Source organism: Cebidichthys violaceus, unplaced genomic scaffold (genome assembly GCF_023349555.1).
Source record: "Cebidichthys violaceus isolate CVI_PGR_0920_01 unplaced genomic scaffold, fCebVio1.0.p SCAF_40, whole genome shotgun sequence".
Taxonomy (NCBI): Eukaryota; Metazoa; Chordata; class Actinopteri; order Perciformes; family Stichaeidae; genus Cebidichthys; species Cebidichthys violaceus.
Window position 1 is genome coordinate 1,888,920 of NW_027176595.1, and position 66,075 is coordinate 1,954,994.

The window sequence follows — 66,075 nt, forward strand, 5'->3', positions numbered from 1 at the left end:
CATATTTCTGCCTCTTTCCCACAACTGACTGTGAATAAATTGCCAGTTGGAGCAACCACTGGAATTGTCTGTATGGAAATATCATTATATTGATTTAATGAAGGGTCCTATTTGGGTGAACATAGCAGGTTGTAGGGCTGAGACATGAATATGTTCCCTGATGCCGTCACGACAATAACGCCACTAAGCTGCTCAATGTCAAATCCTTTTACAGTTTATTTACTGGTGCACTTTTACCTATTCTACATGAAACTAAATGAATTGACAAAATAAAAGTAGTTTTGCTGGATTCTCCTCTGTGGCATAAGAAAAGTGCTACTCTTTAATTTAATGTTTCTGCTCACAACACGGGTCTGTATTACAAAGCTTATTAACAAGAGTAATAAACACACTTTCACTTCTCAAATGGCTTTACTTTTAAATCAGACTATTTCAGACTCAGTTGTCGTCTAGGAGCTGATTGGCTGGCCTGAAATCTGTTACCATGATGCCATCGGGCAGCAGACACGGGTAGAAAACCTCTGATTTGTTAAAAGTAAAGCAACTTGAAGATTGACAGTATGTTTGTTATTACTATTGTTAATACGTAGTGTAATACAGACCCGTGTTGTGAGCAGATGCACCCTGTCAGAGACTCACAGTGAAACATTTGGGTATGTTTGAAGGTGAGTTTAATGCGGTGGAATATAATGATGCTCTACTCAGCCCAGAGGATAATCCTGCAGAAGGATTTTTATTTATTCATTTATTTTATGTAGAATAGTTAAAAGTGCAAACAGTAAATAAACGTGAAGGATTTTACATTGAATAGCTTAGTGTCATAACAGAGCCAGCATTAAAGTCAGTTCAAGTTAAATCAAGTCTTTACAGTCAGACTCAAGTCTCAACACTACAGCCTGAAACATTCACCCAAACAGAAGATTTATGACATCATGAATCATTACAATCAAAGAATTCACCGTTTGCATCAGTTTATTCACCTTCATTTGTGGGAAAGTGGCAGAAATATGACTTAGGACAGTTATATATATATATATTTATTTCCTTCCTTTCAATAAATTGATCGCTGGAGCAAGTTTGAAAACATGCAACCTTTACTTTGAAGGTCTCTGTTTCTAACTCGACTTCCTGGACTCAGTTTTCATTATTAAAGTTGTAAAATAGAACAAGATGAAGTGCATTACACGTGTTCTTTCAAAGAGACAACAACACAGGCTGAGCATTAACCACGTTTAGGCAGCATCGGCACACACACACACACACTCACACAAGTAGACCATTGAGATTATGAAATACCTCTAAACTGACTTTGTTCATTATACGACGTGAACAATGAACAATGTGAGATGAAGTCTACTTGGTGCACGGACCCTTGTGGATAATGCTGGTCTGCATTGCTCTCTAAATGTCTGTGATGTGTATAACTATGAGAGTCAACATTTGTTTGACCGTTGTATACAGGTATTATTTTATCAATAAAAATCAGAACATGACTTCTCCTTGAAACTCAACTTAATATTTATTTGTGAAAATGAACTCTGCAAGTATGATCTGAAAACACAAAAAGATAATTGAAGTTTCTTCAGCTGGGCCTGTGCACAGAGTAGGAGCTGGACATCAAAGCCTGTTGGCATTAAATATAGGTTCAGAAAAAAAGACACGGTATATGAAAAGTATCTTCGCCACATAAGCATTAAATACATTAAGATTGTCAAAGGTGCAAAGGTGTCAGTCTCTCCATCTGTGTCCACACTGGGCTTTGCAACATTTGTAGAAAGTGGTCATTGGTTCATCAGCTGATCTGGTCTGAATCTGCATGAAATACGCCCGGAGGTGTCCGCACTTTGGACAGGTTTCTGGAAACGGACACAAGTAGTAAGTGTCAGCTTGCAATCACAAGAAATTGTGGCGTTTTCCATATTTGGTTCACACCGTACAAAAGAGAAGACATCACGCATGAGACGATACAGCTGTTAGAGCTCACCTGATTCATATTCAAATTAATACAAGAATCACCTCCAGGAAAAACAAATGAGTGCGTGCAGCTCTTATTCTAGGAACTATTTGATTAGAAATCAGAACAGCTTTGCAAAAAGTACAACACACACACACACACACACACACACACACACACACACACACACACACACACACACACACACACACACACACACACACACACACACACACACGTGATGAATCCAATGAGATTACTACAAGTTTTACTAGAGAGTTAAACCGTGTACCATTGATACAGTGCAAAGATTTGATGCTATGCTTTAAAAAGAAAAAAGTACACTCCATGAGATTAGATCAAATGAAACGGTACATGCAGAGTAATGCACATCTCCTCTGGCATCAGCGTTTGCGATCATATAGAATTTCATGCTATATGCTTTATGTTTTGAACAGTAATGAATACAACTACTAGTTCATTTCAAACATGATAATGGATCAACAGATTTGAAGGTGTAAGATAGTTTAAATTCAGAAGTATGAGATCAGTGTTGAATGAGAGTTTAGTCGATGGCTTAAAATAAAAAGCTGAATTTAAAAACAGTCGTGAATCACATATTGAGATCACAACGGTTTACGAATCATGAAACTTTGATATAATTTTAAACACAGCTGACATTATTCAAATATCAAACGTCCATAAAATAACAGAATAAGTGCTCAGATGTTCAAATCAGGCTTTACACAAACGATGACCTTTGCATGTCCTATTTGTCCTTTCTGTGATTCACAGTTTGCTTATCACTTTAACCTGTTACCTAAAAACTGTGGAGATCTGAGGTGTTAAAACCATTTAGTGAAACAATAAAATTGTGAAAATCATCGAGGTGGGTTTATTGTTTTGCATAGCACTGAATGTCATGTGTCACAACGTAAACATGCATTACAATAAAGAGTTGTGAGTGTGTGAACGTGCATGTGGGGGCGACCAGGCTGAGGAAGAACATAAAGCGCGAGCATTATACAACCAACACTATCAAGGCGAGACCCAGGACCACTGGCCTCTGATACGGTGATAACCTGACGCCCACACTCCATGAATTAATGTGACGTCACTTACCGGGAGTAGAGTCCACGTTTTCCCAAGCTGCAGCTCCACCAAGAACATCATCCACCTCTTTCAGCTTGGGATACTTTCTGTTATTAACCTGCAGAAAACAAAAGTTTGTCGAACTTAACACAGAGACACTTCAGTCACGTGCGAGCCAAGCAGCAACACCTTCTCTGTCTAAACGTAGACATTAACACAGAGTTAACGTCACACACTGAAGCTAGGTGACTTGTGCCGTGATACTTCATGTCAACATAACTCACCTTTCTCGTGATGTTGTGTACATACGGACAGGTGTTGCAGGCGAATCTCATGCACTTCTGTCCTTCCTCGACAATTAAAACATTTCCGCAGGTTGGACAAAACAGAAGCATGTTACCCGGGACTCTATATGTAGCAAGAAGCTACAAACTCAATGCGAACACTCTTATTTCACACAGCTAGCAAACTGTTACGTCTCCCTGTTGTTTGGTGCATGTGGAGAAGCGGAAGTGGCTGATGAAAGCACGTGCTACTCTTTTTATCGCTCGGTGGGAAACGACATAAGAAAGGACGCGGTTTTATATTGATTTAAAACCACGTACAAAAATGCTATCACGACTAAATAATATTAAACAACATAAATCTGTTTCTTCTTAATAAAATACCAAAGAGGAGTGTGAATTTACGTCCACTGAGGGGAACTAATTGTCCTGAGCCACGGTTGCCTTCCGGTATGTATTATCTACCGTACACATTGTGTGTTTACTTCATGGCTGTCTGCAGCAAACATAGTTTCCACTTCAGTATGTTAAGTATTCAGGAGTGACTGTTTGTTGGACAACGTGATGATGGAGAAGCAGAGTCAGGACACCGTTGGAGGAGGAGGACTGTCTGTGAAGGATGAAGAAGAGGTGGAACACGAGAACCTGACAGAGATGGCATCCTTAGACGCAGAGGAGGAAGACGAGGAGGCTCTTCCTCACTCAGAGATCCTGGATATCTTCGAGGAGGGACTTGCTCGACTTGTGCAGGACCCTTTACTCTGTGATCTGCCAATTCAGGTTGGGTTGACCTGTCGGTAATACACTTCATAGGAATTGTGATGAAAGTTTTAGGAACATATTAAGTGTTAAAAAACAGAAATGTGACATTTACATGCAGCACATTCATTCACACTCCTGGTTGAAAACAGAGCTGGTCACATACATGCATACATGAATCATATACATAAAACATGGAATCTTTGAAATCCATAGCATGCATTATAGTAAGTCCTACAAAACATTAAGAAGAATAGAAAATGATCGCATTATAAAAATTGGATTTATTTGTGTTTGAGCTGACACCTTGGGGAGGTTAGCTCCCAGGTTTGAGAAACAGAGCAGTGTGTTTGGGTGAAAACAGTGTGTGTCTCTGTGTGTGTGTGTGTGTGTGTGTGTGTGTGTGTGTGTGTGTGTGTGTGAATCTGTACTGACAGAAGAAGTGCTGCACATTCCCTTCACCCTGATCATCTTTATCTGTAGGTGACTCTGGAGGAGGTCAACTCTCAGATTGCTTTGGAGTACGGCCAAGCGATGACTGTGAGGGTTGTGAAGGCAGACGGAGAGATAATGCGTGAGTCTTGATATTGTTTTGTTTCATTTTGAACCTAAACATTATTTTCATATACACTGTTTTCTGATCACATAATTACTATGTATTTTGTTTCATTTGTGAACATCACGACACAATTTTCCAAAATGATAAAAATAATTGTTTGTAAATGTTTATTTTTATTAACCATACCTTGAAACAAATTTTCCTCCCTAAGCCATAGTGGTGGTGCAAAATGCCACTGTCCTTGATCTGAAGAAGGCCATTCGCAGATTCATGGAGCTGAAACAACAACGCGAAGGTGGAGTTAAACATATCAGCTGGTAAATACACTCACAAACACAAGATAACATAAAAGGGATTTTAAATGAAATGGCCAAACTGATTGCAACGGTGTGCTTCCTCTCTTTTACAGGAGATATGTTTGGAGAACGTATCTGTTAATTTTTCAAGGGGAAAAGCTTGAAGATGACAAGATGAGGCTTAAAGAGTAAGTAAATAATCACTTCCTTCACTTGTGATGCTGCCATCATCAGCTCTGTTTGACTCTGTATGTCTTCACATCTTCAGCTACGGGATCAGGAACAGAGATGAAGTGACATTTATGAAGAGACTCAGGAAAAAATGAAATGTCACAGCCGACGTTTGTCTGGTCAGGAAAACACAGCAGGTCCCTGTGTGTGCTGGTTCTACTTGCCCCGCAGACTGGAAATGACTTTCACAAAGTATTGATGACTGTTTTGGGGCATATCTTGAGCACATTACAAACTGAGCATGTCACTCAAAGAGGGTCCATGTAAATACGATATCTGGAGATATTAACAAGTGTGCCGTGATTTTGTATAGTTGTCCGAAAACATGAAAACATATTAAAGTATTTTATCTATTTGGTGTTTGTGTTTTACTTGCATCTCAACAAAGAGCATTCTGTTACATTTCCAGAGAAGGCGGTTGTAACCCAATGATTTGAATATTTCCTGGTATAAGTGAACAGTACATGGCCTTGTTGACCTCATTTGAATGCTACCTGTACAGGATACACTTGGAGCAGCGGAGTAAATACGGTAATACACATGGTTTCTCTTTGACATAATCTATTTAATACAGTTCAAATGGGACTTAATGGAGTCAGTAATCTAGATGTTTGAGTAATGCTTTTTTACTTAAGTTAGTTATAAGCTTGAGATTTGTGTTACATGTTGCTTTGACAACTAATTTCATCATTTTATCAAGTCTAAATTGTTATTGTTGGTGCTGTTTCTCACTCAAACCAGAATGAGTTGAATAGATTTCTTTATTTTCCCAAAGCTCTCTTTATTGTTTATTATTTATATTATATTCTAGAGGAAAAGCAGAGTTTCGCTTAATATTTTGTAAGTTTCATTACCAACCATCGTAACCATTTTTTTTTCTCAGTACATTGAGTACATTGAGTATTTTCATTACATACTTTTGGTCTGCCATCTTTTTTTAAAATAAGGAAAATTGCGCTCTGGTTCATATTACACAAGGAGAAGTATACAAATGATAGATTCACCTAAATAGATTAAACAATTTATGAAACTAAATAATTTGTCTTTATTTTGAGAAGATGTCACTCAACAGAACAATGTGGTCACATATGAATATGTCTTTGGTAATAGTATTCTCTCTCACTATAAAACCTAAAAATACTTCTTCTGCATTTTATGTAGGTATGTGCGTTATTTTGTATTTATTTAGTTTTTGTGTTTATTCAGGAGTTTCACTGAGAGTAGGCTCATTTATAGGCACACCCTGATAACATTCACACAGACATTTGCATCTGGAAGCTGCTTAGTGGAACCAGTCAGATCTGCTGGCAACTGAAAAGCGGTTAGGGCAGTTGCCCAAGTATGGAATATGTTTCACACTAAACAAGCATATACAGTCAACCAAATATCAAACCTAAACCTAAAAAATGTCTTTTCAGTATTTCCACCATGGCTTCTTCAGACAGCAAGCTTAACAACATATTGACCGAGTTGAACCATATTTCACTCAAGAGACAACAACTTATGGAAAGGAGAAAAATCCAGTGCATACTTCAGGAGATGAAGAAACGTGCAGAATTTGGACAAACAGGTGATGTATGACAGAGCATTAAAGACGTTCCTAAACCGTAATGAGACAGATATTTACATCATGAAAATAAAGTAGATATCTCAAGTCTTTTGCATGTCATATTTTGCCGCAGATGTCTCATTTATTTGAGTATGTTGCTTTATTTTCTACCAGAGGAGGCAGCCTCAAATCTGCACGAGATTGACAACATTGATGACGAACTGAAACAACTGACAGAGAGGGAGGCAGAGCTCCAAAAAAGCTACGAGAACAGCCTAAATGTCAAAGACATGGAGAATGGCGAGAGAGTCGAGTCCAAAGATGCCAAAGACATGGAGAATGGCGAGAGAGTCGAGTCCAAAGATGCCAAAGACATGGAGAATGGCAAGAGAGCTGAGTCCAAATGTACTGGTAGTATATCATTACTTCACCATACTTCAGTTTTGTAACAACCTTATTCTTCTTTGTTAGAGGTTAGCATCACCTCCTGTCAGATTGTGCCTGATGTTCCTGATCCTTGCTCCGATATTTTCTATGTTGAGGGTCCACCTAATATCCCCGGTGAGTCGTCGATGCACAAATGCTTATTTTAACTTTTGTCTTCAAACAGTAAGTTCTGCAGCCAGTCACACTTGTTGACGTCACATCTAGTGACAACTAACCTTTCACCCTACTTTTGTCCTTCATCAATGCAACATATCTTGAGCTTCATATGTGCAAACACTGTTTGCACTGGTCAAGTTCCTCAGTTATGCCCTATTAGAGTTTGTATTCATATGGTTTCCTCTATTTAAAAAAAACAAATCTTTTTATTTTGAATCATTTTTATAAAAAGGAAAACTACTTTCCTTCTCATTTCCTTTGCAATCCTGTCTTAATGAATACACCTGCAAACCTTTGGCACTTGTGTCAGTACCTGTAATTGAAATTCAGTGGTGGAAAAAGTATACAAAATATACTTCAATCTCCAAAAATAAAGGTAGTCATTAGAATCATATATATTATATTACTAAATCCTAATTATTTGATGCATTAATGTGTACATCACTTTAATGTTACAGGTGGTGGTGCTAATTTTAATTACTACTACTACTACTAATATATTGGAATGATGTACTTGTTGTATTAATAATCTAAATCCGCACAGTAAAAAGTAACTTAAGTAATCAAAATAATAAATGGAATACAAATTACAATATTTGCCTCCAAAATGTAGTGTAAGTATAAAGTAGCATAAAATGGAAAGTACCTCAAAATTGAACTTAAGTATAGTGCTTGAGTAATTGCATTTAGTTACATTCCACCAATGCTGAAATTGAAATGAAATGATTTTTTAAAATCATAATTTATGTTTGCAACACTAACTGGAGATTTTTTTTATAGCAACTGATTTGTACTTCCTTTATTCCAAGTGTCTTTGAGTTTCCTCTTGGGAAAAACTAACATGACATCTTCCTGTTGTTAACAGCTCCTCAAGTGATTCTGGACGTTGAGAAGCTTCCATCAAGTCCATGCAGGACACAGTGTCCTGAGTGTAAGCAGTTCATAATGACAGAGACTTTTACTTCCGTCAGCAGTGTCACCTGGTTGGTGTGCTTCATAATAGCTTCGATTGGGTATGAAAATCTCTCCTCCATCACGGTGAAATATTTGCATGAGAATATAATCACACCTTGATGTGCCGGTTTCTATTTTTGCAGCCGGTTTTACGATCACAGGCACATGTTTCCTGGTGTGTCAACATTTTAATTTGTTCCCGTTACTTCTTTTGCAGCTGTGTGGCTGGCTGTTGCCTCATTCCCTTCTGCATGGATTTGTTTAAATCCATCACACACAGATGTCCTAGGTGTCGAACGTCAATCACGATTATAAAAAAGCTCTGAGAGAAAAGCAGCTGGTGGAAAGTTGAAGCGCAGACTGAAGGAGCAGCAGACATCGGCTAAGTAGTATTTCCACACCATGGATCCCTTGCAGAGTTTACCTGTTTGCATTGACTATCATCAAAACCCTGAATAGCAATGGTGAGGGATAATGTTGGTCAATAACCACTTTGGTTTTAATGGAGCACATGTCAATGTGGTGTTGACTAATGCAGACTGCCTGTATGTAAATGTTTTATTGAATTATTGAATAATTTTAAGACATTTTTGTATCAAATTGACTTTCACTGATTAGAAAATCTGATCAATATGAATGTAAATATATTGTAGTATTTGCAATTCGTGATATTGGACTCATTCATGGGGTTTAATCTTTAAAGCAAGACAAGGACTTGGACAACATGCACACTGGGTAGAGTGGGAAGCAATATGAGAGGCTGAATCTCCTGAAGGACGAAGATCCAGATCCAAAACATCTGGAATGAGACACCAAGAGCCAGCTGAGAGAGAGAGCTGGGTCCTCAGGATGGCCGATGGTCCAGTGCAGAGGAGCCTCAGTGAAATTTGAAGGATTTAAAGGCCTTACCAGAGTCAGACAGTCTGTTGTCAGCAGGAAGGTAAATTCCAGAGAAAGGGAACATAATAGGAAAAGGCCCTGTGGCTGCAGCGGACTTCTTTTTAACTCTGGAGACAGACAGGAGCCCTGTATTCTGAAAGTGCAGAGCAAGGGATGGAGATCAGAAAGGTTGGACATGAAGGGGCATCAGAGGCCCCTTAAAGTCCGATTCATGGATTGAGAGCCAATGGTCGGAAGCATAATTTGGTGAAATGTTTTACCTAAAATTCTAGCCGCTTGACTTTGAGAAAAAGCATGCGGCAGACCAGACAACAACACGTTACAATAATCAAGTCTGGATGTAACAGAGGAATTCATTAGACATAACAGAATTTTAGCCATGTTGCAAAGGTGAAAAAATGGTGGTCTTGTTGATTTAATGTAAAAAAAAAACTTTGATAAATCAAGTTACTGTACTTGATCAAATTGTTGTCTATGTCAAGCTGGGCCAGCATCTCAGTTTTATCAGAATTTAGGAACAGGAAATTGTGCAACATCCGGACGAGCACACCTCTTAAATTATAATTTGGGAACGACAACCTGCTTTTACAGGCCCATTCAGCATCATCAGCAAAGCAGGGGAATCAATTTGGCTTGGAGGTAAAATATAAAGAGTGTGTTCCCTCAAATAATTAAGACTTTAACTTTAAGACGTTAACAATATTCAGCAATATAGTTCCCAGAAATGTCCAGAAATCTGTTCAGCTTGAAAAGGTTGAGGAGCAGGTAGTTTAGAAGCAAACACCAGTTTAGACCAAGTTTCAAGAGAGATGGTCGACAAATTATGCATTAGCTGTGGTCCTCAGTGTTGAGTTATACTTTATCAATTAGCGATTTGAGATGCAAGACTAGAGTTGAAGTTGAGAGATGAAGTGTACGACCAGATTGTTTCACAAGTAGCCAGTTTACAAGCTAATTTTAAAACAACAAAAAGACAAGTCATGGTCAGACGATTGATGGTGGGTTCTGAGATTGCATATCGGCCAATGCGTTTCCAATGCGACTACGAACGGAAAACAAGAACGCTTCAGATATCAAAATCTTGGTCCTCTACAAAATATTTCTCATTCCAGAACACAATCCCTTCTAAAGGGTTACATTTGGATTGTCAAATGAGGCGGTAATGTGCTCAAAGTAAAACAAATAAAAATGACAACTCTCTAAAGTCCTTTTTAAACAATTCCCTCAGCATTTAGATGAGTTTGTCAGTAATGCTCCATATAACCTGCAGAGGCAGACAATAGATCCCTAATAATACAGCGCAGAGCCCAGAATCTATCCTGCTGTGGTTCATCATATCGTGTATGGTGGTTTCTTTGACACTGAATTATTTTCATCATACCAGAGGTCATTATTTGGAATTTGCTAAAAGAATAGAATACCAGTCAGACCACAGTCTTTGCTTGCTCAAGCTGAATAGATTTGGATGCGGCCAGCAGATGTCGCTAAAGTACAAATCAACTCTAATGCATTCATGTTATTTCAGTTGGAAGTGGTTCATATTGATGGATGTTGTTATTTTTCTGTAAGATGTGTCTGTACAGTATGTCTGTTGCTCACAGATTGGGGTCTGGTATGTGCTGCCATGCTTACACCTCTTGAATAAACGGCCTAAACAAAAAACAAGCATAATTCAATATTTCTTTACCCTTCAAGAGTCTTTGCATGATGTTCCAAGAACTATTTTATCATTATTCATTTAGAAACAGTCTTAACAGAGCACAGCGGATGACTTTTGTGATGAGTTGCCCATACCTGTATTCTACTTTTCAAGCTCATAGGACTATTGGTTTCACAAACGCATGTTTTACATAGTGTACAGATGCATACTGGAGATCCAGGAGTGAAGATTTTTGGCTGATCTGCTAGAAATCTCGTCAGAACTGGAGATGGAGCAATTTTTGAGTGTTGAGTATTTTGTAGTAAATACTTGTTTGGTCAAGCTAATTTGACGCTGTGGTAACTCAGTGGTCTCATATTATATCTCTATCATATTCACATTCTCAAGTCAATTAAACATCTGATTTATGCTTCACAATTTACATATACACAGGGAACATTCACCATATGTGTGTTAATCTCTTTTGATAGTGATACTCATTCAGAGTCAGGGTGGAATGAACTGCATAAAAGCCCCCAGCTAAATGTAGCGTTAGTCCGTTAGTTCTTAAACCAGCATTAGGACATGCTCCTGCTCTTTCTGCTATTACTAAGGCCAATATAACACTGTACATTCATTCAAATTAGACAAAGAGAAAGCAATAATGTGAGACCGTATCGATAGCAAAAGTGTGGCATAAATTAAGATTGTAAAGGTTAACTTCAACTGTCTGCTCAATCTGCCGGTGCCAGTCTCCCAGTCTCCCAGTACAATCAGAGGGTTTGAAGACCTCAGAGGAAGCAATGCAGGGATTTCTAAACTGATGCAGCACAAATAGATTATTACTGAGCTAATTTATATGGCTAGAAAACAAAACGGAGCTGCCACAACCTCCAAAAAAAAAAACATATTTTTCCACATAGGAAATAAATGCAGCCTCCCTTGCATAAAAAGTATGTTTATCTGAACCTGTCTGATGGGTGCACGGATTTTCCTTGACTGCAGTCAGTCCCAGTTCAAGTGCAGTTCATGTGTGTCCAGGAAGTCAGAGGAGAAGACGCCCACTGGCGCTGACATGTCCAAAGAGTTGACCCCCTCTGCTGGCACAGACAGGGTAAGGTCCAGCCAATCCATATTGTCCATGTTGGTGCTGTGCAAGTTCAAAGTAGAGGGTGACGTGTTTTCATTTAAGTATCCCTCCATGGTAACCACAGGCGAGTGTCGCTCCTCTATCAGCTTCAGTGTCTGTGGCTCGGTGGGAGCACCCAGGAGGGTTTCCAGCTGGTTGCTAGAGGTCAGAGGAGCCAAGCTGGGCGAGGGGTTGAGCTGTGCGGCAGGCAGCTGGGCCACTTGGATGACGGGTGGAGGGCGCGATAAAACCGTGTTGATGGGAAGGGTGGTTACACTGGCTGTCACAGGGAGAGGCTTGTGTAGACTGGGAGGATCCTGTCTGATGATGGGTGAGATCTCTAAAACACAAGTTCAGTGTGAGAATCCCATCGTCATAAATACTTTACGTCTTATTTTACCAGAGGCCCCAAAAAAGAAAAGCTGCAGTATTTCTCACCACCACTCTCGATTAACACATCAAACAAGTCATCCATCTGCTGGCTAGCAGCGGTGGGACCCTGCAGAGAAACCAGAATGACCATTTCATGTTTGAGTGGCTATAGTAACACCTTAAAATGATATACTGTACTTAAGAGTGTATATATTTGTCACCTGAACAGTTGTTAGCATGCTGCGTGTCTGTTTAACGGCATCCTCGTAGCGGGGTGGGTCTTTACACTTTGACACATGGTTTGTGAATTTTGGCAAGATCACAGTTGGCTGCCTGGTACAGGAAGCCTGTTTACCAGGAAAAGACAACGGCCCTTTACATCAAATAAAAAAAACAGGCTACATCCGGTACAAATAAGTAAATAAACCAGGTGACAGGACTTTGTAAAACAGCAGTTGTGAAGCGCTTTAGATAAAACAAATAAAAAAATAAAAAGTATGAGAGACTAAGGACCTTATTTGTAGGATCTTTAGGACCAGGTTGGCTAGAGGAGGCTCCCACAGGACATCCACTCACTGGGAATGTGTTGAGTAAGCTTTGCGCTGTACGACCCATCCTCCATGTCTGCAGAGACATTTAAACAGGTCAGCATGGAGACATCATTTAATGAATGCATTAATGCCATCACAGAATAGTAGAGCACCACATATCTTTGTGGAACCTAAATAAAGATTGCTCTGCACTCCCTGCTTTAGCTCATGACTGTTCTCAGTTAGCATTGAGTTGTGGTTTCTGTTGCTAATTCTGGCTGGTTGTGTGTTGGCTCAGAGCAGAGGGACGACAGAGGGCAGTCAGGCCACTACTGTCAACCTTCACTCAATGCCTGCTCTAGTAACCCAAGTTTCCACAAGACTTCTTTTGATGTGAATAGGGGAGGATTTTACCACCCAGCTGAGGCCTGTTATTACTGTGGCAACAAGAAAGAGGCATTACCCATGATAGAGCACCAACAATGTAAAAAAACCCCCCCTGTGCTGTGTGATTAGCCGGTGCCATCGAAAACTACCAGAAAATCACAACTGATAAAGAGATGAACCATGGCAGCCTGTGCAATCATTAGTGTGTTTTCTTACCTTTGTCAGTGGCTGGGTCTGAGTGCTGCGTTGCTGTTGTAATGCTGCTGAGGCCTCTATTTTCTGTGGCACCTGTCCAGAGGTCTGGATGAGACCTGGGGCTACGCTGCTAACAGTAGTGTGTAATTTAATGCTGCTGGCAGGGAGCTGTATAGTCACGGCTGAGGCAGGACGGCATGCAGATTGGAGGATCTGAGCTCCAGCCTTGACTGGCTGCAAGGTTTTAGGCTGCTTGAAAGTCTGGTCGCTGATGATGAACTGATTTTGAGGAGCCACCTCCTCTTGTTTGACCAACACTGGCAGACCAGGAGAACCGCAAGACGCTGAGCAGGTTGAGAAGGTCCGGTTCTCCTCTTTGACCTGGATGGGAGCAAGAGGTATGAGCTGAGCTGGAGAATCTGCTTGCTGACTCCTCTTCTCCACCTCCAGCTGCATCTTCAGCTCTTCCACCAGCCTCTGCTCCTGCTCCAGCTTCCTCATCAGCTCCTCAATCTGACGCTCCTTATCGTGGAGACGTTTGTCCTTCTCAGAGTCCTTCTCATTGGACCTTGTCTCTGTGGGACACTCTTCCCGTGGAGATCTCTGTGGGGAGTTCATAAAGGGAGCAGTGTGAGTTGGAGACAGAGCTTCTGAGAGCTTGGTGGGGCCGTCTGCTATACTACTGTCCTCTATGCCCAGACTGGACACCTTAGAGGCTATAGGGGACACAGGCGGGGTTAACTTTTTGTTGTCAGGCTGTGAGGCTGCTGTGACGGCTGATGTCTCACTGACAGCAGCAATCTGAATGTTTGAGTTCTCCTGGTACAACTTTAGCCTCTCTATCAGATCCGTCTTAGTTCCAGAAACAGGCAAAGATCTGAGTTTTAGTTCCATTTTCAGCTCGGCAACCTGTAAAGATAACAGATTATCAGCTGCAACATGCATGAGGTGCCGATAGTCAAGACTGTGTGCAGGCAGCAATGTGTCACCTTCATCTCATCCAGATTAGCCGGTAAATGATCCGGCTTGTAGTTTGTCTGAGTGTGGCGGGGCTGCACAGGGGTAGACGTAGTGTTTCCACTCAGAACAACACTGGAACAGCTGGTTTGTACCTCAGTTGTTAGTCTGTTGTAATAAGACCAGAAGAAAAAAAGGGAGTACAGATTAGAGAGGAAAGCTAAACTTTTATCAATTTTTCACAATCAACAGCTTCTGTGTAGGAAGCTGTTGGCAGGAAATGTAATTTATTTGAGACAAACAGCAGCTGTGGCTAAACTTTCTGTAAAACCAGGTATAGACTTTTGAATCGTTTTGTTGAAAAACAATATTCAAATAACTTAACATATAACATATTTGTTCTTTAAAGTCGTTTATCGACGTATACGCATAGAGGCAAACTTTGTGGGTAAGCCATATCCCATCTGTGGCTGCTTAGAAGGAGTGTTTGTGCTTATAAATGGAGCCATACTTGAGTGGGCCAGACAGGGCGGCCTGGTAGCTGTACTGCTGCTGCTGCTGGTTCAAGATCTGAATCTGCAGGAATTGCTGCTGCTGCTGCAGGAGACGGGCATAAGCTGAGTCCATCAGCACTTCATTGAGCTCCTGCTTCTGGTCTGGGGGGATGTACTGATGGTACTTTAACTTTTTCACCCGTGGTTTGGACTCTTTGCTCTTTTTGCTGCGGCTTCTATCGCTGGGTAGCTTGGGCAGGCTTTGCTGCAGAACACAACATAGAAAAGGGGCATGTAAAAGCTGAGAGGACCATCTGGAGGATATTTTTATTCCTGTGATTGATCTCAGTCCAGTTTTATCAGGGAATACAGTTAGCATTGCCAGTACCAACATTACAAGACTTGGAACCGATACTGGGTTTTGTATATTGAAGCATTACGGTAGAACATTGTTCTGACACCCGATGAAAACCTCAGGATGAGGAAACGGGTAGTGGAAATGTGACCTTTATTGTTTTACCACCTGCAGTTGAAGGACACGCATGAAAACGGCTTGGCTTAAGAGCAGCAGGTTCTAGCTATGAAACCAGAAACTCAAGCTGGGTGAAGCAAGCGGACACCCTCCAATTTGTCAAACTCATTCTCCTATTGTATCCCAAGGGAGGGAGAGTTCATCTTATGCTCAGAGAGGATAACTGGATTATGATAAATGCAAAGTTATTGCTTCACTCCCATCCTTTGATTTTTGGCTTACATTTCACACAGCCTGAATGAGGAAGGCCAGCCTGTCATTTGACCCTAATTGAGGACAAACTGTGGCTGGAACACATTTCAACCCAAGGATTTATGAAATGACTTTAAACTCTGTTGTTCTTTGAACTGCGTTTAACTTGGCTGAATGCTGACTCTCAGTTCATTGTAAAACTGATATGATTTTCAGTATGACAAAACACAGACTCTGTGTCTTCTGACATTGCATCCTTCATCACGTTTCCAAAACAAGCAAAAAAGAAAACAAAAACAAAGTGAATAAATCAGAGAGACGAATGGCTCAGTACCAGAAGTCAATTTCATGTCAGTTGAACATTAGGAGCCTGTAAGTGAATACACTGCTTCAATGAAGTCATCCGACTCCTTACAATAAGTGTGAGAACACTTTGTAATTACTTTGGTCAAATATGGAGCTGTTAAAAAAAACAGTTGAAGCTAACCTTCACAAGAAGTGGTCCCGGTGTGATACTGGGGACAACAGCAGAGATTGGCTGAAGTGTAGACGCTTGTTGTTTGCTTTGATGCTCACTGGTGGAGACAAGGCTGACTACATCTGATGTGGACTGTGAGTTAGGTGGTGGGGAGTGCTAAGAAAAGAGAGACAGAGAGAAACCACATGATCCGTTCAGTAAGAACAGTCAAGCCGCTATGCCTGTTAATCATCATCCCATGCAAGAAAAGAAAAAAAACTCAGCTGGAACCAAAAACAGGTGGATAAGCACTTATCAAACATCTAAATATTATAACATAAAAGTACAAAATGTTTCCACAAATGATAAATATATTGTTAGTAGAATGTATATGCATACATAAACTTAAATTACATCTCAAAATATTTTTTTCCTGAAACGACCAGTGTCCAAACAAACAACTTTCTTGGCTTTATTTAAAGAATTATATACATTTAAGCCTCTGCTGCATGATAGAACTTTTCAAAAAAAGGATGGTTTGTCTGCTGACATTACCAGTTTATGTTTTATAAATTGTAGTGGGTCAAGATATTGGTGTACCTGTATGGGAGAGTTTAAGTAAGAGGAAGCAGAAGTGGCCTCAGTCCCGCCAGACTCCTTTTGAGAGGTGGAGCTGGGAGATTTTTGGCTGGCAGGCCGTTGTGGTGATAAGGCATCACTGCTGTCCTCATCAAAGTTAAAAATGTCTGGCGGCTTAGAACCGTTTGCCTCACCACCTGTTGGCCCAACATCAAAACATAAGCAAGTACAGTTTATTATACTTAAAGGATAAATCAAAAGTAAAGGATAACTTGAGTTATCAGTTATACTACAAAGTAAAGAAGCCATCACTTTAATGAACACATGACAATACAGGAGTCTGGCCCTCTTCAGCTTCATCTGTGTGGCCTGCAGGGAAGGTTCCGCCTGCTCTGTGATGCTGTATTTGGTACTGAAGAAAATATACTGATGATAAGCATGTCTAATGATTGCCAAGTTCCACCATCTTAGTTTAGCATGTTAGCTTGCTGATTTGCACTAAACACAAAGTACAGCTGAGGCTAATGGGAATGTAATGTGTTTGGAGGGTGTGACCACACTCCAATGTATTGGACGCATTCATATTTTGACCTGATAATGGCATTGGTGCCTGGGAGTCTGGAGATAACCAAACTCCCATTACAATTCATCCTTAGAGCGAAATCATCTGTACCAAATTTTATAGCCGTCCATTCAGTAGTAGTCGAGATATTTCACTATAACAACTGTTTCTCTCTGGTCTTCTGACAGTGAGGATATAAGGGCTTTGAGGAGTATCTACCATCGATGTCTTCTTCGACACCAGAGTCCACAGGCAGGATGTTCTTCTCCACCAGCTCCATGGGTCCAGGCCGCTGGGCGATCTTCTCATTGAGGTCATCAGCCAGTCTGGCCCTCTTCAGCTTCATCTGTGTGGCCTGCAGGGAGGGTTCAGCCTGCGTCTCTGATGAATACACACCGGATCATTAGCTGTGATATGACCGGGAACAGTCAGACTCTTAACTGCGTTGTCAGGGTGAGTCACTGCAGGCTCAGCCAGACCACACAAACTTCTGTCGACCTCAAAGACGTTTATCTGGTTCTAACTTTGTAAAACAAATTCAAACAGGCAATAAGTGAGATTGGATGAATAAGCACCTTATTCATCTCTGTTATCTAGAAGCCATTACTAAGTAAGAACACACAGGAGGAAGATTACCTTGTAGGATGTGCATACGGACCAGCTCGGAGCGCTCGGGCCTGCTGCAGAGTTTGTGCTTTAAGAAGCTTCCAGTCTGTTAAAAAGATAATTGAATTAAATATATATTTGGGGGCTTCGTTTAGATTTAGATAAATAAAATCACAAGCTGCAGTGTGATGATATTTGTCCTACCCTGGCTCTCTCCAGGCTGCGAATCTGCTCATGAAAGGCAGCAGGTGTTTTCAGAGCTGTGAGAAGGTGAATCAAAAAAATCAATAACTTTTCTCGGTCAATAAACTGCATTTCCACATACGGGCATACTGTTCCTTCCATTTTAAAGTAATAGATTATTGATTTTATTCTCCTTCCTACTATTTCAAAAGGCCTTTTTTTTTTTTTTTTTGCAGTTATGACAGAGTACCTTTAATTAGTAAACAACTTACTGATAAGAGTGATCTCCAAAACAACAGAAAGGATAATGTAACAACAGTACAATAATGTAAACTACACAATAGTTCTACTGTAAACATTATTTGTAATGGACTAATAGAAGCAGTTTAAACTTATAAAGTTGCTTCATAAAAAGTAAAACAAAGGCTACATCCCTGTAGAGACTGAAGACTGCAAGCTACCCAGTGTAATGTACGTTATCACAGAGTCCCTGAAATCATCGACATCCAGCAGCAAATGGTTTCACAACATGAACGTTGACAATGCACGCAAGTGAACTTTAGAACAGTGTAAATGTGCCTGGAGTTCAAAAGGAATTAAAGTTGTTATATAAATATGCATGATTTATGTCAAATGATGTACAAATCTATCTAAGCTGCATATACAGTAGTGACATGTTGGAATTGTTCTCCCGGATATCACAACAATCACTTTCCACACCGACTTGAGTACATTGTAATCCATCGTTCATGTCATTATTTTCATGTTTTTTGCCTTTGTCGTGCTGCATGAGTGTGATATGAATAAACAGGAGATCATGGGAGTCAAACAGGAAGTACCAGCTTTACTGACTCAAGCAGAGAGATTGTTGCAGAGAGTTAATCTTTGATCTCCCAGAATAAAGTCATCCTGCTTTAAGCGAGGTCTGGCACAGCGAGTAGCCACTTCTGCTATGACGAGAGCTGTTTGGTTTAAGGACTCACTGGCCGGGGGGGGGAGAATCTGAGGAGTGTGTCAGAGGAGCAAAGTAAAACATTCCTGCTCGTCACCTAAACCTCACTGCATACCTACCATAAGCCTGGAAGTGTGGGAGCAGCATAGTGCTTTAGCAGAGGAAAATGGCCTGAGAGGTTAGTGTGCAGGCCACGCTTGGCCAGGCCAATGACCTCCACTGAAGGCTCAGTCGCTGACTCATGTGGCTGTGTGGAGCCAGAGAGGAGCTGAAAGCCTGACTGCAGGAGGCAAACAGGATGAAGAGAAGGAGCTTTGTCTTTTTCCTCTTTCTAGGCTTCCAGCTATCAGCACGATTCGGTCACATATTCAGCTCATCTTTTATTAGGTGTAGTACAGGGACTGAGTCTGCTCCACTTTTGTCACATCAAAGCAGGGATGGTATAAAGTTATGTGCCTTATCCACGTTAAATCTTTGAGTCATTTTCATCATTGTCTATGTTTACATTAGTGCAATCATGCTTCTATTAGCAGCCGTCTGAGTAGGACAATACACTACACTGTCTAAATAAAGCAATTGATTTATGTGCAGACACACACCATGCTATTAAGCCATTTACACAATTCTATAACATAAAACTCCCCATTATAAAGTTGTTCTATGTGCAAAGATTGCAGATGTCATCTTTTTAACCTTTAACAGATCAGTATGAGCTCCAACATCATTACCTTCACTACAAGTAAAGCAGGAGTACTGTGTATGTTGCTGTGAATACACTTAAAAAAAAGTAATTGCATCATCACAAATAACAGCATGATGCCGGAGACACATTGTTTTAATGGCACTGCAAATATGCACTCCAAAAGCCCTGAAGAAGTTTGGTTGACGAAGAAGCTGTGGTTGTGTTGGATTTTGGCAAACGTTTAATTTCATCTCGAACACTATTCTTGTGAGAGAAAATAACCCAAGTCATAAGAAAAGTAGAGGATAATGATGAGATACAACAGGACATATTGGTTACGTTCTTCTTGTATTTCTTTAGGTGCTCGTCAATTACTTTAGATTTTTTCAAAGCATAGGTTGAGGGTTTTTGTTTGTGTGTGATGTGAATACTTACGCGGCATGATGCCTTGCTCCACAAGCTGCTTCCGAGTTCTCCTCTGTTGCAAACAGAGCTGAAGGACTGTGAGAGTGCAGAGACACAGAGGTCAAAGTTGAACTTTTCCCATTCAGAGCCAAGTCCGACGAGTCATCTAACAATCCTCTCTAGCTTTAAAAGTGAAACAGGCCAGACTTCAAATAAAACAAAGTACTTATTATTTCTCAATCAATATGCTACCTCAAGGCCCGACAGTAAACCATGTTCACCACCACAGACATCCTATTCCCTTCCTGTATGGTTTTAACTAGGGTTGTTAAGAATACCACAAGTTGCTCTTGAACAGTTCACCCTGATTGGCCGAGAGCCTTCCCAACGAGAGTCAATATCTCTGTGTGGATGCAAATACATAGAGGAGTCAAACAAAGTAACTACAGTTCAGACTACAAAAGGATACAAAAAGGGATTAATGTCGGAGCTGCAGTCACAATAATGAGCAACACTGGAGATGCTCATGACACCAGCAAAAGCCAAGTCACGTGTATTTAATAAAAAGCTTTCTAACTGTATTTTTGCATTGGGTGGAAAGCAGTGATCAGTTATGTTATTGTGGAATATCAAAGACATGACTGTCTTCCAGCAGAAATTGTTGAGTCTTGCATGCAGGCCGCCTGTACACTTGGAAGGTCCTCCGTGTTATTTTCCCATCAATATAAACTGTAGTAAGATCCCAGTTTAAACATGTATAAACAAGTGAGCGTGGACATGGTATTTCAGTAGAATAACAAAGAAAAAAAAAAACTGTTTGAATAGAAAGGTAACGGGGTGATGGTGACAAATGAGGCAGCGGTGTGAGGTACATGAGGCCCTTGTTGTCACCACTGTAGTGAAGAGACGGTGTCTCATCACTGTAGTGAAGACAAGCCGGCTTAGAGCTACTCAGTGGCTCAGGGGGAAAAGCTACTCCCACTCACGCACAAACACACACGCGCACACGCACACGCACACACACACACACACACACACACACACACACACACACACACACACACACACACAGACCTGCTCTACTCTCCTGGGAAAGGCGTCTGAACAAGCCTCTGTGACTCACTCTAGCAAAAATAAACTGGGCAGCTGTGAGAACAAGGCCTGGGAATCATGAAATTTAGGGGTAGTTAAGGGGGTGGGGTCTCTGGTTGAATGCAGAGCCGAGGGGACGTTCACGGGCTTCCACTGGCGGGCAAGGGAACACAAAGTGACAAGTACCGAGGCAAAGGGTGGGAGGCGAAGTCTACTCTCACAGCAGCCCATCAACTTTGGGGAAGAGAACACAGTGTGCCTGCTCCGCCTGCTGTGTTTCCTATTACAAACCCAGGCCAGGGGGGGTTATGGTCAGTCTGAGACAGATCATACCAGGAGATTATTAAAAAAATTGACATTGGTTTGTCTCAATATTCATATCCACTGTGACTTGGAAAAAAATGCCACAGGCAAGAAAATGTATGAGTGCATATTGCTGCATATCAATAACATCAAAAGCTGCCTTCCAGGGCCACAAGAAAACAAAGAGTTTGATGTGAGCATCACTATGGGGGTACACCTCATGCCCAGGGTGCTCCTCACTTCTCCTCACTTCAACCTGAACCCTGGCTAACCTTTCCATGATGCAAACCGGCTCCGCTCTCCTGCTCACCAGCAGAGCGTAAACAGAGGTTGTGCAGAAACAGAGAGAGGGTTCTGCTGAAATCCCCGTCTACTGATGTAATCGCTAACCTCAGACCCATGTTGTTCTCAGCAAATCATCCCTGGAGGACTCCCATCAGAACTTGTATTTTATTTGACTTCCCTGGGTTTTTCTTTAGAAACAGTACAAATAATAATAAAACGGTTTATCTGTGCAAAGAGTATCGGAAGCCAAAAACAAAGTTGAATGTAGTTTAGAAACAGACTGACACTGGGTTATGTTGACTTTAGTGTGACTATAAACAGGACACCATTTTAGCAAAGAGGCATCTATAAGACTAAACCATGACTGTACTGATTACGTTGGTTTATCAAAAAGTAATTTCTGTGTGCGGTGGTCTATTTAGATCCATTTTCCTATGATGATTTCTAAAAAAAAAAAAAAGTCCATGTGAATTAAACTGAATTGATAGACATTGTCTTGTATTGTAAGAAATTGGAAACAATGAAGTATGGTATATTCAGCTAGTGATTATTTAAAAAGTCTATAAACATATTAGCTGACATGTTCTAAAATTAAACTATATAATTTCTCATTTCATCATAAATCAGTTCGACAAAGCAGAAATGTATCAGCAAGGCTTAAACAGAGTGAATCAGATGATTGTTAATAATGAGAATGTATAGAAGACTAATGCGGCTGCGGAACACTGGATTTTAACTGTATCTTACCTGAAAATGAATGTCTGAGTAACACACTGATAGGTAGTCAGTGACTTTCTTAATTTAAGAAAAGCTTCCCCAAAACAAAAAGGGCCTAAAATGAAGCCAGACTCAAAGAGATGAAAAACATTAGTTCCCTTCCCCATGAGTGGGCGTGTCCTCCAAGTCTGTGCTGGCAAACGGCTCTGGGTTTGGTTAAGAAATAGTTATCTTTAGTCAGATCATGAATAATAATTTAATGAATATATATTAAACCTGCACATCTTGCATAATGGCCCTGACAGAATGGAATTCAAATGTTTGTTTACTTCTTGCATGCCATACATATTCAGTATGATACACATTTGCCATGAGATTGTTATGTTATGCATCTTCTGTCTCAAAATGCACTCAAGAACCTGCATGATTGGTAAATATATAGATTAAATGCGACTTCACAGATGTTACAATAAGAAAACATATATAGAACAATAAATATAGAACTTAAACACCAGTAACATTGTTTAACATTCAAAGACAGCTTTGTTATATTTAAAACAAAAAAAGAGTACATTTTACTCAAGGCCTGGTCTAATCAAAAGGAATTTGCAGTAGATGAATGCAAACAAGGAAAATTAAAAACATGCAAATAATGATCAGAATCTTGATCAGAAGCATATCTGGTTATGGCACTTCATCTGAATGACGCTCTTTGTGTGAACTTACATAACAGGAGTGACTTTGTGCTTGTATTATGTGACAGAAAACCATATTAGTGTTTCAACAGAGTGCCAATATAAACATAGGCAGTGAAAACTGAGTATTCCCTCTCTCACGGTCTGTGACTTCTAAAGAAACTTTGATTTATGATCCATGACAACACAACAGTCTCTTCTGTAAGAACGATGCTTGGCATGAATCATTGTGATGAGCTTTGCTGTTGCCCTGTCATTTCCTGTTGGGGCTGCATCTACGTCACTACAGCCCCCCCCCCCCCCCCCCCCCCCCCGCCAGTACTGCCAGCATCAGTAAATATTAGTAAAAAGTATAGTTTACGTAGGCATACAAATAAAACAATGAACTGCATGCAGGTTAGACAATGATAAAAGAAACATCACCTGATTTAAATTTACCCCTGCAGATGGAAGGGGTCTCCACATCAAGGCAGGCCATGGAGGACAGCGGTTTGCTTGGCGGCCAGGTCTGGAGTCCCATGGAGTGATGAGGCTAGGGGAGATCGAGGGAGTCAGGGAGAGTAGACTTGGAGCGAACGACAGCTGGCTCTCAGAGCTGCTACCAGTCCCTCCTCTCAGGCTCTGTGCTGGCCTCAGTGGAGAAAATGTGTGTGTGTGTGAGTGTGAGAGAGAGAGAGTGAGTGTGTGTGTGTGTGTGTGTGTGAGTGAGTGCTCAGTCAATGTCAGGAGGAGGGAACACAGCACTGCTCATGTTAACCCTCGCTAGGTCACTCTGCTCTGCTCACAGGGCTCATCATACTACAGCACAAAACCCCGGGGAACCTTTGATATTCTTTTTTGCATAATCAGCAGGGGACCATTCAACCAGTACATACTTGATCAAAACAAGCTGGTTTTTGAGTGGGACTATCTTCATGAGAAACAGCATGAGTGTTCTTTTCTCCAGAAATATTTTGTAGCACTAAATAACAATGACACGAATAAACACACTGGGTCCACAGGGGAATGGAAGCTTATCTTTGAACATTTTTTTAATGATTATTTAGGAGTTTTTTTGGATACATCTTTTTACATGAAGAGATTGTTTAAATTCTTGTTTTACAAGGCCATTGATTTAAAGCAGTCAATGTCAGCTTAACCGAGTCTGTAACTTATAACAATTCCCAGCAACTCCAACTTGTAAGCAACTATTTATTAAAAACGTGATGAGATTACATTGAACTAAACAGCTGAAGTGTGTACACATTGAAAGAGGGGGCAAAGAACAGCTAATGCTTAGTCGTGGCTTACAATGGTGGTGAGATTCCATCCATGACTACAAAATGCACTAACAGGAAGTGAGATAAAAAAGGGAATTTCACTAATTGTGGTGCGTTCTGTGTGTCTCAGTGGATCCAGGAAGGCTGGTTAGAAAATATGTCAATGCTAAAGAGCAGGCGTCTGATCCCACAGAGGGTCTGATGTCAAAGGGAAGCTGCAGAGAATCAGGATGCTATCAGTCCTCAGGCTGTTCCTGCAATATGACTAAGCAGAACAATGCATGCTGACCAGGGAGGATCAGACCGCTTTGTTTTCCGGATTAATAATCAAGACATATGCATGTCAAACAGAACGGGACAGGGTAAATATGGAGTTAATAAAGTAAAAGGGACTGGTACAGTCAGGCACAATATGTTATGACAGCTCACTGCTGGGATTAAATAATCGTGAACAAGACCATCAAACATACGGGAGAGTCGCTGGAGCATTTGGTGTGTGGAAAAACCTCTTTCTGCATGTCACATCGTCCATAAATACACGCCATTCTTTAGAATCCCCATATCCAAAGTGTGTTAGCCACAGCAACAAAACAACAGACTTCATGAATGCCTTATACACTTTTTTCCACAATCAAAACGTCTCCCCTGCATTAATGACGGCTGTGGCCTCTCAAATTCTCATCCCAGTCCAGAACGAGCGCCGTTTCACAACTTAAGCAACAATTTAAAAGTCTAATTTATCATCTTGGACTTGTATTATTACAAGATGTTTTCCATTCACACTAAAATATATATACAAAATAAATTAAAAAAAAACGCTCTAGACTGTATGCAGGACAATTGGAATTCAACATCTTTTTTTAGCATCCCGACAATAACACGACATTGATGATGATCACACAGTATTACATCCATCTGCTTCCCACCTGCCAGCTGTTTTTCATTCACTTAACACTTCATAATTACTAACTGATGGAGCGAATCAACTTAACAGTTGCAGTCACTAAGCAGTGTTTGATTTATGTTGCAAGTTTATGTTGAAGAAAGATAACATTCTATAACTCAGCAACAAATCACATCACTGTCTGAAATGTCCCAACAAGTATGAGAAGATCAAGGGTGCTTCCACACCTGTAACTCTGTTCATTCTGTCCGGAGCGAGGAAAAGTCATTAGCCAAACCAAGGGAACACGAAGCCATATGGACAGAGAGGCAACTCGTTCATCCACTCATTGGACAGTTCTGACGTCATCCTGTATAATCAGTGCTACACCTGCGGGAAATCAAAGCCTTACAGACTGAAACCATAGACTGTATACGTTTGTAGACTGAATAATGCCGTGGTGGTGACCTGTCAATCACAAGGCAGCCCACCCTAAAGCATACCCTGCTTCATGATCCATTATACTCTAAATTACGCCACAATTTACTAAATGAACTTGAGGACTTGGCTTCACTTTTTAGACCCGGAGGTTGCTGCCTGGTAGAAACACCAAGCAAAAGAGGTGTCTTTTAAAGCTATATTGAAGTACAGTATTATTGTGTGATTCACTTTTTACTGAGCAACTGTCACAATACACGGAGTAGGTCGCGATCATCAGATGGATTAAATAGTTAACGACTGAAGATTTAAATCTTCAAGAGCACCAGTGCTTGTTTGTTTAGTGCAATATTTCACTAGGCACACCACTATATATTTTAAAAGGATTAATTGGTAGTTTAGTGTTTCAAATCATGTTAAAAACATATATTTAATACCGTCTGTCGGTCTATTTGTGGTGTGAAAGCAAAGCACAACTGGGGCCCTCCTTTTCAAGACTTTGGTTTGGCATAAACCAAACAACACATGACACAGAACTCTGCCACATCAGCCTAAGTCCTCATAACCTCACCAAAAAACTGATTAAAGCTTATATTATAGCACACAAATGACAGTGTAGTTGTTCTACATACAGGGTAAAGTACCTATAAAATACTTACAATACGAGGGAAGGAGAAAAAATGTGTTTGAAATATATAATGCTGGGGTACAATAATGTTGTCTTAAGGTCGGGAGTTTAGAACAGAAGCTAAGCACTAAGATTTAAATTGTTTTATCACAACCGAAGAACAGAAAAGTCTCTTAATTATTGCAGAAAATAAGGGCACAACATAATTTCCATCTGGAAACTTGTGAGTCATGCTTGTTCAACTTTACTCAGACTACATTTAAGCTTTAAGTGATTGGAGCACACACATTCTATACTGTAATCACCGTCATCATTTTAAGAAATGGTGGCTCTAGTTCTTCAGAATATCAGCACCGTTTCCCCCGAACTTCCTGTCTTACTTACAGTAAACTGTATTTCTACATCCCTCAAACACACAAAATTGATCCCCCTATTCCACAACTATTCCCTTCTTCCAGTGAACCTACATATTTGTCCCAGAAGACACCTGGAATTATTTTATTTGATACCCGATGTGGACAAAGCAACACTTTGTTTTCCAGGATTTAATATAAAGTGTTACCAAAAAGGGAACGGTGAATTTACGGGATGAAAACAATTCACAACTCACCCTGAATAAGTTCATGAATTGATTTAAAAGTCTCAGTTTTGTGAATTACACATTATTAATAATTCATTGTAATTCATCACATGTCCTGTTTAAGAGTGATCGGCTCTAGAAAGCTCGGTGTGAACAAAAAAGTTGTCGTTATAAATATTTGTAACATTGAATCAAAAGTAAAATATTTTAATGACGCAATAATGCAAAATAGCTCTGCTGTAAACATGTAACAAGTCCATGTTTCCAAGGAAAATCTTTGATTGCAGTAACAGTTTAAGCTGTGATTATGTGTTGGCATCCAAAGGCAATTTGATCTAATTCCTAACGTCATTACACAAACAAATCATTTCGCACATTGTTTGTTTTCCCAGAGTGTTCTTGCTCTTAAATGGTCAGTTTGGTATGTGTTACCAAACTCTGATGTTTTGGTCACTGATCCAGCCCCGTTTAGACCAGCTCACCAATCCTGCAGTCCTTGAGGCAGCAGAGGCTGTAGGGACAGATCTTCTGGTTGAGACGCTCTTAGGTGTCAGTGAAACCTGACTCCTGATCATCCTAAAGGTCTTATTCTGCAGGGCCAGCAAAAATCAATATCATTTATTTATACTGCATCATATATTGTTTGTTTATCTATGCATGAGTGATGGGAACTTTAGTACATTTTTTTTTGAAAAAACAAAGTCATTCAATTCTTGTTGTCAATTCAAGTTATTATAAATTGACCGTTGACCTGAGAAATTTTTATTTTTTTTATTTTTGCCATATTATGTCACTTACTCAAATGCATGTAGTGTATAATATTACTTAGACTAGTTTGTTTTGTGTTCATGTGAAAAACTGCAGAGTGACAGTGGGACGAGTAATTGCTGCGACACAGAGACAAATATTGCACAACTTCATTCTGTGCCTCCCCGTCTAGATGAGAATCTCTGTAATTAGGAGCCGCACATTCCCCAAGGGTGGACAACGCCATGCTCATCTGTCCCATTGCCACAGCGTCACCATTGAGGAACAATGAGGAACCAGCTGCGTTACATGGTTCCAAACTAACGTTTGGTAGTAAAAAGGTGATACGGTAGAATGCATGACCCATGGCATTGGTGAGTAAAAACCTAGGGGGGCTCTAATGTTGGTGTACAATTGTTGGGAAATGATGAGCCTTGAATCTCATTCTGCCAGGTCTCAATGTGCCGTCCTTCTTAAATTCATACTCTCATTCCCCATGCCTCTCAACATCAAAGCTGTTATACCAGGACCTAAAAGGAATATGGATTCCTGTATGATTACCAGGTGGGTGTCCATTTATCTCACTCCGGGTAAAGAATAACTGCAACAATTCTATTTACTACTCTACATCCTTGTTTCGTCTTATACACAATATTAAGTAAAGCAGCACTCAAAGTCATGATAGGACCATGCCAAAAGCCACAATGCAGCAAATATCCATAAAAGTTTGCACAAATTAGTTCTGTTCCAGATCTTCCAAATGAGCCAAATAATACAATCGCAGGAACATTACTATTCATTCTACTACTTTACATTTTATGTGGAAAAACACCATCAACACTTCTGGCCTGAAGGTTTTTTGAGCAAAACTGTTGTTTGTTTCCACATAAAAAGAAGAAGTAAAGAACGCTCCAGTGATTGTTTTAGATTTAAGCTGTTTTTCAGAGCGTACAAAGTTCACTCGTTCTTGCGAGATGAAGAGAGGATTTCTTGTGATCTAGCTTGATATGTATGTATAATTTGTCTGCCCCATGACTTTACAAGGCTAACAAATACAATATCTATGTTCTTAAGAGGAGTGAACGCTGGTCTGTCTGATCAGCCATTGATCAGAGAGGTTGCGTCAATGTCACCTGGACACGCTTGGGATCTAATTAGATTTAAACTCTCTGTATTTAAAATCTGTAACTGAATGTTACGAACTTTGGCAAGGTTGAGTCAACAGGATACAACTTTTATTAGCTGTGTCTGTGTGTTGTTAAACTGCTTCAATTTCTGGACTCTGTTTTTATTAACACCTTTGATTATACTGACAGCTTGCTGAGTGGCCTTTTAAAAACTGAACGTAAAACACATTCCCTCAATCCAAACCTTTCATCTTCTCCACTTTTTATGACTGAAAAGTGCATTCTTTTTGTTTTGAAGTCTATTTCATTTGAACTGCTATGCCTCTTTGACACACTATTTTAGAGCAACACTGACAATGCAATAATACCACTCGGTAACTTTACATCCTGTGTTTTTCACCCACCTATATGTAATACGTATGTCATGGCAGCCCGCTGAAGTAGAAGTGATCGTTGCAGAATGTTTCCTTTCTTTAGTGGATGATAAATAGTACAGCGAAGGACAAACAAATGGCCATTATTATCTGTCAGTCCACAATGTTTCCTACACTTATTACTTTTTACCAGTCATGCAGATAGTTTGTGCTCCAGCCCCCATCACCGTGATCCCAACAATCTCATTAGACTCCTGACCCTCGGTGCCAAAGTATTCCTCAGAGCCAAAATCCACACTTTCTTTTTCCCGGATAAAGTTTCTTTGAACATCAAAGCACGTATTAACATCAAGCCCCATGTGGGGGCTTCACATACTTTGATTTACGAAAACATGCTCAGCTTCTTTTTGCTGACAGTACAGTACAGTGTCATGGTTAAACTAGATGTTGTGACAAACACTGATGTTAACTCTCATCACATAAGAAGAAGAACAACATTTAAAAAAACACACTTGAAGGATCATAAGCTGATTCCAAACCACCACTCAAAGGCTTCTTGAGTAACCCTGTCCTGTTTTGATGGGTCCTGCTAATGGGCACACTGTAATCAAGTTCAGGTGCAGTGATGAGGGAGTCATCAATACAGCCCCTTTCAGCTCACATACTTCCTATAAACCCAGACTGTGTTTCATTCCTTGTGGATTTTCTTTGGGGTGGTTCCAGAAAAGAGTCCCAGGGAAGGTCTGGATAAGATGCACATTTGGAGTAATTTAGGTGCAGGTATGCAAAGCAGACAGCTCCTTCCATAACACACACAGCTCATTTATGACCCACTCTGAGCCAAGACGTTAGAATGAATAAATTCTGAAGCGCATTGTTGAGCATGTGCTTCTACACCAAAGACAGATGTTCAGTATAATCAAACTATTAATTTGTTAATCAAACTAGTTCTCAAAGTATCAGGTGTTGGGCTGTACAGGACTGATTGCAAGGTTATAAAACACTGACACTTCAAGCCTCAGCGTAGAGTTCTTTATCATGGTAATGAAAAGTCTGGGTGGCTGCCATGGCATTGTCTTTCGTAAAGGCATTAAGTGTATCATATGACACCTGGAACCTAAATTTAGTCAAAGACAATAATGACGAGGATGCAGTTCAAATTGTTACGAATGCCGGCTGGTGAATGAAAATCAGCCTGTAAATGGACATAAAAAGAACATGATATAAAATCACAATTATGAGCATTTTCAATGATGTTGAGAGAGATGGCATGTGGTGAGAGACTTTGCAGTATAAGTGGCTATTCATTTTCACAGGGGAGTCTCCATAGCACCCGCTAACACCCCAGCCCATGAAGGCCTCTGCAGATGGTGGGAAAGCCAGAGGGAAATCCCTGTAGGCCTCGAGTTTTCTTTGAAGCTGCGCTACATGCAGCTGCTACGGGAGGCTAAAAAAAGGCAGGCCCGTGGCAGCTTGGGCCATGTTAACATCATCACCAAAAACAACTAATTGCACACACTCACCAAAAAGTAAACATACTCACAGCTGCAAAGGCAAACTGTAATTACATGCGCATCAACCCACTAACATCCACTTATCATTTGGATTTGCTCTTTTGGATGAACCATGGGCAATAAAAGACATTCCTTCCCACGTTTTAACATTGGTAAGTAATCATACTGCCAACTGTTTCAGCAATATTACTAATCAGTCAATATTGACAACAATTAATGGAGAAGCTGAGGTTTGCCAAACATGTTGTTTTTCCATGATATCCAAAAAACACGGGCTGTATTGCACCATTGTGTTTTAGTCATAGTTATGGTATCAGGCAGGCAATATAACTGAGGCATGTCACAGCATCAGATGGATGCATTTGTTTCATTATTTTGGCATTTTAATGAGTAACATCCCACAATATCTACTTGAGGTTGATTTCTCAATAACTCTTTTATTCTTTCACAGTCAAATAGACAAAAGGTGATCAAACCTCAAGGATCTGATCTCCAAAGTCACCATATCCATGACCAAGTATAGCAAAGCCTATTATATTCTATATTGTACAGAGGTAGCCTCACTCAGTCATCATAAAGTTCATCTGGCTTCATGTTGGAACATGAGGACAATAAAAGATAATAGCCGTTTTAAAATGGGTTGACGAGAGTCTACTAAAGTGGAAGGCATCATAACAAAGCATTTGTTGAGAGAGCGATGTGCACGCAGCTATAAAGAACAGAATAGGGCAATGCTTTAAAAAAAAAAAAAAAGAGGCACAAAAACCTTGTTATGAAGAAACATGTCCACATTGACCTTAACTCAGCACTATAAAGCAGGCGCAGACCGTGCTGCTAAAAATAGCTGATCGTATAGCCAGAACAAGCGGCTGGATGAGGGGGAAAAAAAAGATAATTTCCGTTTCTGTGTGTGTCTGGGGTAACGGTCTCTCCCCACAATCTGGACATCATGTAAGAAAACAAAATGTTACAACTACAGCGAAGGACGGGGCTTCTCCTTTACACTTCCCCTCCAACATTCCCCGATTCCAACAACCATACCTTTCCCATAAGTCTAATTAACCCTGGAGTGGGCCCTCCCCTCTCTCCTCCTCGTCGTCAGACCCAGCCAGCAGTGTGCTTGGCAGGGGGTCGGTTAAGGGTCGACCACAGACAAAAATAACCTCTTGTTTTCTAACTGGCATGCTGCGACTCGCGGTGTTGTTCTGGGAGCCAGAGAGGGCCTCTGTGGTTTAATCTCGTATCATAGTGGATCCTGAAACCAAGAATCAGCGATACTGTGAGCGACAGCCTCAAGAAAACAGAAACTCTTACAATTGTATTAAGGCTGCAAAAGGCTTGGAGTCAAAACTAGCCCACATCCTGTCTGAATAATCATGTTTTATACTGCACAGACTTCTTCGTTGTCGGTATTATCTGTTCATATCTGTGCAAAGGGAAAATATGTTTAAGATTAGGATATCCCTTCTTAAAGTGATTCTATTTTACCGTGGTTAAATGACGCTATTCATGGTTTCCGGTATAAATGTAGAAGGGAACAGTAGAGCAACTGTGGACATTTACCAAGCTCTATATTCCTCGTCTTCATTAAAACAATACTTTTAACTGTATTTAACAACATGGTTAGGGATGTGAGGGCTTCTTACTTTGCTAACCTAATTTTCAAATAAGGATTGCATTACCTTTCTCTCTTTCTTTGTTAATACGATTAGAGATGTCAGGGTTAGCATCCTCCCCTCTTCTACTCCCTATTCTGCTTATCCAACTTGGCCAACAATTTATCTACCATTCCCCTGCAAGACCTCATTGATCCGGTGGGCAGCATGTAACTTCCCTTAAGCCCTGTAGATATTTTATCACCTACCATGTTTAAATGACTTGGCTCTATTGGTCTATGCCTGGTATCTATTATAAAACAGGGCCCTGAAATCTGGTTGTGTCCCATTTAACACGCAGTTGAAAAAAAAAAAACTCACCTTGATCCATATATCTATGCTGCCTTTTATCTCAAACTTTTCGGATAAAGTTGTTGCCAAACAGCTCACTGTTGTCTTGACTGCACACAACAATTTAGACAAATTCCAATCTGGTTTCAGTCAGAAGCATTCCACTGAAACAGCTTTTCTCAAGAGTCTCCAATGACATAATTATGTCGTCTGATGTGGGTGATTGAATGCTCTGTTTTTGTGCTGCTGGATCGTAGTGCAAGGCCTTTGATACGGTAGATCACATCATCCTGAGTGGAAGGCTTAGGCAGCGGGTGGGTGTCTCTATGGAGTACACTGGACTGGTTCTCCAGCTTTCTCTATTTGGCTGCTCTTTCCTGTGGTTGAAATTCTCTTTACATCCCGAGAATATCAAATATATATATATCAAATGCTGGTATCTGTCTGTCGCTGGACTGTAATAAGCACATCTACATTCTGAAATGATTGGACGGGCTACCTGCTCACACTCTGCCCCTGCCCTCGTTGCACGTCACCTGTACTACAGATGATCATTCAACTTTTCATCCTGGCTAGACTACTGCAATTCCTATTTCACCTGCCTTAGCAAGTCATCTTCTTTACATTGGCTTCCTGTCGAGTTCTGCATTCATTGTTTTCACATATAGAAGCACTGCATGGTCTCTGATCTGCTCCATCTATACATCACCATCAGGTCAACTTGGTCTTCTAACGACGGCTTACTGTTTGTGCCTCAAGCTCAACTGAAAAAAAAACAAAACTGTAACACTCTTCCTATGGGCATAAGCTTTAAAAAGCAGCTAAAGACTCACTTATTTAAACTAGCCTTTGCCTCGCCTTGTGCTGTCTAGTGTTAGTAATTTTGGTCTGCTGTTGCTTATGTTTTACTGTTTGTTCACCGTTTTATTCTTGTGAAGCACTGTGCCCTTGCTCTGCTGCTATACTAAATTAACATTACTTACTTTTTTATGAGATAAATACACATTTTTAAAAAGTAGATTTTGCATTTGCGTAGATGGACTATAGGGGACTGCTAAGATATGCTATACTTTGTGTAATACCATCTCTGCTGAGTCAAGAGGAAAGCTTCTTACTTTATGTCAGCGATGGTCTTCACGTTGCATTATATGTATGTGCTTTTAATTCTAATGACATTTACAGAAACCTGGTTTTAGCGTTCAGCATAGTCTCAGACTGATGTGATGATATCATCAGAAAAATAGAGTTGTGGAGTGCCTGGAGTGTGAAAAAGGTAATTTATCAAAATTACTGTTAATGCACCAATTTACAGAGAGATGAAGTGCCAACATTTGGCACCACAGAACTTTTCCATGCCTGAGTGGAAAGAGAAAACCTTTTCCCTTATTCAGTTTGGAATATTATGACTCAGTTTTGTTGTGCAACTAAAACCCTCGCGAGACATGAGCGAATCTTGATTTCAGGAACTATAATTCAGTATGCAGATGTCCTCTTTAAATCTTAAATTTGAACATTTTCTTCCTGAACTCTCCAACAATATACTCACCATCAACACAGCAAAGCGGTATGCATACCATTTTTGAATCCCCAGAAAAAGATCAGGAATAACATTTGCTCATTGGAATAACAGGTAACAATAACAGCGTAACCATGGCCTCAGTCTCAGGAGAGAAGGACAGTCAGAGCAGCGGGCTGCCAGAACACAGTCCAGACCACAAGGGAAGCATTAAGCGCTCTATAAATGCCAGGAATATAGAGTGTGCAGGCTTGTTTTCAAATGGACAATGTATAATGTAGCCTATACACTAAAGACAACACACGGTCACATTGATCAACGCACAAATCTACTTCCTCCCAGCAGAAATGCGTTCTAAAAATGTGAAATAATGTCCTATTGATGACAGATATCAGAATAATATATGATAGATTACACTGAGCCTGAAAACTAAAAGCTTACCTAAGACCTCTCCCCTTTTCTGTCTGTTAGATATGCTCCCTCTATTCATCTACTGTCATCTCTCTGCAACCGATTTACTTCCTGCTTCAACTATGGGAAACAGTGAAGTAACCCTGATTACAGACATTTCCTTCCTCCACCATTCGCAGCAATGCCTGGAATGGCTGCAATATTTACTCAGGCCTGAAGCGGTAAACTGCAGATCCCACACCCACATGGCATATGCATCAAGGGCTGCAAAGGCCAAGGGTTCCTGGGAGAGTATTCTTCTTAATCCAGACAAAATATATATATATATATATATATATATATATATATATATATATATATATATATATTTGATGCAATTAGATAATCTAATCAAGTTGGTTGACATTTCAAAAGCTTCTGTACTGCCTGAATCCATGGGTGCACTGATAAGACATAAGACTGGATTTGCTGCACAAAATTGTAAAAGAGCATATTGCCTCTCTGAGCGCCCCCTCTGGCTTTGAGCCCCCTGAACCCCCCCCCAATATTTCACTCAACTGGTGTGGTTTCAAACTTGAAAAACAAGAGTGTTTTTTTTTTGTAAAGCCTCTGTGTGTCCTGGAAGTTTCCACCACTCTTGATGTTGAACAAACCCAAACAAAACAAAAAATAACTATTATGCTCCTCAACTTTAGGCTGCACTTACCAGGCAAAATAACAGACCATGGCAGGACATATCTTTTTCATGATTGTATATTTTGAATTGTCAAAAACAATCAAGAAAATTCACTTGCTGCAGGAACACGGGACAGCTTGTATTGCCAGACATAATAAGCTAAATATAGAACTCGCCGGGCACACTATCACAGAGAGTGACCAGCACTTATCTAACTATGTCCAGCACTACAAGCTGGCCCACTAAACGTGTGAGACTCTCACCAGAGGAGGGCGCTATGAGCTCAGCTTTGTTGTGTGTAATGCAATCCAACACCATTAAGTTTATATTAGGAAGCTCCATCTAGTTTTACATCTCACCTCCACTTTTGGCACAGCTTTTCTACTCTTCCATCCTCTGTTGTACCTTGCTACATTGTGGGGGAAAAAAGCATGTTGTAAAATGTGACACTCAGCAGCTCAAAATGGTTGATATATATTTTTGGAATCGTAGATATAGATTTTAATATTACAGATTTATTTACAGCCTGGCAAATAAAGTTAAAACTATCCCATAAATCTCATTTTATTGAATTTAAGTGAAGTGAGCAAAAAAAAAAATCTATGATGCCACAATATCGCTCTCTAGAGATCTTGGCAGGTTTCAGTATTGGGGCCAGTTGGGAACTCTACACATAACCGCTCTATGTGGGTTTTCCTCAGAAGCTCTGAAATAGGTGAGCTTAACTGGCAACTCTAAATTACCCATAGGTGTTTATGTGAGCGTGAATGGTTGTCTTGTCCCGCACCTCTCACAAAATGTCAAATCGGATTGTCTCCGGTCTCCAAGGATGGGTGGATTACACTGCCATCTAGTGTAATACATGGGGACATTTATAGGTGATCCTTTTTCCTTTTTAAAAGGTGATACCTATTGGTTTCTATAATGTGAACCAATAGGTGTCTTTCTATTCCAAACTAAAGGAGTTCATATTTGCCCTGTTTTAACTCAAGATCCATACTTTTCCTCTTCCTCTAGAGAAACACATATGACAGAGGCTGCAGCAAACGGTGACATTGTTTGAGGATTTGGTGAGGACTAAAACCAAAAACAGCTGCAGCCTATTAGCTTCTCTATCAGAATGATAAGCAATAATGCATCATCACCTGCTGTGTGGAGGAAAATATCAGATCATTTCTGGACAGCTGTCTAGCCATGATGGGCAGCTAGACAGTCTGCACACCAAATGGTACAGGCAATAGATTAGGGGTCCAAATAACACAGAATAATCATCATTTTCTTTAAGAGTGTCAACTTAAACCAACACCTTGCTAATTCAGAGAGGATTTCTCTGACAGTTGAAATCAGTAGACTGGAAGGTTGAGTAGATATCTAGAGGATCGATAGTGGGACAATGAAACTGTGGAGGAGTTGTCTTTTAATAGAGTCAAGTTTGGCTTTTAAGAACGATCCTCAAGTAAACCTCATGTAATTATTCCCAAAAACAAACCCTATACCTCAGCTGCTTTGGATAAACGAACATTGAAAGAATAAATGAGTGATCTGACCGAACCTTAATATCTCCTCATCCTTTTCAAATAGGGGCAATGTAGTAGCCTGGATTTAATCACAGACACGTGGGGGCAGTGAAGTCTCTATGAGACACAGTTGGCTCCTTGGAATCTGGTAGGTTAAAATTATAAGTGTTGCTTCAGTATAATTTTAAAATATTTTCAGTCCATATGCCCTCCATCAGTTCTGTCCAAATATAGAGCCAAGTACGAAGCTAGAAGAGTGTGATAATATTAGTCAGTGACTCTCCCCCTTGCAGGCATTTCGTTGGGAGTGAATCCATTATGATTCTGCAGGATCTGTTATCTCAAATGTCCAACTATATGAAAAAAACTGAATGCTGAGGTTCTAATGATCAGAATGACTGTATTTAAATCCACATTTCACTCATTTCAATATATCATATTCATGAAGTGTGAAGAGGAAGGATAACACGTTTCACTGAAGTACTTACTGTATCTAATTTGGTGTAAGTACCATTTCTTTAGAAGGGGGTTTATGCTGCTTCACTACATCAAACACAAAGCTCATGAATCTGTTCTACACTAAACTGCTGTTTTTGCATACTCAAGTGTCCCACTTAATCTGCAACCTGCAGGAAAAATGTCATAAAATATGCAATAATGCTTGGAGTTGATATGTCTGTTTCATTACAATTATGTTACTCAAGAGTTATGACAATTAGGCAACCAATTAGAAAGTGATTTTGCAAAATTAAGAAATAGAAAAGACAACTGCTCAACATTGCTGAAAACATATGTTTCGTAAAGTTATTCTTTAGTCAGTGCTCTAAACATTTTATGACATTTCATTGAAATCCATCAAGGTGTTTTGAGATGTTCTGCAAATGAAGAAAATAGTAAACAGAGTCCTAATCGGAGGTTCTGAGGAGAAACACACACTATGCTCATTTGAAATCAACTCGCAGCAAACAGCAGGCGACAACAAACCTCATCATCAAACAGTAGAACTGGTTTCTCTTTCAACTAATTCTGCAACCATTAATCCTGTTGCTTTATCCAAAGTTATGCAAATGTTCTATTAACAGCCCAACTATCTCATGAGCCCAAGTGCTTAATTTCCTTTCTCGTATTTTACCAAGATATATCACCACACAGAAAAACATAAGAGCAAAAGTAGACTTTTTTTTTAATTTTATGACAAAAATGGCACCAATCAATCGGCAGCCATTGGTGCTGAACTCGTAATTAAATGCATAACTTGATTACTCATGAGTCATTACATTTCCAAACAGTATGCTTCAGTCTCAGTCCTCAGAGTCTGCAGCAGTGATTAAGGCCTATACAAATAAACCAGCTTCAACTCGACTCTCTCTGAATGTAAATGTCAGAACAATTTGAGAGGTGGGACACTGTCATTTGGCAAGAACTTCACTGTAGCCACTGAGGTTTCTGAGCGCTATCATCTGGAGAAGCATGACATTTGTTTTAAATAGATAAGAGTTGAAGGGTCGATATGAAATCCCCTTGGGTACAGTAGCTGAAAAGCTCATTAGCATTTTCCTTCCCCCCCCCCCATTTATAGCATTTGGTTTATAGTTGTTCATTAGCGCTTCCACAATAAGACAACTTTGACACAAAAGAACACACTCGCATTGTAATCAAACAGCTATTTGTTAAAGGGATATTTGGCGGACTGCAAGAGTGTTTCCTATCATTTTCTTTGGCTCACTGGTAGCTTATGCTTAATTTAAATCAATTGTCAGTATATTCAGTATCAATGCCGCTTTCAGAGAAGCCATGGGTACAGACCTATATTAGAATGAACATAAGCTATTATTGTTATCATTATTAATAATTAGCATGAAACTTACCACTATTTCTTATTATACATCAATTTACCAGTTACATTCTTGATGAAACATTTTGTGTGTGACATTTTCACAAAGATATTCCCAAACGCTCATTTGTCAGCGTGCTGCACAGCTTTGTCCAGTAAAGTGGACTGGTGCTCAGCATTTGAGTTTGCTTTTGAAAATTACAAAAGCAAATTCTGAAATGAGCTTTTAGTTTGTTCCCTTTGAGACTCGTCTCGCTGCTTCCAAACAGTCTCATCGACATCGGAAGTCGACCTTGAAAGCAGACAATTGGTCCTTTTTTTAGAAGTGCCACTATCAATACATTTAAGTTCAGTTTTGCCCACAATGGTGTAAAGTTTATCAATCTTTATACTGTATGATTAAAAAAAAAAATCTATAGAATCTTTAGTACGTCATTTTATTATCTTTGTACTGTAACACATAACCATTGGAATAAAAATGTATTGCTATATTAATTTAGCCCCTTTAAATGACAAATTCACAATCATAGATATGCTCTGGATTTCAAACTTACCACCTTTATGTGTTCATATTTCAGTGACGGAGAAGTGAGTGGAATCTGTGGGTAAAATACCAATACAACAACACGCAGAGACTCACAATTGATCGCTATGTTTTTAAATTTGCATGTGTTGCTTGAGCGCAACAGCAAATAAATATGTGAGGCTGTCAGAAAACACGTTCCATAAAGAACTAAATTTATAGCTGTGATGCAGTTGTCAGTTTCAATTCAACTCCACCAAACGACTTCAGCAATAAAGCTCAGGAAAATAATAGGCAGACGGAGCAGCGTGGAGAGATTTACGACTTGGATAAAATAAATTTGCAGAGAGAAAGTGAACAGCGGCAATAAATGTCCATCCTATAGCGGTGACAAACAGCTCTGACAGAAGCTCAGTAGAATAAAAGCACAGGTTGTTGTAAATAGAAAAGTCTTCTGGCCCTGAAACAAATTGAGCAGCTTGATCACGTTGTCAAAATAGTCACAAACCGTGCTTTGAAATGCAGCAGCGACATCAGCGGCTCATTAAAACAAGCTAACGTACTGTAACTCAACATCACAAAGTACATACTTGATTTATAAAAGACAAGTCTGTAAAATGAGTGACAAGTTGTATGTGATGATTGTCCTCAAACTATTACATCCACTGAATATGCAAACTAAGGAGACGGACAGAGACATAAACACAGAGCATAGGCTGAATGTTTTCACATTACAGATGAGGAGGCTGGACACACCTGAGACTTTGCCTCAAAGGTCAAAATTAGCCCCAATTGGATTTGAGTAACCCAGCTAAGTGTCTTTTCTATATGTGTGTGTGTGTGTGTGTGTGTGTGTGTGTGTGTGTGTGTGTGTGTGTGTGTGTCACTCCTGCCAATCCTCCAAGAGTGCATGTCAGGGAGATCAGCTTTGCTCCAGCAAAATGTGTGGGCTGAAAATAGGCCTGATCGAAGAATAGTGTTTCATATTACATTGCACAGGAGACCCATGCAGCTGAAGCGCTTACTGATGTCCTCGTCCCTTTTTCTAGACCGAGGTCTCCACTGAACAGCACACAGTAGTCAAGGTCACATTATCAACACAGTGAAGTAGCACAAGCCAAGTACTGCAAACTATTATTTTCATTGTGGATTCATTTGTCAATTATTTTCTTGATTCATTGATTCATTGTTTTGTCTATAATAAGTCTGAAAATTGTGAAAAAGGTTTATCAGTGTTTCCCAAAGCCTAAGATGACGTCCTCAAATGTTATTTTAATTTTGCTACAATGTTATTGTATCCACAAGTCAAAGATATTCAGTTTACTAAGGAGTAAAGAAACCAGAAAATATTCACATTTTCAGAGAATTTTTTACTTTTTCTCAAACTGATAAATCAATTCTCAAAATAGTGGGTGAATAATGTAACAGTTGAGCTCTAAAAGACAGTGACATGTGTAAATATATCATTTTCTGGCAAAGGGAAGATCAAGTGACTATTTAAACATTTAAATTTATTTTTTTCCTGGACCTCAGTGAATTATTTGTCTTATTTATTATAGAATTAGAACATTTCTATTTTATTTTGCTGATGATATTTAGTTCATAAATCATTTAACACAGTGTTTTTCCACCTTTTCTGATCCGCGGTACATTTCTTTCATTAAAAAGATCCCGCGGCACAATACTACACTAATACAATAGCATAATACAGCATAAATGTTCTTGTTTTGAAGCGACCGGTGTTTCGTTTGGAGACGTTTAAGCTTGCTTGGGACCATGGCACTGTTGGATGGCTAATAATAATATTTTTTTGGACTGATTAACTGAAATTAGACATTTTCCCACGATCTCTCACGGCGCCACAGTGGTTGAAAATCACTGATTTAACCGGTATTTTTTTTTTTGCTATAATTGTTCATATGAAAGTTTTATATGATTTTTTTTAATCACTCAGCTCAAAATTGTGGGTCGTAAACGTTGCGGTCCCTTGAGCAACACAGTGGCCGTTTTTTTGAGGCAACATTGTTTTCTAGTCGTATCAAAATGTTTCTTTCGCTTGTGCTTTGAATGTCGCTAAAAATAATCAAAGAAGCTACAAGCTCAGTAAACATAGTAATGGTATTTTGTGGATTAGCTCACCTGGGAGCAGACTGGACGGACATTTCAAACATTATTGCCACAGTTGAGTCACAATTTTCTGGGATATGTGCCAAGACTGGCATTCCAATTCTGGATATCTCTGCTGAGGCAGGTCCACAGTTTTTTACCCTCCGAGCAGCTAATGTTCCCAGCACCAAAAGCATTACGCCCCCCCCCACAGACCCACATATCTGGGTCTCTCACACATAATGCATTGCCTGCAGCAAGAGTGTTTTTGAAAGGCAAGGTGAATACTCAATGACATCTGAAAATAACCACCAACAGCAGTGATTCTGGAAATGGAAGTCAGTCATTCTCATCATCCGTGACCCAGTAATACGCAATACAATTACAAACTATTAAAATAAAAAAGTCTCTACAAAAACTAGCACTGCAATACTGACATTTAAATATCTTTACAAATAGATTAGAAATAGAGTTTCCTTTCTTGGCCTGTACATTTCAAAGCATTGAGTTTGTGACTTTCGGGAAATACTTATTCACTGTCTGGTAATAATCTTCTCATCAAACTCTGCCACTCTCACATCTGTCCATTAAATAAGACAAACTAGGATGTAATTGAATAACATGCAATCGAGATATGATATTAACCTCGTCACATTTGACGGACACATACGACATAGTACAACACATCTTTCAAAGCCAGAAAACTTGCAAGTTAAGTGTGATGTGCAGGTCGATTTGCATCACTGAGTATAATGATGGAATTCAGGAGAGCATGAGAAAAACAGCTGGAAGTGAATCTCCCCTGCTAGACGTAGGCAGACTGAAGAAGCCAGACAAGCACTTACTCCCAGTGGTCAGGAGGCTCATTATCCCCTGTGAAGCTCACATAGAGGAGGAATGAACTCTCATCCCGCTGTAATGAGCCTGGCGTTCCACTAGACTTTGGCACGAAGGTGGCCAACTTGGGAGCGAGGCAGCCAACCCCCCCCCTGTTGCTCCGCAGCTGACTGAGGGAAATGAAAGGAGCCTGTGATGGGGTCCTGAATGGGCTGTTAGGTATATCTACTGCCAGGCATCACTGCTTCCACTGCTCTCTGTGGAGCAGGATGACCTGACTTTCAACAGACAAATGCTGGGTAGCTGTTGAATCCTGTTTGCGAGAAGAAGAGGAGGACTAATAGAATTATGTAGTTACATGCCACTTTGTTGTGCTTCTTCTTTTTGTTTATAATCCATCGTACTCCCCAGGTATTTGTAATTCATCAGCTACCCTGTTTGAACAGTAGCCCTTTAAAAGGAATCTTTAGATCAGAACGGGTCCGATTTCCCACAACAATCGAATAAGTCTCGTTTAAATTTGCATGTATTATAATATTATTTTCATTTCTCTTGTCTTTGAGAAATGGAAGCATCCTCATTATTTAGGTTTAATTGTTTTTGTTACAGCATGTCCTCTTTCTTCACACATTTGGGTCCATCAGTCGATTGATCCTGGTGCTTCATACATCATATATTGTGTCTCATGTATTGTTTTTTTTTGCACTGAAATATAAAAGTACAATCAAGTAGTTCTAACCTTAGAGGTTAGAGTTGTGCTTCTAGCTAGATTTGAATTATGTACAGTTATTTGGTTTATTTAAGCATCAATGCCGCAATAAAACATTCACAATTAGCACGCTGCATATTTAAAACAAACTAGATTCAAATGTTGTTATAGTATTCTTTGTTAAAGGTTTAAAATAAAAATTAGACATGATCTGCACGGCTCACTGTTATTTTTAGTATGAATCACTCTTTTCTAAGAGAGACTTGACCACGACAGCAGAAATACACTGACTACAGACAAAACAATAAGTAAATGAAGAGAAGAGACATGTTTCTAAAATAGCCATTTTTACAAAAATAACAAGTTTCTCCTCACATTCTTTTTAAACTCAAAGAGTTTGAAGTCTTTCCGGTGGCTATTTCCAGCTATAGAGGAATCGGATATTATGAAGTCTTACTTGTTGTCAGAATAATAAGCAGACGTACCGGCAGGCAGGACTGGACTGGAACAGAAAAAAAAAAAAATCTGTCTAGGCTGAAAAGCTTTGGGGACCACTGCATTAAGCTCACAAAGGGCTGGGTGGCGTATATGGAAAACACAGCGCTTTCAGTGGACTTTTTAATGCTTACTGAGCAAACGTCAAGCTGCTGCCACCAGTGTTTTCCCGAAGTAGCCCGTCTAATGAGGAAGTCCCCTGTCTGTGCAATCAATGCAATTCCTGATGTGTTTTGTCATCAATTATTTTGCGAATATTTGTCAAACACTAAAGAGGACTCTGCACTCTACTAGGCAGGTTACAACTGCTCAGCTGAGCAGCAGACAATCAGCCAAAGATCAAGTCAGAGTTCTCAGTCACCATCAGCCCAGTCTTACTACAGTGGGCCAATCGACCGCTTTTATGGGCCAGTCAGACAAAAACAAGAAAGAAAGAAGGCTTTGCCTGCAGGAACATTTAAGCAAAGTTCATCTGTTTCTGCATTGAATCTATTTTCTTGTTACACAGAGCGGCCTCCCTAGGGGACTGAGAGCGACTCAAATGTTAGTGTTTGTGTGACAATGATATGCAGCTGCAGAGAAAAATATACCAATTACAGCATCTGAAACATTATGAAAGCTTAAATACTAATCTGCTTATGGCAACGTAATACATACTTCAAAGCTAAGTTCTGTGCTCCTCATGCAATACGAGTATCATGAAGAACGTTCACTTCATCTTAAACTAATCAGATTTCATTCAGCTTCTTTCTGCTTTGAGAAGACTTTTCTAAAAGACACCCAATTTTACACGCTCAATATCAAAGGTTTGTCTCGACCGCAGAAAGCTATCAGTGCTAAACCTAAAAAATGCTTTGGACCATTGTGAGCCAGTCCATCTAGTGATTGGTTGAAACTACACAATACAAAAAAAAAGTATGTATTTTTCTCAGCCAGTTTAAACTCATTATTCAGGAGACAAAAATAAAGAAGTGATTTTGGGGAAATAGGCCGCTTAGACAGCAGTGACTTCAGTGAAAACTAACCAAATGATGGTGCTTTGCCAAATGCATATTTAACAGCCTTAGCAAAATGTATTAACACTACAAAAGCAGTTTACAACAGAGACCTGATCCTGAAGCTCATACTACCATTTCACTCAGTCATCTGTAGGACATCTCAAAGTAATATCCTGCAGCTGGAGCATCGGGCACGGTACAGTGTGCTATCAGCTCTGACAAACTCATGGTCATCCTAGCTATTATTTCTGTAACCATGACAACATTTCTCTGCACTCATCGGCCTCTTGATTGTGTGTAAAATGAATAAGAAGACAAAAGGGAAGCAGTGATTGAACACGGACGAACAGTTGCCACGACTGGCCTACTTGGACGACTGATTTGTTAAAGGCTCAGCTTGATGTGTTTGACATGTTGCATATCTCACCAATTTTAGACCCAGAGTTGTCAGCTATCTATAGCCATGGAAAAGTACGTCACTCTAATGTACAAGCCAACCCTTTACTGTCATCCAACATTAACACAATCGGTCAAATGGTGAGAAACTCTGGTCTGGTTTTAAAGGTATAACAAACCCCTTATATCTCATACAGTGGTTTGACGTCCAATGTATCAAATACCGCAGCTTGGTCAGTGCTCCTCGATGTCTGACGCCATGATGGAGGCACCCTTTAGTCAGTGTGTATGCGACGCACCGGGCTTTCAAGTTTCTCCAACGTAAACACACCCACGTCCTTATTACACCCTCAGAGCAACTGACGTAGCATAAAGTGCAACATAGACTGCTGCAGGGTTGGCAGGAAGGTGGATGGGTCAAACAAACAAGACTTTAGACGGCTGTTCATGTCCCGTGACATTTTGTCACAAGAGTCGTCAGTCACGTGACTCACATGAACCGTTAGTATCGTTAGTCATGTGACTCGAGTCGTTAGTCACTTGAGCCGTTAGTGTCATTAGTGACGTGACCCACGTGAGTTGCTAGCCACGAGACTCATTTGTCACTTGCTAGTCACGCGAGTCGTTAGTCACGTAACTCGCATGAACAGTTAGTATCTTCAGTCATGTGACGCGAGTCGTTAGTGTCAGTCACGTGACCCACGTGAGTCGCTAGCCACGAGACTCATTTGTCACTTGCTCGTCACGCGAGTCGTTAGTCACGTGACTCGCATGAACCGTTGGTATCGTTAGTCATGTGACTCGAGTCGTTAGTCACTTGAGTCGTTAGTGTCATTAGTGACGTGACCCACGTGAGTCGCTAGCCACGAGACTCATTTGTCACTTGCTAGTCACGCAAGTCGTTAGTCAAGTTAACATCAACCAGGCTCTAAGTGGTTTTGTTGCCTAAACCTAAGCTTAGTGTGAAGATGGAAGTTGTTTTTGAAAGGCCACTCTGCATGTAATGAGTGTATATTGACGAGCCATAAACTGAGCGGTAGAGTGTCATAGCTTGAAGCTGAGGAGCACTGACCGAGCTGCGCTATTTGACGCATTGGGGTGAGAATATGTTGGGGCTGTCAGCTGCACCTTATGGTGTTTAGACAGAACAGTTTGGGTGTGATACCCTACTGTCTGCTGTAACGAGCACAAACACACTGGCCATTCACCATGGCTTACTCCAGTCTACTCTGGGTGTAATACACACATCCGGGGACGTTTCTCCAGATGTCATAGCACCTCAATGATCAAGGTAAACCTTCAGATGCTTTGCTCTAACTATCACCACGCAGCTGAATGTTTGCAGGTGCACCAGGGATAAAAAGGTTTTTGTATGCTTTATAGCAGTGAATTAAGTCTGGAGCCTGTATCTGTCTGTGAACTACTTACCATTTATTTTGATTAGCTCAGTACAGAGCTCCACACTGTTACGGTTTAAAGGAATAGTTTGACATTTTGGGGGACTCACTTGTTCACTTTCTTGCCAAGGGTTACATAAGAAGATTGATAAGCCAGCAGTCGGTTAGCTTAGCATAAAGAGTGGAAACGGGAGGAAACGGCTAGCCTGGCTCTACCCGAAGATAGCAAAATTCCCCTTCAAGCACTTCTACAGCTAACTAATTAACATATTATATCTTGTTTGTTTAATCCGTACAACACAGGGTAGTTTTACAGATGATTATTTCTTGGCTGGGCAGAGTCTGGAGTCTCTGCTGGTTGCAGACTTCAGTAATGTGATCAAGTTGATAGAATCAACCCTGCTGGTTTAGGATTGTACCTTTTGTCTGGCTTGACAACAAAGTATTCTGCCTCTTTATTCATAATAGTATCCATCTCCCACTAAGACCCCCCCCCCCCCCCCCATGTTGTCTCATATTAGAACAATAAGCAGTTCATACAGTATCAAGAGAATATGGAGAAGAAAAGAAACAGTTGAGAAAGTCAAATTAGAAGGTTACATCTGTTTGTTTGTGTGTCTCACTTTGAAGCAGAAAGCTTCAAGCCACGCCGGCATGAATTACTCCATAACACTGGGGTCACATGAATAAAGACTGAATGACACTTATGCTTTATACTGATTTCACAAAAAAAAAAAAAAAATATCTGCAAGCAATTATCTTGCAAAACATCAAATATGGGTCGTTTTCACCGGAAAATGACTGAAATATCAAATTCGTCACAGATTTAGGAAACGGCAATACTTCATCTGATGAACAAAATGATGCAAACGAAGGCAAAGTAGCTTATATAACTCAACAGCACTTGACATGAAGTGTCCTCCTAAAAACCTGGGATAAAAGAGCATGGTTCAGCAATGACCGTTGATATTTCACAATGGGAAAGGTCAGCCTGCTAACAGAAAGACTTCCCGGGAGAAATATTTGCAGATTAAAGGATTAATGTGGGTGGTTATCTAAAAATGGGATGGAAGAGGTTTTACTTATTTTATTAATACTTAGATTTTTGTTTAAAAACCTCACAGTGCTGTACAGAGAAACGTAATAACTTGAATAGCAGGACTGTGTATTGAAGGAAGCAAATGTGGAGTTTTACTCTGCACACATTACGACTCCCTTCAACCTGTTCAAAACACTGATGCTAAAATGACATGAAGAAGCAGTTGCTTAAAAAGAACAGATATATATATATATATATATATATAGAGCAGTATTTGACTTGACTTATAAAAAGAACACAAGGAGACACAGAACAGATCCATCAGGAGATATTCAAGAGTAGAACAAAACCTGTGTCACAGAAAGGCTTAAGTGTGAATATGCAGATTTTTTCCATTTTTAAGAGGCAGCATCAAAACCACTTTGCTATATTGTCACATATGGGTGTAAACGTTAGTGTGATTCACTGTGCATTTCCTTTACAGTTTTCACTGTACCAGAATCTAATTGACCAGATCTTTGGTAGAGCGCCATCCACCAATCAGAAGGTTGGTGGTTTTCCCCTGCAGTCCACATGTCAAAGTGTCCTTGGGCAAGATACTGCACCCCAAATGACATAATATTTTGTAGAATATTTAATGTTAAAGTGCTCGGAGTCGTCGGATAACTAGAAAAGCGCTGTACAAGTACAGTCCATTTACATTGCTCAAATTTGAACAGAGAGGGATTACATTCAAATTCCACACTGAGCGGATTTAATCAGACACTCTCCGTCTGAGCAGAATTACAACTCTCTCGCCTTCCCACCTGCTCCCACCCAAAGCATGGCTTGGATTCATGCTTGCGCATGAGATTACTGCAGTCTCAGAGTTGTCCTGTGGATATATGTCACCTGTTCCGGTTTCAAAAACAAGACCCCAACACAAGACTTACTGCTGTAGGTTTTAATTGTGCATCATCTCATTTTTGTATTTTTTTTCATTACTTAATCGGATATATTGTGAAATCTGGAATCTTGGTGGCTCACGCACAAAAACAACAGGAATAACAAAAGAGACTTTTTCAGGACAAAAATATAACCAATTAAGGCTCTGCATGAGCATGCTCGTATTAGATTTTATTCATATAGTAGGCTTAAATCTTGGATTATATTCAAGGGCGGAGTTGAAAATAAGATAAAACATATTTGGGACTACTTTTCAAGTGTTTTTGTGCTGTTTTTGTGCAAGGCGTGAAAACACTACATGATAAAGCTGTAAAGAATAAAGGTTTTGTTAACTTCACTGTATGATTCATGAACACAGTGACTCATCAACAATGTTTCAGAGGGTGTCAATGACACTGAGCAACCCCACAGCTAGAATACCAACTGGTGGAGGACATAAACAGCAACCAAACTGTAATGCGTTTGTTGCATTTGGCAGCTACTGACTATTTTTTTTTACAATTGAACATTGAAATGAAATGTCATCACCTGGATTTGATCTGGTCCTAAGCTGTACTGTTTTGACTTTAACAGGAACTCTGAAGTTTCTTCTTTGGAAGTTTTGCAAATTATTTATAGTGAACTTTAAAGAAGCACAAAGACAAGACAAGCAAAAACTCCCCTGACGATTGTAAATAACAGTAGCCTCCCATGGCTAAGACGATTCAACATCAAACAAAAAAAAAAGAGCGAGATTTCTCAAGTGGCAGATGGTGAGCCTCCTTCCACTAATCCTAATTTTAGATAAAAAGGTTTCTCTAAAAATAAATAGCTAGCATTTTTTTTTTTTTGCAGATCCGTGCTTGTCAAGGCCCCTTCATCATCTGTTACTGTTTGTAAACGGTCAGTAATTAATAGCTGAAGGTGCATGGTTGAAACATGCACAGTCTGATGAAATGAACATTGGAATAAAGTGCTCTGCGTATGATTACAGTAGATTTCACAAGACAACTGTAAGGTTAACTCTGATCCAGAATGATTACATAAATAAATCTTATTAGCTGTAATAATATTCACGGCTTATTTTCAGTTCTAAAACAACAAGATTCAAGGCATGTGAGTAGTACACCAGGTGGTGTATGAGTCATGTGTACAAACCAAGCTGAGAGTTCATTTAAATTAAGCTTGACCAACACAGGTTTTTGAACACCATGCAGCGGCTGTGATGAACAATGAACATACCTTGTGTGCACATAGTATCTTTATTCTATCCTTTTGTAGCTTATGTTCTGTTCTATGTCTTTGATTAGACCCTTCTAATGAATTGCAAAGATGAATCCTCTACAGAACTGTATCCTCTGGAGTTTGCTTAGATATCACTTGTCATATTGTATATCATATTGTGTGGGAGAGGTGATAATAACAGAGGCTAGAAGGGCTAACGCTTGCTAAACTGTTATACTTTAGCATATTCTCACTATAGTGACTTCTAGAAAGTGATAATTTGTTGAGTGTATCTGTTCCTCGTTTGATAAATGTAAAATCAGTATCCTTACTAATTTCTGACTCATTGATCAAGAACCAAAGTGTTGCTGCAAGATGAAAGGGCAAAGGGAAAGAAACGTCATCAGAAAGGATGGTCATCTTAAAACCAAGAACCATAATGTGGCAAAGAGCTGTTGTGATCCTTTTTTCTCTGAACCAAAGACGGACGTTCAGATGGACTGACATCATCATCATCATCATCATCATCATCATCATCATCATCATCACTTTTCTCAAGCCAAACAGGTGTCAGAACACAGAATATTCTGAAAGATGTAAGAGAGCAGATCAATGCCTTTGTTACCCATGTGTGTCATTCTGCAATGAATTAATCTACAGCCAAAATCTACTTCTTTCAAAAACTCAATCAGTTAAGCACATTCATTACAGAGCTGTTCAAACAGATGGGCAAAGTCACTTTTGTGTTTTGTATATACGCTCATAAATGCTGTGTTTTGAATTTTGTTATGGATCAATGATTACAATTGGTAGACACAATAAAAGCGGTCTTGTAATAGATCTATTGCACAAAGCTGTCTCTCTCTCTCCCTGATTCACTCACTCATTGGGGTCTCTTCTGCCTTACATCGTCTTTCTCTAATAGTCTTTCTCTCTCTCTCTTTCTATCTCTCTCTCTGTGTGTGTGTGTGTGAGAGTGCATCTGTGACCGACTCTGTGGAGAGAAGCAGCCTCAGAGGTGTCTGACACCCTCCAGTACAGACAGGTGCACGCGCCTCTTCAGTGATGCTCCCCCTCTCCAATTATTTACTACAGTAGACTGTCCTTTGGAAAGAGCCTAACCCACACAATAACCGCTTTTTTTTGTTTCTTCCCAAGGAGATCAAAGTAGAGGGGCGCACTGTGCTTTTACGCATGGAAGTTGGAATCAGCCTAAATACATTTACGCATGGAAGTGTCTCGTCTCTTCGGAAGATGCGTCCGAGCTTGTGAGGGTTTCTCAGGGCGTCAAGAGCGGGGTACAAAGTGAGCAACGATGCGGGGCACTGAGCTGCTGCTCGGGTACTTTCTAGTGAAAATTACGGTGTGCCACGCGGAGGGCGAGCCGGGTCAACCCGTCGACGACTTCATGCTGGTGACCGGGTTTAACGACTCAAAGGAAGGGGAGAGCGGGGTCACGGAGAGCCCGCATGTGGAGGAGAAGTGCCGCGGCTACTACGACGTGATGGGCCAGTGGGATCCGCCGTTCGTGTGCAGGACGGGCAGCTACCGGTACTGCTGCGGCACCTGTGGCTTCAGGTTCTGCTGCGAGTTTAACAGCTCCCGACTGGACCAGACCACCTGTAAGAACTACGACACCCCGCCGTGGATGATGACAGGAAGACCCCCGCCGAAAGTGGACGTGTCGCTGGACGCCGCGAAGGATAAAACTAACCTCATTGTGTACGTGATATGCGGGGTCGTGGCCATAATGGCACTCATAGGAATTTTCACCAAGCTAGGTTTGGAAAAGACGCACCGCCCGCACCGAGAGAATATGTCAAGGTAGGTCATACATAATGTTGGGTATCTGTCCCGTCATCACGCTGATTTGATCTGTGAAAACATCTTAGAGCTGATCTGTTATGTGTGTTACTGGGCCCTAATGTACTAACTCGCCTATGTGTGCAACAAGTAGTTTTGTAAATAAAACCGTGTAACACTCAAAGTCATATCCACCTGGGGTTTTAGAAAAATGGATTCAGCTCTTGCAGCCTTCTGCAGTTCAGCTCAACAACAATTCCATCAGTTTCATGTCTCTCCGACAATTGAATCCAAGCACAAGAGCAGCTGTAATGTACCGTTTCGGTAAAAATATATTTGTTATAAAAAGGCATGTGTGCTGACTTTCGTGTTTTTAAGTGTAAAAATGTTGATTGATTGCAGACATGCTTGTGAGCGTCAAACACTTAGTACAAATTTGTACAAATAAACACACACACACACACACTCAGTCTACTCAAGAGACGGCTAGAACATGTCTGCACTGAGGAACACTGTGTTCATTGTTGTCCTGTTAAAGAGTATTAGTCTGCTGCAGTCCAGGCTACAGTTTCCATCTTTTGCATGCAACAAATGCATGTCGTTTAAGACACTGCGCCATAACAAGTTGACTTGTGCACTTCAGATGAGGTGGACTTGGAAGGAGTGTAGAGTTTTTATATGATGTTACTTGAAAACGTGCATCACCTGGACGGGGCTGATCTTATAAGCTGCAAACGCTTTTGAGGTGAACAGGCACTGCACATAGTTGTACACTGTGAAAAGCTACGATAATCAACTTCAGTTCTGACACATATACAGCATATAACCTAAAAATGAAAAACTGCTTGACATAGTGAACTCCTAAATAGTTTTCGATATATTTTACAAAATTACAATCCAGGTGACATACGATAATAAAAACACGACTTGACGCCAGCGGTTTCTCTGTGACTTGAAAGAAAAGCTTAAAAAGGTGCAAAATATGAGATTGGAAGCATTTTGATTGTCTCACAACGGCTCTCAACATGGCGATGTCTGAGCCGGCGACTCGACGCTAATGCTGCTGACAGAGCTAACGGTCAACATAGTAAAGAGAAGCTAGAATTACAACACACACACACAGAGGGAGAGTGACTTCTTACTCTGCTCAGGTAGACATTACTCCACTCTATCTCTACATAGCGAATACTTGTTTGCTGCTCTATCAATGCTCTGAATGTCTATATTGCTCCTTTAATTAAGACCAGTTGAAAGCATTGTTTTGGCTGACCCCCAGTGGTTAAAGTTCTCACCTTTCTGCAGTCCACTATAGAAGTGTCCTCTGGGTTAGCTTCGGTACACTCCGACATCACTGGTTATTTTTGCATACATACAAAATACAATATTCACCACAATACAATATTCTGTGTTTTGCCCTCATTTCGAAAAGGACAATATTCCTACTAAGCTGTTTACGCGGCTAATGAAAATGGATATTCCTGTTTACATGCATGTTTGACGATGGGAATACAGCCCTTTCTCTTTCACTCCTTCACCCACCTTCTTTAAAAGGTCGGCGTTCCAATATCCAAAAACCTGTCGATATCCAAGTCTTTCATAATGCTTAAAATTAGGTGTGTTTTTCTTTCTGACAACGCACAGAGCTGACTGTAAACAGACCATGTGTCACAAACTGAAGTGAAAACCCCAATTGAGACGTACTTTCCGAATGCGCTGTATACATGTCCAAAGAATGCTCCGAAAACGCTAATATCAACATATCACAGGTCTTAATCGGAAAATGCTACATCCGGAATATCCAAACAGAATATGCCCGCATCAAATTTGGAATACTGCTATTATTCGGAATAATGGTGGATTATTAGTGTATACATGCCACCGTTGGGGGAGTGTTGCTAAAGATGCGACCTAGCACACTTTTGGTCACCCCCAACACTAAATGTAAAATGTGCCAAATGTTGGGTGAGCGTTCCTATGGAAGCCCAGCATTCATGTTTAATGATGCTTTGACCCATCGTGAGGCTCTGCAGTGGGTATCAGGCTGTGCCGTCTTAAATCTACTCAACCTTCTGACTGGCGACTCCCCAACCTGATCTAATCTAACCTAACCTGACCTAACCTGACCTACAGTAAGCTGCCTTTAGATCCTACAAGCTCCCGAACAAAGAGCAGATACTCGGCGGCATGACCCAGCCTTATCTGCATTGCATCTGCTCAGGTTGAACTACATTGGATGGCTCAGCTGACTTGATAGGCAACCTCATCTGAATACCATGGTTTGTTCAGCTGTCCAACTGCCATCGCTGTCACATTCTTACCAATGGCCACTAGTTAGCAACCCCTCTGGTATCAGAAACTCTTCTTTAATTATGCCCCCAGACTTTTTTAAACAGAAAACCAGCGTTAAGAAGTTGAGATGTGAAGCATGAAGTAGGCAGAGAGGGTCTTGAGAAAGATGCTATTGAGTTGCATGATGGGAAATGTAGGATCCATTGGATACCTGCAGCCCCGTTGGTGGGTGAACAAAGGTGGCATTTAACAAATGATTAATTGTCGCAGTTGCGAACCGTAAAAGTAGCTACGTCTCTACTCAACCAATCAGTATAAGATTCTTATTACTTTATTGGTGGATTTTATTTGAAAACCAACTTTAAAAAGGTGCATACAGTGTGTAGTTTATTGTCCGAGAGTGAGGGTGTGTGCGTGTGTGCGTGTGTGTGTGTGTGTGTGTGTGTGTGTGTGTGTGTGTGTGTGTGTGTGTGTGTGTGTGTGTGTGTGTGTGTGAGGGAGAGATAATTAAAAATGGGTAATGTTGAGTGAATACATATTAGATTAATCATTTTTTATGAAAAATGTGTGCAAGAGAAACGTCACACAAAAGTGTGGCTGGAGGAAGAAAAAGCTAATTTGCAACACTGCTAAGGATTAAAGGTCAGAATATCTCAGCCTCTGCTGCCTCGATTTTAACCCATTCTGGTGACTTTGACACCAGAGCCAGCAGTTTGTGTTGTTCCTGTTCCCTCAACCTTAACAAAGTATAACCTCTGTAAACTTATATGGCTAAGATATGGCTGAAAAAATACTGCTACGATTTGTTTTTGGGACTGTCACATGGCTTCTTTCAGATGACCCAGACAATCACTTTACTCTGTGATTGAGGACAGAATCTGCACTTGTTATTTACTGAAAAATGTCCCGTCTGAGATTGTTCTCTGTCTTTCCAGAGCTCTTGCACACGTTATCCGCCATCCTGCCTCGGAACACACGGACGACATTGGACTTGGCCAGCACTATGAGAACATACAGACCAGAGTCACAGTGAACAGTCTCCGTAAGTACTGTGACATCGGCAGCACACAGCCCCGAGCTATACACCTACACACACGTTCACATGACAGAGCAGTTTGTTTAACCACCGGGTTGCATGTATTTACTAATGCTGCGGCCATCTGCTTTTGCTGACCAAAAATTGCACCAGCACAACCATTTTCAATAGATACTCATAGACTAAGAGATTCTATTTAAAACAAATATAAACCTTAAATTGTGATCCCTGTTTATTTGCATGCCGGTCCTGAAATAGCTGGAAAAAAAAAAGGTCCCTCAACAATCCTGCGGGCTGGTGAAGCAATTAGTCATGCCATCAGCAATCATTTAACATATGCAATAATTACCACCGACAGCCTGGAGCTCTGCTTCTTAGCAAATACTTATAGTATGCAACCGCCTTACACATTATATCACACTCTTGTTCTGTAGTTCATCAACACACACACACACACACACACACACACACACACACACACACACACACACACACACACACACACACACACACACACACACACACACAGAACTGTACCGACAGAAAAGAGTTGTTATTCATGCTAACCTGCATGATGCCCTGAAAGCCCTGACAACCCCCCCCCTGCAAGTAATTATGGCAAATGGCATCTCACATTAAAAAAGTTTTAAAGACACAGTCTAGCAGCATTTTTACGGTTGTATTCTTCATTTATAAACACTTGCTCTAGCTAAGTGACTGGCGTTTAAAAAGGAAACGCTAAATTCTTTGGCTCAACTGAGGATAAACTCTCCTGATACTGATTTCCCAATGAAGTATAGAAACACACCTTACAGCCTTAACACTAGAAGTCAGAAGCCAATGAATCAATAAAATAATGAATCAAGCCAGGTTATGACTCAGTGCTTCAGTTACAGTATAAAAAATAAAAATAATGAATTACGTCAAGTGATGTACAGATTTTCCTTAATCTAGATGCTTCAAGATGTTTTACTTGAGGCAGATGCAAATCAATAAGAGTGATTATTCTTGCGCTATGGAAGGCCAGAAGTGAGCGTGTTCTCATTACAGCAGAAGAGTGCAGTGGGTGATTCCACTGATTAGTTTGGAAGGTTTGCTAATTAGGGAAAACACCTGGTGTAATTTGTGGTTGTAATGAAAACCTTCCCGTTCTTGGCACACATGGAAGATGACTGCGGCCAATTACCTCTGTCATACCTCACAAAATTACAATTAAATTAAATGATCTAAACCACTGAATTGTCCTCAAACTATTTATATTCTTGATGAGTGACCGCCAAAATAGTAGCAATCCAGGGAATGCATATTATTTGGTCACTAAAGGGTTATGTAGTCAATCACAGACGCTGACAGCTTTCTGCATGTGCTGTTTGACTTAAACCTAAACGTGATCTTTTAACATGGCTGCTACAAGCCCGCTGTGCTTTGTGTCAACTTTGAAGTCCTGTTTTACCATCTCATTTCATTTACTATAAATATCACTGAAGTGACAAATGCAATTTAACATCAAAACATAAATAACCTCAGATATTTAAGAGGTATTCTATTTCAAGAGCTAGATGTTGAGATTTCTTTGTTTTTGACTGAGCTTAATTCTTTTTTTTACTCCCTAAGAACAGCTGAGGTGAGGTGTCAGCAGTGACATGATAATAATGAATCATTCTAAAATCAGAGCCGATTATCATTACCTTGCCTTCTCACAGAATAATTATCTGTTCATTAGAAACCAGCCAACACGTTAGGACAGAGAGATATGCTTTCCGTACACTATGCACAGTGTTATACTACGTTGTTCTGCCTGTATAGTATGAAGGAAAAAACATGCCTGTTAGAATTAAATAGCCAGTTCACAACAAAGGGGTTTGTATCTATATCTAACATTACACAAACTGGAGGTGAAAACACTGAGGAACTCGTGTCCTGATTTAAAAAGTAGTACAGTAAATGAAAGAAAAATGATCAATGATGTGAGCCACTGTGAAACAAGTGGCGTGACTACATCTATTTAAAGGTTATGTCACTTTTGCAAAAAAGAAATACAAAATAATTGCTTTGGAAAATGTGCAGTTGTCTCACCCCAGCTGCTACTTTCTTTGAGTCAGGAACTATAGTTGTGCCTGACGATCATTATACATATATTTTTACATCTCATCTGAAGTATTTTTTCAAGATTATTATTATTATCTTTATCAGTAGATAATGAGATCGGTCGTGTGTGTGCATGAGTGAGTGCGCACATGTGTGTGTGTGAATCTCTGCGCTGCATAATATTTCAGGTGTTAATTTATGGCTGCACACTCAAGGAGCCTTTCTTAAAATCACCTTTTATTGCCTGTCTGATAATACCATTGATTTACAGCCGACTCCCCACTCACTACTCTTGACCGGCCTCCGGCCAGTAGAGGCCGCAACTGAGACACAGTGGGGGAAAACAGTTTACTTCGGTTTTATTGGTTTGGTCGTTGCGTTTGGCTACCAGCACACACCTATTGCAGCAGCTCAGTCCCTGCTCTATAGTCAGAATCATAGTTTTTTTGTGGCTTTTTACGGGGCATCAGCCGTACATTTACTATTGTATTGTTGTAAAAAATAGACATGAAGCCTAAATGAACGCTGAAGCCGAGATGTGCGCCTCAGACGAGCCCTTTTGGAGTATAAATGTTGAAAACAATTCATCTTTTACTACATTGAAGAAAATAATGTAGCTCTACGTTTGTTTGGGGACGTTGGACAGTGAGAGCAATGGCACAGTGACTGTATCAGGGATATAAAGGGAGAGATTCTGTGTAATAGAGCTGGCAGCCGCACAGGGATGACTGTTGTTTTCTTGACAGCAATTCTCACAAGGTTACAAGAGGTGAGGCGATATATTTTGCCACATGGATCAGTGTACTTGCCCTCTCCAGCTGTGCTTTAGAGGCCGGTATGACAATGTCCCAGCTATAATAGTCACTGTTTATTACGGACAGTGCTGCAAATCAGTGATTGAATCGCTCCAAAAGGGTGCCCCTGTTCCTCATATTGCCCATCAAAGATAACAAAAATCTGTTCGAATGGGCTATGAGCCGTCATTCTCCTCAAGACGCCAGTAATACAGACTTTGGGAGCTGGGCTTCTTTGGCTACCAGCACTATCATGTTCATGTCCTGCTGGCCATGTGCGCGCATGGGGCAATTGTGAAGCGTGGCCTCTTTTTACTCCAGGCAGTCAGCCAGAGAGAACAAAGTCCCCGCTCACTGCCAACACTCCACTGGTGCATGACAGTCCATTTCCTCACTGCCAGATAGAAATGTATCTCAGCAGCATTACCGCTGACAGCAGCTGAGAAATTGCTACCAAATGTAGGTTTGATTTTCTACCTGCCATATACTGGACTCAAATATTTAAGGAGATAATTAGAAAATGACAATGGAGAGAGCTTACACAAAGTGGATGGATATAAAGATTGTTTCACTCTTAATAGTTTGTGAAATGAGAAAAGTGAGTGGATTGTCAGCTTCAATTATCACCATATTGACCACTTATTTAATGTATATTTAATAGTTTTTAAATAGTTCTGAATTTTAAGGGTGCAACCATTATTTGTACCCTAATTTAATATTGGACATGAGTGAATAAATATGTGTATACGTCTTTACTACTCAATAGACTAATATAGGTAAATTTAGAAAACCACAAATTTGGAAGAATTTCAAATTCACAGTTTTTCCACATTTTGAGTGGCACTCTTCCAGGGATTACTCTTAAATCTGACGATTACAAATCTGAGAAGTGTGAAAAAATAGCGGTCGACACCACCTTGACTGTCATATCCTGAAGCTCCAGCAGTATCATGCATCACTTACCTAATGAGGCAGTAATTTAGGTTGCTCCAGAGCAATATAGGCTATTTCACAAAAGATCTGCACCTCCAATAGTTGAAGGTATCCCGATTGAAGATCGTTAAATAGTCGTTTACTTTTCAGGAGCTCAAGAATGGAGGTTATATCAGCCAAGCTGCTCACATCTGAATTGCTTTTAAGAGCCAAAGGTATTTTATACATTAGCTAAATAGGGGCTATAGTATGCAACACTTCAGGCTTGCTATTCAAAAATGCTTCTGAATGCAGTGAATTAGTAGTTGTGATTCACAGTAAAAGACGTGCAGCAATGGTGTGATAAATGTAGACGTGCACATTTACTTCTTATTATTCATCAGGCTACTGGCATCAGTACAGCCAAACTCTTTCAGATAATTAAGATTCTTCAACTGAAACCTTTGGGATAATAAATATCTGCCACTGGTCAGGAAATGTGTCTGTGGTCTTTACAATTAACGAAGAGTGAGACACTTTATGAACTTGTTTATTCTACATAAACAAATTAGTTTTCTGAAAAATGGTTTTATACCCGTTGATTTTCTAAGAAATAATTAAAGCCTGTAAACAAATTACTCAAACCAATTATTCTTACCATAATTAATAAGTAGGTTAATATATTTGCCTGAAAATATGTTTTTATCAAACAATGTACACATAAGAGTAAGTATAAGTTAGAGCTAATAATTCTGAATAATGCACAGATACAACATAAACAAAGTGTTTGAGATATCGACTCAGAGATAACAGAATATTTTCCATCGCTAACTTGAAAGTAGGCTGCCTGTAAATAAGAGCGCCCTTCTCCTTGCACCATTTATTTCAGGGCATACAGCTCCCAAAATACTCTCCTAAATCTTTTATGAGTTCCAGGGTGGTGTCTGTGTCTAGAGTGTTAACTCGCTTATTTCCCGCAACAACCATGGAGTCTTTAACCTTACAAGTCTCCAGAAGTGGCCTACTTTTTTCCCCCAGCAGCTGACATGAAAGCTGTGACTTTGACAACAGAACAAGCTCAAATGACACTCAGTCAACAGCACAAAGTCACACAAACATCAAAGAGGGAGAAAAACAAGTACATACACCAGCTCCTCGGTTTAAACCAAGTTTGGAATCCTGAAAATAACAAAGTTGCACCAAATATTCACAAAAAGCACTCTGAGCTACCAGAGACATTCAGAGACCCCCAAAAAGTAATTGGACGACAATAAAATAGATATATAATAAGTTGGCCAAATGATTCAGTGTACATCGATAACTATTGAAATTATTTACCTTCGGTGGGCTTCTACCTTTAAAGGGGAAACCCGGACCGTGACTATCAGATCAGCACAGTGGTCATTGTTGAGCTCATCTGGAAGAAAACTAAATTGATCTTTATGTTTTATCGTTTGAACAACTGTAGGATTTCCTAAAAACGGTATTAATCATGTATTATAGAGGCTAAATAAATTACAAGTGAAGTACGTTCACTGTATTCTATGGAAGCAGATAATCTAATTTGACTTAAACACCATCACATTGAATGAGAGCATGAGTGCATGGCCCAATTACCAGGAACTATAAGAAACTGAAACGGGTCAACAAGCCCTGAAAGGAACCTGACAAGGCAACAGATTTGATGCAGAGACTGCCGGTTACACTTCTGGAGAATTTGGTTACTTTTGTTGGTAAAGCATTTGTAGAAGCTTTAATGAGGATGCGGCGCTGTCCTTCTCAACGACTAGATTTAATAAGGCTTTCAATAAAGCAGGGTAATACAGGAGCTTGTAATGAGACAGCCTCGTCATAAGGAGAACACAGCGGCGCCTCCAATAACCTCACAATCTGATCCTGTACGAGACACCACCCCGTTGTTGAGGTGTGGTGGAAGCAAAGAATTGTCAAAGCTGTCCTCTGCATCATTTCATTAGACAGCATTCACAGTTTGAGACTTTCCAAAATTAATTAGCACAGTGATAAAGTTTCTTGCTGACCAGCGGGGAATAAGAGCCTAATTAACCTATTTTCGTTATTAATGATCTGTTTTTATCAGACACATTCTAGCCCAAGGACTAGTGGACACCCCACAATTTAAAGTTTATAAACATTAACCATTAACAACAGCAGCGATGAGTTGAAGGACATCTTTTTATGTTCATATTCAAGCTATTGGCGGCAGACTCACCGTGGATTAATACTGGAAGCTGAGCTAGGTTACCTTTAAAAGAAACCACTGGCATCATAACAAATGACACAATGAGCGGCAACTTCACAAAGAAGGGATCGTGGCCGCTGACAGCAGCGTGTACTGCACATCATCTGCAACCGCTATCTGCCCCGCCTCAAGGGCCCATTCACCGGAGATATTTCCCCAATGATATTACAGCGTAAACACACCCATAAAGTTTGGCAGCTAAGGACAATGTGGAAGTGGCAAAGTAGAAATGAGCTTGAGGACGTTGCGTTGAGCCACAAGCTTGTGGATTCGGGCCATATGGACCAGACTCCGACTCATTTAACTTCTCTCCTTTCTATGTGCCGATATTGACAGGTGAATAAATACATAATTAATGAGGAAAATATGTATTACATTCTCTAATTTGAAGAGTTTGTTGTGGCGTTTCAGGCATTTCTTAAGCTTATTGAATACCTACAGTAGCATTGCTTCTTTAAATGTAGTTTTTCTCTCATGTATGTTCCAAAATGACATGTTGGGGAGCTTTATTCATTCATTTTTCATCTCACAACTGTCACTGCATCCTGTCACTGCATCCCACAGTAAATGAGTTTGAGCAGACACACCTTATAAATTAGCTTTAGTTGCTACCAACTCTCTGAAGTCGTCAATAATTTCACTTGCACTGCATGTGGCTATTAATGCTGATCTTTCTGAATTGGACTCTTTTGGCAATGAGGCTAATTTGCATAGAAAGGGGATGATTTTGAGCATATTATCTGATGTAAATACATGCAAATAGCACAGGAGCAGCACAGTGACGGTTGCATTTCACCCTTTGCGGCTGCTTTGAGAATTACATGGTTTCTGTTCGTCTTATCTGCACAGGTTTAACGGTCGCAAAAGCAGCGCAATTCTTTTGCGAATTTGACCGAGTGTTCAGTCACGACCTCATTTAAACATAACTATACTTGTGACTCTGTAAGAGGTCAAGCTGAAAAGCAGCAAGTACATAATGAATGAGCTAAACTATACGCATCAAGTAGTGGCCCCTGAACATGTTGAAATCTCTACTCTGCTATATAAAACACACAGCACCGTCTTCAAACTCCCGCCTGTGAATTGGTGCGTTCAACTAACCAGAGAAAAGACACTCTGAACATCTGTTTGCTGTGCCTTGCCAGGAGGCAGGGGGCCAGTCTCTATGCTGTGCACCCCTTAATTTACCAGATGTCTACTGTAGGATTAGCGCAGCTTCACAAAGAGCAGTCATGACTCTTTCCAGCTGGGCACCCAGATAAGCGTACTTAAGGGAAAGTGACACTACCAAGTTACAGCAACAATTATTTTATATTCACATTTCACAACCATCCATCAAGATGATTTATATCTGGGGATCATGGAAGCACCACTTAGAGGAAACCAAGCCACTTTAAATGAATAATTGTATTATTTAAATATACAATAACTTAATTTGTATCACCTCTTGTATAAGCTAATGCAGATGGTATACACATTTGAACATATTACTTCAGCAATAAAGGCTGAGCCATTTGGCTAATATCTTTTCTATCTATCCCCTTATAGGTAATTCATATCTTGATGTGAGTGAGTGAGTGAGTGAGTGAGTGAGTGAGTGAGAGAGAGAGAGAGAGAGAGAGAGAGAGAGAGAGAGAGAGAGAGAGAGAGAGAGATCACAACATAGCATGTTTTCTGATTATTAAATGGTCCATATGAAATAACCACATGGTAAAGCCTATTTTTGTATACTCCTGTGTGAATCAAGTACTTTTCATTTTAGGAGGAACATTAGTGCCAAATGATCAGATATCTGAGAAACAATATGTTCTTGTTTTTATCATTATTGTGTATCACGAAATATCTCAATTTATGATTTCATCACAATAAGATTCCATTAAAAGATAAATTATATTGAATCATCGCCCAGTTCTAAAGGGAAATCAGGGGATTTTTTTTTTTTTTGCATTCATAATTTGTGTTTTCCCTCCTTTAGATAGCAGCCAGATGAACAACGTGGCTCAGGCATCAACTTTGATAACGCAGCTTTACCCGGCTGTGGGACAGATTCCCAGCCCCTATGAACAACAGAAGCCTGTCAAGGATCTCAACAAGTACGCCACGCTGAAGGCTGTGGGTAAGGTGTTAATCTAATTAAGTAGCACATTACATCCTCTATAAATGGAACCAGCATAATTAATCAGGGTTTCTCTGCATCATATAAGAAAGAGCATCACGGTTTAATTGTGTGGACTGGAATAAACATTTATACAGTATATTATATGTATATATTAATTTTATTCCTCACTATTTATTAATCTGAAATGCTTTAAATGCATAAAAGTTTTATGGCATCCCAGTCAAATTAAAAGTGGTTCATTTTGAACCACATTGCTTGTCTGAACAGACAGAAAAACAGTTAAAATGTTCTGCTATAGCTGCAGTTATTTGTGAGCTTAACTGTCATCTCTCTTTTTATCTCAGCATTAAAATGATGTAAGACAATGTAGCTTTGACCGCTTTTTAGCCCTTTTTCATATCTTCTTCCTGAATCCTGTTTACACAACATATGTTGTTAGATCATTTTCTTTAAATATGAGCCTAGTTGGTTTGAATCTCCATCAAATCTCTGGCTGACAGAAGTCATTGTCAGATAATCCACAGTCCATCAATGCCAACAGAGAGGGGAGCAGAAAGTGTATTTAAAGAAGCAAGTTTGTTTCTCTTCTCATGTGCTAATTTTAGAAAGTCTGCAGCCAGTGTCTGGACAAACAGCATTTGAATCGAGAAATAACTTCAAATACTAAAATAGTATCACACAGCAAGATGATGCAAAATGATTTTTTCAAAAGCCTGTTTGTAGTGTCTACGAATGCAAGTAAAAATACAACCCTGAAAATCCTAAAATGAAAAAAGGAGTGCATGTGAGCTCATATTAAAATAGTGATGAGAGCCAACAGGTGATGCTGACAGTCTCTATGTTACAGTGGAGTGGAGCACATATAGTAAGGCAACATTTAGAGTTCCATTTGTAATATGAAATCCCAAAGAATTTATTCAGTATTCAGTGGTTACACTGTGACTTATCTAATAAAATGATAAACAAAAATGTTCCCGTATTTCAAGTAATGATTGATATTCCACCGCATTTCATATTTGTGTTGCAAAAATAATCATCACAGTGGCATTTCAAAGAACAAATAGTTTTAAATTCCCCTGACCTCTATTTTGACCAACACTCATCTTTGAGAACAAATTAAATAAAATAAATATGCAGAATCAAAGTGTGAAATAAAGGTATTTGTGGATCTGTGTTTGAAACGGGGGTCTATTTATAGATGAATCAATTGGCTGTGATGGACGGGAAGACAGCTCAGTGTGCGTGTAGTAGGTCCAATCACATGAAACAGCTCACTCTCTTTGTGATTCACGCGAGCAGCTGAAGCTTCTCGCTGCTAATCCGCTGAAGTGCCGTCAACAAACCGATCATTAGGGAAAATAAAAATAGAGCAAATCTTAGCTAATGAGACTGGGGGCAGGAGACAATCAGGAGCAATCAAAACACAAATGTGATGGGGAGTGGTGACGAGATGCAGCTATACAGTACTGTACATATATGTGTTCATCTACCAGCACTGATGTGGGTTTCACTGAAGAAGCTGCTGTAAAGGATAAGCTGCTCATCAATGCATCTCTTTCCTGGTACATGAAGAAAGACCTAGAGCTCAGCCACAGCTTGCTGCTGATGAAGAGACCACATTAAAAGGTTACCTGAGGGACATTACATTTTAAAAAAACGTTAGAAAAGGCCAACGCACACAACGTGAGCTTTGAGAGGCTGTTTACAAATGAGCCGCGATATGATTGGACAAAACCCAGCAAGCGTGAGCTGGAGATACTGTTTGACTGCAGCAACAACACAACAGCTGACTTGCGGGGATAGTGGGAGGCGTTGCTTTAATAACACCAGTGTCGCCGCTAGAACACATACTGTACGCATGAGGCGTGTAGCATGTCATACATGTCGGCACACGTATGTAATCCGCTCAGCCCCGTCGGTCCAAGACCCCCGTGGGTTGCACAGTAAAGCAATACAATTTTTTTTTAGCAATTATCACATTGAAAGTTTATGATAATAAGAATTGGCACAAATGTAATTTTACATAATGGCTGACAGTAAGGCATCATGTAAAAAAATATATATTTAAGCATGATCGGACTTCCTGGAATAGGTTTTGTTAAGCTTCCACAATTTAGTAAACGCCATTAGCATTCTATACTGCGTTACTGTGCACCAAGGGTGTAATTCCCACTGGGATAGGGGAAACATGTCGGGTCATTACATCGTGACATGGTAATGAGTGGTGCGGCCAGTGCTTAGCACACTGTCTATGCTCTGGGTTTTGCCTCTTTAGACTGAATTTATATTTTTATTTACTGTTAATATTCTCCTAAAATAAGCTTGCATAAAACATCAAAGACAAGACATTAAGGGCAGATCCTTGTTGTACAGATGCAAATACCATTATTACTATTAGAGAAACTAAACATGATTTTAATGAGGGTTACTGCATTAACAATATAGCAGGTTAGAATTCTATTTTTGTTTTACTCTTATAGTATAACTCCATTGATATGGAAAACAACTATTGTTATTTCTTTAGTGCTCAATTGATTTAAGTGAAACTGTAACTAAAAAAAAATCAGCTATTGTGAGGTTGGACTACTTCTCTGTTTTTCTAGCAACAAAATGTATTTTCATCTGCCAGTCTAGCTCTACAATAAGGACACAATGCAATGGCTAATGAAGGTAAAATGACAAAGAAATATCACGTCGTTTCATTTCATTTGGCAGCAGAGAAAGCCAACGACGGCTTCTACAGCAACCGGCAGCAAGTGATCGAGATGACAACCAAGGGAAGCCTTCCCATGGAAGCTGTGGATATGGAGCCAGAGCCGAGTAATCCTTACAGCCCACCCAGACAGGTGTCTGCAAAGCAGAATGGTCACAAGTACAAAAGCCCAAAAAGCCACAGCTCCCAGTCGCTGTCCTACAGCTCCAACACTGCTGCCAGCCTGGGTGTGCTAAGATCCTGGGAGAGCAGGGACATGCTGGGACTCCGGCAGAGCTACGGCCCAAAGAAACTCTGCGTCATAGAGAAGGAGCTGCACACCACCCGCTACATGCCTCCACAGCCATACTTTGTAACCAACAGCAAGACAGAAGTGACAGTATGAGGGACTTTCTAAGCATCTGGCTGAAACGGTAGCTGCTGAGTGTTGAATGAATCAGCATGGACTATAGTATGTGCAGTTGTGTGCATGTGATGGGCAGCATTAAAGATGCCACGTAAAAAGTGAAGTGTACTGTGACAGGACTCGGTATCACGGCTCCTCAGGAGGGCGAAGTGATGAATATGTTGTCATCGATATTCATATAATCCAACTGCTAAAGCAAAACACACAAGTTACATAACTCACTTATAACAGACATGGGGCACATACAGTGCTATTGTCAGTAGTCACTGAGATATTAATGAACCTTAACATTTAAGTATATTATGGAATTTGGAATAAATCAACATTGTGTAAATGTAACTCAGTCTCCTACCAAATTGCGTACCCATACATCTAAACTGCTTTCTCAGTTAAGTTTCTGAGGAAACATATTTACTCCTGGATAATGTTTC

At 40.1% G+C, this 66,075-nt stretch overlaps 4 protein-coding genes and 1 long non-coding RNA gene across 7 annotated transcripts in view; 3 read left to right on the forward strand and 2 right to left on the reverse strand.

The window, feature by feature from the left end:
• Window positions 1-770: 770 nt before the first annotated feature.
• On the reverse strand, window positions 771-3,557 carry polr3k (polymerase (RNA) III (DNA directed) polypeptide K). The gene is made up of 3 exons (XM_068727971.1): window positions 3,331-3,557; window positions 3,077-3,164; window positions 771-1,856 (listed from the first exon to the last, which is right to left on the reverse strand). Exons 1-3 carry the CDS (start codon window positions 3,439-3,441, stop codon window positions 1,729-1,731), a joined length of 327 nt encoding a protein of 108 aa, XP_068584072.1. The 5' UTR covers window positions 3,442-3,557; the 3' UTR covers window positions 771-1,728.
• A 227-nt stretch (window positions 3,558-3,784) lies between these two features.
• Window positions 3,785-5,528, forward strand: snrnp25 (small nuclear ribonucleoprotein 25). Its single transcript, XM_068727990.1, has 5 exons — window positions 3,785-4,110; window positions 4,573-4,663; window positions 4,860-4,965; window positions 5,058-5,132; window positions 5,213-5,528. The coding sequence occupies exons 1-5, from the start codon at window positions 3,895-3,897 to the stop codon at window positions 5,268-5,270; spliced, it is 546 nt and encodes a 181-aa protein (XP_068584091.1). The 5' UTR covers window positions 3,785-3,894; the 3' UTR covers window positions 5,271-5,528.
• Window positions 5,529-7,143: 1,615 nt separating this feature from the next.
• Window positions 7,144-8,935, forward strand: LOC137885730 (uncharacterized). The gene is made up of 3 exons (XR_011104846.1): window positions 7,144-7,285; window positions 8,193-8,340; window positions 8,499-8,935. It is a non-coding gene; the product is annotated as an uncharacterized lncRNA (long non-coding RNA).
• Window positions 8,936-9,563: 628 nt separating this feature from the next.
• mrtfbb (myocardin related transcription factor Bb) lies at window positions 9,564-23,748 on the reverse strand. 2 transcript variants are annotated; one of them, XM_068728091.1, is made up of 14 exons: window positions 23,565-23,748; window positions 20,065-20,130; window positions 18,017-18,072; window positions 17,843-17,918; window positions 17,426-17,587; window positions 16,666-16,841; window positions 16,096-16,242; window positions 14,902-15,149; window positions 14,423-14,558; window positions 13,455-14,342; window positions 12,835-12,945; window positions 12,543-12,668; window positions 12,388-12,448; window positions 9,564-12,289 (listed from the first exon to the last, which is right to left on the reverse strand). In XM_068728091.1, the coding sequence occupies exons 1-14, from the start codon at window positions 23,644-23,646 to the stop codon at window positions 11,826-11,828; spliced, it is 2,799 nt and encodes a 932-aa protein (XP_068584192.1). In that variant the 5' UTR covers window positions 23,647-23,748; the 3' UTR covers window positions 9,564-11,825. The 2 variants fall into 2 exon arrangements, with proteins under 2 accessions (XP_068584192.1, XP_068584191.1); XM_068728090.1 differs by having other exon boundaries at window positions 23,550-23,748.
• Window positions 23,749-50,210: 26,462 nt separating this feature from the next.
• The window catches only part of shisa9b (shisa family member 9b), a 19,083-nt gene continuing 3,218 nt past the window's right edge, over window positions 50,211-66,075 (forward strand). Inside the window, exons 1-5 of one of the 2 annotated variants that reach the window (XM_068728072.1) lie at window positions 50,211-50,269; window positions 50,383-51,048; window positions 54,252-54,358; window positions 62,382-62,522; window positions 65,241-66,075. The exon at window positions 65,241-66,075 is cut by the window's right edge and continues 3,218 nt beyond it. In XM_068728072.1, coding sequence (XP_068584173.1) covers window positions 50,540-51,048; window positions 54,252-54,358; window positions 62,382-62,522; window positions 65,241-65,623 — 1,140 coding nt within the window. In that variant the 5' untranslated portion in view covers window positions 50,211-50,269; window positions 50,383-50,539 and the 3' untranslated portion in view covers window positions 65,624-66,075. Of the gene's footprint in view, window positions 50,270-50,301; window positions 51,049-54,251; window positions 54,359-62,381; window positions 62,523-65,240 lie in introns of those variants that run through there. The other variant, XM_068728071.1, reaches the window with a different exon arrangement.

Excerpts from the sequence above, each read along its gene's own strand:
- polr3k (XM_068727971.1), bottom strand. The coding sequence starts at position 3,441 with ATGCTTCTGTTTTGTCCAACCTGCGGAAATGTTTTAATTGTCGAGGAA. Across the intron at positions 3,165-3,330 it reads TACACAACATCACGAGAAAG|GTTAATAACAGAAAGTATCC; the intron begins GTGAGTTATGTT and ends TGTTTTCTGCAG. Across the intron at positions 1,857-3,076 it reads AAACGTGGACTCTACTCCCG|AAACCTGTCCAAAGTGCGGA; the intron begins GTAAGTGACGTC and ends GTCCGTTTCCAG.
- mrtfbb (XM_068728090.1), bottom strand. The coding sequence starts at position 23,646 with ATGGGACTCCAGACCTGGCCGCCAAGCAAACCGCTGTCCTCCATGGCC. Across the intron at positions 18,073-20,064 it reads GGAGCAAGGCATCATGCCGC|CTCTGAAAACACCTGCTGCC; the intron begins GTAAGTATTCAC and ends ACCTTCTCACAG. Across the intron at positions 14,343-14,422 it reads CTAATCTGGATGAGATGAAG|GTTGCCGAGCTGAAAATGGA; the intron begins GTGACACATTGC and ends TTATCTTTACAG.
- snrnp25 (XM_068727990.1), top strand. The coding sequence starts at position 3,895 with ATGATGGAGAAGCAGAGTCAGGACACCGTTGGAGGAGGAGGACTGTCT. Across the intron at positions 4,111-4,572 it reads TCTGTGATCTGCCAATTCAG|GTGACTCTGGAGGAGGTCAA; the intron begins GTTGGGTTGACC and ends CTTTATCTGTAG. Across the intron at positions 5,133-5,212 it reads GACAAGATGAGGCTTAAAGA|CTACGGGATCAGGAACAGAG; the intron begins GTAAGTAAATAA and ends TCACATCTTCAG.